General features: G+C 37.5%; 2 protein-coding genes across 2 annotated transcripts; both read left to right on the top strand.

Annotated features, from left to right (window-relative positions):
* Nucleotides 1–14687: 14687 nt before the first annotated feature.
* RHAG (Rh associated glycoprotein) lies at nt 14688–36884 on the top strand. The gene is made up of 10 exons (XM_025418996.3): nt 14688–16404; nt 25272–25455; nt 26074–26224; nt 28278–28425; nt 28530–28696; nt 30169–30306; nt 30856–30977; nt 34776–34849; nt 35184–35257; nt 35974–36884. Exons 1-10 carry the CDS (start codon nt 16248–16250, stop codon nt 36004–36006), a joined length of 1248 nt encoding a protein of 415 aa, XP_025274781.3. The 5' UTR covers nt 14688–16247; the 3' UTR covers nt 36007–36884.
* Nucleotides 36885–58735: 21851 nt separating this feature from the next.
* LOC112641713 (cytochrome P450 2K6-like) lies at nt 58736–69615 on the top strand. Its single transcript, XM_025418995.3, has 7 exons — nt 58736–59023; nt 60527–60687; nt 62240–62413; nt 63267–63408; nt 63782–63966; nt 65795–65936; nt 69220–69615. The coding sequence occupies exons 1-7, from the start codon at nt 58909–58911 to the stop codon at nt 69405–69407; spliced, it is 1107 nt and encodes a 368-aa protein (XP_025274780.3). The 5' UTR covers nt 58736–58908; the 3' UTR covers nt 69408–69615.
* Nucleotides 69616–72089: the final 2474 nt, after the last annotated feature.

Raw genomic sequence — 72089 nt, 5'->3', positions numbered from 1 at the left:
AGGGAAGCCTGGGGGGTCAGAGGTTGAGCATCATCTGCCTTTATCTCAGGGCGTGATCCCGCGATCCCGGAATGGAGCCTGCTTCTCCCTCTGCCTTTGTCTCTTCCTCTCTCTCTCTCTCTCTCTCTCTCTCTCTCTCTCTCTCTCTCTGTGTGTGTGTGTCTCGAATGAATGAATGAATGAATGAATGAATGAATAAATAAATAAATAAATAAAATCTTTTTTAAAAAATCAGAGATAATTGTAGATCTTCCTTGGTTGAGAAAAAATCAGTTCATGAATATCCATTTGCTTGTCGTAAGTCCCCCAAACGGACTTGTAAAATATTCACAAATAGTACATATAGGAATAGACTCTTCTTTTTATGCCAAATCTGTGTTCACTGTCTGATTTTTACCTGACTTACAAATTATTTAGGAACATTTCACTCTTCCACCTTATTCTTTTATTGTTTTCCCCAAATACTCGACTCTCCCTTTAATAAAAGCTACAAGCCAAGCAGAGATTTGCTCAAAATCCAAAAAAAAAAAAAAAAAAAAAAAAAAAAAAAACCCTTTCCATTAGGTTGATATTCCATTTGCCTACATAACAGTAGAGAACATGATATATATCTATTTTTCTGAGACAATGCCATCTAACTTTTTATTAATGATGATTCAGTTACATTGAAATGGGAGAGGTCTGTCATCAATGTATTAATGAACTGAAAACAATTTCTTTCTGTACTTCTCTTTCTAAATATTAAAGACTAACTTCATGTGTTTACGTATTTGTATAACAGGTGAATTTTGTTACAGGACTAGAAATTAGATAATGAGTCAAGGTACACTTTAAGGCACAGAATTGTTCCAAAGTTAGAAGTATGTTTGAGCTAGATAAGGTACATCAAGGTTTCAAATATTTTTACTTGACTTCAAGATAAGTGCTAAGGCCTTTTCTCTTTTCCACTAATGAGAAAAAAATCCTTTTTGCTACAATTTGCAAAGATTTTAACTACCTTTTATATCCCTTCTGATCTCTATAAATAATGCATATTAGTCAGGAAATTTGGAAAATGAAAAAATAAAAGAAACATATTTATTATTATACACAATTTTAGAGTGCCCCAAAACTCTCAAGGAGCAATAAACTTCCCAAAAGAAAATATGATCCTTATGGTGAAAAGTCAATAAAAGGAGCAATCTTTTGGATTAATTGAATGTACATGAGTCTCCTTTTTTATATTATATATTTGTAACATCCTCATTTCTTCCTGTTGCTTGCCTCTATCCAATGGCTCCCTCATAAGAAGTAGTCATCATAAGCCACAATATTCTTTAAAAACTATGTTTATCTTGGGGTGCCTGGGTGGCTCAGTCTGTTGGGTTTCTGACTCTTGCTTTTAACTCAGGCCATCATCTCATGGGTTGTGGAATCCAGTCCCACATCAGGATCTGTGCTCAGTGGGGTGTCTGCTTGAGGTTCTCTACCTCTGTCCCTCTCCCTGCTCATGTTCTCTCTCTTCTCTCTCTCTCTCTCAAATAAATAAATGTCTTAAAATTTATCATGTATATTCAGCATCAGGAAACATGTTGCTTAAAACATCTTTTATTAAACTGGCTAGCTCATGGGCAGAAGTATAGGGGCTGTAAATTAGAGGCTGGTCTCAGGATACCCTCAGTGCAGTGATTTTCTGTTGGTCAGTGTGTGGCATCATCTCCACAGCAGCAGCATTTACAGATTCACTGATGTGAAAAAGAATCAAAATACAGCAGAGCCAAGAATTAAGAAGTCATAGATAGTTAAGAATTCTAGTCCACAAAGTGTCCTAATAAATGGGTTAAGTAGTTCCTAGGCCAGGTGTTAAGTGAGCTAGTCTTTAAAGCTGGGAGCTGAAATAAATAAAATCATATAAGGACATTTAACTTGAGGCTTCCTTTTAGGAGATTTGAAGTTGGGTTTGAATTGGATCAGAGGGACAGAGTCTTAGGCTGATGGTATGGCATCAGGTAGAAGGCATTGTAAATAGACTGCCTTAAGCCAGAAGAATAATCCAAATGCCAGTTTGATAGGGAGTTCCTATAGAAATCCAAACATGAACAGAAATTGCCAAGTTATTATACCCAGGCAACATCTGCTTATATGATGTTTCCACATGCAAAATGGTTGAGAAAAAAAAATATATTGAATTCAAAAAACTTAGAAACTTTATACGTAGCCACTTAATTTCTTGGTTAGCTTAAAGTGACTTTTTCCCCCCTAGAAATGTGTGTGTTTATAGATTAACAATCTCATGATTCAGACTTGTAAAAATGCCCTAAAGCCACTGACAGATCCAAATACCCTTTGCAGCTTGGTCAGGTATATTATGTGAATGTTTAGTTCCTAGATATGTTCTTGAATTTATTAAGGAGGAGCAATATCACCTGCTCTAGCTTTACTGTCAATACATAAGAAGCCTTCAATAAATGTTTTGAGTGAACAGTGAAGAGAAGAGATGTGGAACCAAGAGGTTTCTTAGTTGCAAACTACAGAAACTAAATCTCTTTTAAGGAGAGAATGGGATTTGTTGGAAGAGTACTGAGTGGCTCACAGAACTAATGATGATTGGAGACTAAAGGTCAGAAAACAAGCCCCATCAAGGCCAGCTGTTTCACAGGCAGAGGACAGCACAGGAATATTCCAGTTATTCTAGTTAGAAAACAACCATTATTGTTGTTCACAAATTGCCTCTAGGATGTCAATTTCTGTGCATTTTGCATAACTGTCCCCAAATTATCTAGATTCCAGATATGAGGATCCAATTGATAAAGCTCTGGGTACAGGCTTAAACTGCCAAAGTAGGGTTGGGAGAGTTGGAAATATCCATTCCAACTTGAGTTTCCACAGTGGGAAGTCTTTATTTAAAAATTCCCTTGAGGGGATCCCTGGGTGGCTCAGCGGTTTAGAGCCTGCCTTTGGCCCAGGGTGCAATCCTGGAGTCCCAGGATCGAGTCCCACGTCAGGCTCCCGGCAAGGAGCCTGCTTCTCCCTCCTCCTGTGTCTCTGCCTCTCTCTCTCTCTATGTCTATCATAAATAAATAAATCTTAAAAAAAAAAATTCCCTTGAAATAGAGTTTTGGATGTGCATGACCAAAACTGACCATCAGAGCAAAAGTGACATTTATTGCGCCCACATTATGTCCCAGGTTTGTTTGTTTGTTTGTTTGTTTGTTTGTTTATAGAGAGCGTGGTGAAGGGAGGGGCAGAGGCAGAGGGAGAGAGAGAATCTTAAAATAGGCTCCATGCTCAGTGTAGAGCCCAATGCAGAATCTGTCTCACAACCCTGAAATCATGGCCTCAGTCAAAATCAAGTCTGGACACTTAACTGGCTGAGCCACCCAGGTGCCCCACACGCCTTGTTCTAAGTCTTTCATAAGCACTACTTTTAGAATCCTCACTATAACTTCATGACGACTCTGTGAAGTGATTATTATCCCCATTTTTCAGAGAACAAAACCAACCACAGAATTAGACTTACCCAAGTTTATATGCCAAGTAAACATTGCAGCTGGGATAAGAAGCCAGGCATGCAGGATTCAAAGTCTGAGGTACTAAGAACTGATATATATACTATGTGCTCCAAAATGCTTTCAAGCATCTCCTTCCCCAGCTGATTATAATGCTGAAGTTTCAATGTATAGTTTTATAGTTGTAATCTTCTAATAAGAATCTTTAGTGATCCTCTATTAAAATATCAAAACATATGGTTCATCGATATCATGAAATATTTTTTACCATCTTAAGAAATAAAGAGGAGAGGGATCCCTGGGTGGCGCAGCGGTTTGGCGCCTGCCTTTGGCCCAGGGCGCGATCCTGGAGACCCGGGATCGAATCCCACATCAGGCTCCCGGTGCATGGAGCCTGCTTCTCCCTCTGCCTATGTCTCTGCCTCTCAATCTCTCTCTCTCTCTCTCTGTGACTATCATAAATAAATAAAAAAATTTAAAAAAAAAAGAAATAAAGAGGAGAAAATAGTCAATGGTATTATAATACTGTTGTGTAGTGACAGACGGGAGCTACACTTAACATAACATACAGAGTTGTTGCATCACTATGTTACACACCTGAAACTAAGTACCATTGTGTGTCAACTATGCTTCAATTTAAAAAAAGTTAAATAGGGGTGCCTGGGTGGCTCAGCGGTTGCGTATCTCCCTTCAGCCCTGGGCATGATCCTAGAGTCCTGGATTGAGTCCCAAATCAGGCTCCCTGCAGGGAGGCTGCTTTTCCCTCTCACTTGTCTCTGCCTCTCTCTGTGTGTCTCCCATGAAAAAATAAAATCTTTAAAAATAATAATAATAAATTTAATTTAAAAAGCAAAGAGATAAAACATACTCCAGGACTTATGGTTACATTTTTAACAAAAGAGTATTATATTGTGATGTTGACATTTAAAAAATAAGATATATGTATATGAAAATCTATTTATATATAAATGTATAGAAGGAGACTAGAAAGATAAACACCAAAGTATTGCTATGGAAGTGGAAGTGAATGGGTAGATGTTCATTTTCACTTATATAGTTCCATGTGATATGAATTATTTTTAAAAGAACAAATTTGTTTATAGCTTTTATAATTTAAAAACTACAAATGAACATAAATATACATATATATATGCATATATACATATACAATTGTTTATACTTCTCTGAAGGGGAGCATTTTTTCTAGGATGTGAGTAATACCTGCAAGGGTAGGTAGAAGGGAACCAATATGGGTTAGCCGAAGAAAAGGAACAACAGTTTCAGAGTCAGACAGATTTGCACCTTAATTTGAGTCCTGGAATTTTCCAAATGATATGACTTTGGAAGTCTTTCAGTTTCTTGGTTTTCCTATTTGTACAATGATAAGAAGAAACAAACCTACCTTGCTGGACTGTTTCAAGGATTATATGTAGCATGTTTGGAGAGCCTGGCGGGTATCAGGTGCCAGTAGGTGTGAAAAAGGCCATCAAATGTTTGCTTTAATAAAGCCACATTAGTGCCTGAAGTTCAGCAAGCTGACGCACATTGATAAAATGTGGTGGGGAGAGAGACCAAGTTCTGGAAGGGAAAAAAAAACTAAAGACCTGTTTTATTTTCCAGGAAGACCTTTGGTTCCAACCTTATCTTTGAGAAACAGCTTGCTCAAGACCATGCCTGGTTTGAGTGACTTCCCTTTCATTTGAGCTGTACACTCCCTTGGGCCCAACGGCCAGCATGCTAACAAGGTGGGACCTCCTTGGAAACCAAATGCAAGTGTCTGTCCCCTGCCTTCCTCCTCTACCATCTCCTCCTTCTCTTTTGTTCCTTATTTTAATTTTGTACAGTGGGATAGCAGCTACTGCACTCATTTTATTCGTGAATTTAGGGAAGCATACTTGGGATATAAACCTTTCTTGGCAAGACTGCAGAGAGGAAATATTTTAAGCATTAAAACTCTTCTCTACCTTAACCGAGTAACCAAAGGTACCATCATCTGTAAAAAAACATATTGATATCATTTTAGCTCTGATATAATAGGAGGAGAAGGGCATTTCATCTCTGTAATATTTAACCCTACAATCCATAACTCCAGACTAATTGTGTACAAACATCAGACAAAGTCAGATTGAGATGCTTTCTACAAAATATCTGACCAGCACCTCTCAAAACCTTGATCAAGGTCATGCAAGACAAGGAGAGACTAAGAAACTGTTACAAAGTACAAGAGACCCAGAAGACTTGATAACTAAATGCAACACAGGTCCTGGATTGAACCCTGGAAAAGAAACAGGGCAGGATACTAATGTAAATGTATGGAGTTTATTTAATATGTGCTGGTGTTCATTCCTTGGTTTTGGTCTTTTGGTCATTGTACTATGTTTATGCTAGATATTAACATTACAAATAAATTTTATGAAAGATAATAAGGAATTCTGTTATCTTTGCAACTCTTGTAAACATAAAATAATTCAAAATAAAACACTTAAAAATCTTTTCTGATTCCTAGTGTTGATAGGATTTAACCATCTTGATGATTTTGTTATTTAAATAGTGTGTCTTCATTTTTACAATTTATTGTACTTTAATGCCAAAGCTTCAAATTTTTCCAAGGAAAAAAACCCTGCCTCATATATGTATCACTTTGATAGCTCTTTAATAGCCTGGATTTATCATCTTTTTATGATTTATAAAGTACCTTCATATATACTCTCTTGCCTGGTCTTTAAAAAACAACTGCTTTAGATGGACAGGAATCCTCACTGCCTCCCAAAGGATGAAAAAAAAAAAAAAGAAAGAAAGGATGACAGAAACAGTTTAAGAGATTCACTTTATGATATATGAGTTACTGACATAATCTTGTCAATAACCTGGGTCAGAGCAATTTAACAATATTTTTAAAATTACCTGATGAGCAAAGAATATGAATAGATGTTACTTGAGGTACAAATTACAAATGGTCAAAAAGGCACTTGTTCAACATCAGTCATCATCAGGGAAATGCAAATCAAAATCACAATGCATACCACTTTGCCCCACTAGAATGGCTAGATCAAAAAGTCAGGTAGCAGCAAGCATTGCTGAGGATGTGGAGAAATCAGAACACTCATACACTGCTGGTGGAAATATAAAGTGGTGCCATCATTTTGGAAAATGGTCTGGCAGTTCCTCAAACAATTAATCATGGAATTATCATACGACCTAGAAATTTCACCCCTCAATGTATGAAATGAAAACATGTCTAGCCCAAGCGGTCAAAACGATCCTTCATTCCCCCTGGGACAGGTGGAAGCAGGGAGGGTACAGGGAAGCAAGAACTCTCCTGCAGCTGAGCACCCCACAAGCTGTGCAGATCAATGCACCTGTACTTGCCCCCGGGAGCATCTAGGCCAGTGCAGAATGGGAGACAGTGGTTGGTTACTTGAAAGGAGCTTGGCTCCAGAGCTAGAAATCTGGCCACAGCCATTTTTGTTTTTCCTCTTTGTTTCACCTGTGCCTAGGAGAGGCGAGGCCTCTAGGGAGAAAAGGCCTCACAGGATAAACAGTTCATATTGAGCCCAGCACCTGGCGAGGAGTGGGGCATCTCCACCCAGGCACGGACACTTGAGAATCAGCACAGCAAGCCCCTCCCACAAAAGAACTGCTGGAAGAACAGGGGAAGAGCAAGTTTATTGACCAAGCAGCACTGAAAAGGCCATGCCTGAGGGAAAATAGTAAATAGAATTAAAGAGTCCTTTTTTTTTTCTTTTTTTTTTCTTTTTCCTTATGACTCATTTTTATATCAAACTAAAAATTTCTAATATTTTTTTCTTTTCCCACCTTAATTACAATATTTTACCAGCTCTTCATTTTTAAGCTTTTTTCCTTTTTAACTCTCATATCTCTACAATTACATGTCTTAGATACATTTTTCCCTTCTGGATTCCATTCAACGTATTCAATATAATTTTGGTAGATATACAAGATATGGGTATTTGTTTGTTTGTTTGTTTGTTTTTATTTTTTCTGCCTTGTTTTGTTTTACAATAGTGGAAGTTAGTACATTCAAAAACACAACCAACATACACCAGAACCAAATGGAATACTGTATTGGTTCCTTCTGTGAGATTATATCCTCTCTTCCTTTCCATTCTGCCCCCATCTTTTATCTTGTTTGTTTTTGTGGTCAATATTGGGGTTTTATATAAGGATTGTTGGTTTATATAAATTTGGGATTGAGCATCTTCTAACATACAGAACAAAATACACTCAGAACCAAGAGGATCACCCTCTAGGATTCCTCAGGTAGACTACATTCTCTCTCTACTACCACTTCCTCATCACCACCATCCCCCACTTTTTTCTCTTTTCTTTCATTTTTTTTTTCTTTTTCTTTTTGGTTTTTGGCTTTTTATTTTTACTACTTTGTTCTAAAATTTGTTTTTCACTCTAGTGGTCCTTTTGTCTTATTTTGTTCTGTTCTTTTTCTTTTGTTTTCTGGTCTCTGAACTCTTTGGAATCGTCCTTTTGTCTTATTTTGTTCTGTTCTTTTTCTTTTGTTTTCTGGTCTCTGAACTCTTTAGAATCATCTGAACTCTTTGGAATCACTCTGAACTCTTTGTCTTATTTTGTTCTGTTCTTTTTCTTTTGTTTTCTGGTCTCTGAACTCTTTGGAACTCTGAATTCCTTTGGAAAAGGAATACATCTAAGTGTATTTTACTTAGGTTGTGGTTGATATTTTTGACTCAGCCCACTCATACAGTAACTCTGCACTGGCCCAAATGACTAGAAGGAAAATTAACCACAAAAGAAAGAACCAGAAACCATACTCTCTGCCAGGGTTACAGAATTTGGATTTAAATACGATGTCAGAAATTCAATTCAGAAGTACAATTATAAAGCTACTGGAAACTCTGGGAAAAAAGCATAAAGGACTCTAGAGACTTAGTTACTGCAGAATTGAAATATAATCAGGCCAAAATCTAAAATAGATTACATGAGATGCAATCCAAATAGGATGTTCTCAATGCTAGGGTAAATGAGGTGGAAGAGAGAGTGACATAGAAGATAAGTTGATGGTAAGGAAGGAAGCTGAGGAAAAAAGAAAAAAAAAAGCCCATGATAGAAGGCTTAGGGAAATAAATGATAGCTTGAGAAGGAAGAATATATGTCTAATTGGGATTCCAGAAGAGGCTGAGAGAGGACCACAGAGTATATTTGAACAAATCATAGCTGAGAACTTCCCTAATCCGGGGAAGGAAACAGGCATTCACATCCAAGAGATAGAGAGGACCCCCCCCATATTAATAAAAACCATTCAACACCTCGACATTTAATAGTGAAACTTGCAAATTTCAAAGATAAAGAGAAAATTCTTAAAGCAGTTTGAGACAAGAGATCCTTAATTTATATGGGGAGATATATCAGATTAACAGCAGACCTCTCCACAAAGAACTGGCAGGCCAGAAACGGCTGGCAGGATATATTCAGGGTACTAAATGAGAAGAACATACAGCCAGGAATACTTTATGCAGCAAAGCTGTCAATCAGAATAGAAGGAAAGATAAAGATCTTCCAGAATAGGCAGAAACTGAAAGAATATGTGACTACCAAACTGGCTCAGCAAGAAATCTTAAGGGTGGGGGGACTATGTAAAAGAAAGAGGGAGCCCAAAGAAACAATCCACAAAAACAGGGACTGAATAGGTATTACAATGACACTAAATTCATATCTTTCAATAGTTGCTCTGAACATGAAAGGGCTAAATGACTCCATCAAAAGACGCAGGGTATTGGATTGGATAAAAAAAGCAAAACTCATCTATATTTTGTTTACAAGAGACTCATTTGATACCTAAGGACAAGTCCTGCCTGAAAATGAAAGGTGGGGAACCATTTACCATTCAAATGGTCCTCAAAAGAAAGCAAGGATATCAATCCTCATATCAGATAAGTTAAGGTTTATAGCCAATACTGTAGTACGAGATGAAGAGGGACACTATATTATATTCAAAGGATCTATCCAACAAGAGGACCTAACAATCATGAATATTTATTCCCCTAAGGTGGGAGCTGTCAAGTATATCAATAAATTAATAACCAAAGTAAAGACATACTTAGATAATAATATACTAATAGTAGGAGACTTAAACATGGCACTTTCTGCAAATGACAGATTTTCTAAGCACAACATCACCAAAGAAACAAGGGCCTTAATTGATACACTGGACCAAATAGATTTCAGAGATATATACAGAACTTTCCATCTGAACTCAACTGAATACACGTTCTTCTCAAGTGCACATGGAACTTTCTCCAGAATAGACTGCATATTGGGTCACAAGTCAGGTCTCAACAGATATCAAAAGATTGGGATTGTCCCCTGCATATTTTCAGACCACAACGCTTTGAAACTAAAACTCAATCACAAGAAGAAATTTGAAAGAAACTCAAACACATGGAGGTTAAAGAGCATCTTGCTAAAAGATGAATGGGTCAACCAGGAAATTAGAGAAGAATTAAAAAGATTCATGGAAACTAATGAAAATGAAGATACAATGGTTCAAAATCTTTGGTATACAGCAAAAGCAGTCCTAAGAGGGAAATACATGGCAATAAAAGCATCCCTAAATTTTTGGAAAAACTCAAATACACAAGCTAACCTTGCACCTAAAGGAATTGGAGAAAGAACAGAGAGTAAAGCCTACAAAAGGAGAGTAAAGCCTACAAAAGGAGAAGACAACAGATATTAAAGATTTGAGCAGAACTCAAAGAAATAGAGACCAGAAGAACTGTAGAACACATCAACAAAACTAGGAGTTGGTTCTTTGAAAGAATTAATAAGTTAGATAAACCATTAGCCAGTCTTATTTTTAAAAAAGAGAGAGAAAAGACTCAAATTAATGAAATCATGAATGAAAGAAGAGAGATCACAACCAATATCAAGGAAATAGGAACGATTTTAAAAACGTATTATGAGCAACTATACAGCAATAAATTAGGCAATCTAGAAGAAATGGATGCATTTCTGGAAAATCACATTACCAAAACTGGGACAGGAAGAAATAGAAAACCTGAACAGGCCAATAACTAGGGAGGAAATTGAAGCAGTCATCAAAAACCTCCCAAGACACAAAAGGGCCAGATGGCTTTCCAGGGGAATTCTATCAAACATTTAAAGAAAATAATACCTATTCGACTAAAGGTGTTTCGAAGAATGGAAAGAGAGGAAATACTTCCAAACTCATTTTAAGAGGCCAGCATTACTTTGATCCCAAAACCAGACAAAGACCTCACCAAAAAAGAGAATTATAGACCAATATCCCTGATGAACATAGATGCAAAAATTTTCAACAAGATACTAGCCAATAGGATCCAACAGTACATTAAGAGAATTATTCACCATGACAAAGTGGGTTTTATCCCTGGAATGCAAGGGTGGTTCAACACTCATCAAACAATCAATGTGATAGATCACATCAATAAGAGAAAAATGAAGAACAATATGATCCTCTCAGTAGATGCAGAGAAAGCATTTGACAAAATACAGCATCCATTCCTGATCAAAACTCTTCAAAGTGTAGGGATAGAGGGAACATTGCTCATATATTAAAACCCACTTATTGGGCAGCCCCGGGGAGCTCAGCGGTTTAGCGCCGCCTTCCGCCCAGGGTGTGATCCTGGAGACCCGGGATGGAGTCCCACGTCGGGCTCCCTGAATGGAGCCTGCTTCTCCCTCTGCCTGTGTCTCTGCCTCTGTGTGAGTGTGTGTCTCTCATGAATAAATAAATAAAACCTTTATTTTTAAAAAGCCACTTATTGAAACCCCATAGCGAATATCATTCTCAATGAGGAAAAACGGAGAGCCTTTCTTCTAAGATCAGGAACACGACACGGATGTCCACTCTCACCACTGCTATTCAACATACTATTAGAAGTCCTAGCCTCAGCAATCAGACAACAAAAAGAAATAAAAGGCATTCAAACTGCAAAGAAGTCAAACTCTCCCTCTTCGTAGATGACATGATACGGTACATAGAAAACCCAAAAGACTCCACCCCACGATTGCTAGAACTCATACAGCAATTCCGCAGTGTGGCAGGATACAAAATCAATGCCCAGAAATCAGTGACATTCTTATACACTAACAATGAAACTGAAGAATGAGAAATTAAGGAATCAATCCCATTTACAATTGCACCCAAAAGCATAAGATTCTTAGGAATAAACCTAACCAAAGAGGTAAGGATCTATACCCTAAAAACTACAGAACCCTTCTGAAAGAAATTGAGGAAGACACAAAGAGATGGAAAAATATTCCATGCTCATGGATTGAAAGAATGAATATTGTGAAAATGTCTATGCTACCCAGGGAAATTTACACATTCAATGCAATCCCTATCAAAATACGAATTTTCTTCACAGAGTTGGAATAGATAATCAAAAGATTTGGATGGAATCAGAAAAGACTCTGAATAGCCAGAGGAATGTTGAAAAAGAAAACCAGAGCCAGGGGCATCACAATGTCGGATTTCAAGTTGCACTACAAAGCTGTGATCAACAAGACAGTATAGTACTGGCACAAAAACAGACACATAGATCAATGGAACAGAATAGAGAACCCAGAAGTGGACCCTCAACTTTATGGTCAACTAATATTCGACAAAGCAGGAAAGACTATCCACTGGAAAAAGGACAGTCTCTTCAATAAATGTTGCTGGGATAATTGGACAGCCACATGCAGAAGAATGAACCTGGACCATTCTCTTACATCAGACACAAAGAATAACTCAAAATGGATGAAAGATCTAAATGTGAGACAAGAATCCATCAAAATCCTAGAAGAGAACACAGGCAACACCCTTTTTGTACTTGACCACAGCAACTTCTTGCAAGATACATCTATGTAGGCAAGGGAAACAGAAGCAAAAATGAATTATTGGGACTTAATCAGGATAAAAAGCTTTTGCACAGCAAAAGAAACAGTCAACAAAACTAAAAGACAACCTACAGAATGGGAAAAGATATTTGCAAATGACACCTCAAATAAGGCACTAGTATCCAAGATCTATAAAGAGCTTATCAAACTCAACACCGAAGAAACGAAAAATCCAATCATGAAATGGGTAGGAGACATGAACAGAAATTTCACCAAAGAAAACATACACATGGGCAACAAGCACATGAGAAAATGCTCTACACCACCTGCTATCAAAGAAATACAAATCAAAACCACAGGAGATACCACCTCACACCAGTGAAAATGGTGAAAATTAACAAGACAGGAAACAACAAATGTTGGAGAGGATGTGGAGAAGGGGGGAACCCTCTTGCACTGTTGGTAGGAATGCAAACTGGTACAGCCACTCTGGAAAACAGTGTGGAAGTTCCTCAAGAAGTTAAAAATAGAGCTACCCTACCACCCAGAATTTGCACTACTGGGTATTTATCCCAAAGATACTGATGTAGTGAAATGCCAGGACAACTGCACCCCAATGTTCACAGCAGCATATCCACAATAGCCAAACTGTGGAACGAGCCATGATATACTTTGACAGATGAATGGATAAAGAAGCTGTGGTCTATGTATACAATGGAATATTACTCAGCCTTCAGAAAGGACGAATACCCACCATTTGCTTTGACGTGGATGGAACTGAGGGGTATTATGCTGAGTGAAATAACTCAGTCAGAGGACAACCATCATATGGTTTCACTCATACATGGAATATAAGAAATAGTTAAAGGGATTATAAGGGAAAGTAGGGGAAGAGAGTGGGAAAAATTAGAGATGGAAACAAACCATGAGAGACTCTTAACTCTGGGATACAAAGGGTTGCAGAAGGGGAGGTGGGCAGGAGGTTGGAGTGACTGGGTGACAGACACTGAGGAGGGCACTTGATAGGATGAGCACTGGGTGTATACTATATGTTGGCAAACTGAAGTTAAATAAAAACAAATAAATAAAAAAGAAAACAGGGCAGCCCGGGTGGCTCAGCAGTTTAGCGCCGCCTTCAGTCCAGGGCCTGATCCTGGAGACCCAGAATGGAGTCCCACATCAAGCTCCCTGCATAGAGCCTGCTTCTCCCTCTGCCTGTGTCTCTGCCTCTCTCTCTCTCTCTCTCTCTCTCTCTCTGTGTCTCTCATGAATAAATAAATAAAATCTTTTAAAAAAAATGAAAAAGAAAACATGTCTACACCAAAAATTGTACGTGACTATTCAAAGCATCATTATTCATAATAGACAAAAGTTAGAAACAAAATATCTGTCAATGGACAAACAGATAAACAAAAAATGGTATGGCCATACAGTAGAATATTAATTGTTCATAGGAAGGAATGAAATACTGAAATATACTATAGCATGAATGAACCTTTAAAAAAAGTGCTAAGTAGAAGAAGCCAGTCACAAAAGACTTCATGTTGTATGATTCCACTCATGTGAAAGCCCAGCATAGGGAAATAAATAAAGGTAAGAAGAAGATTAGTGGTTGCTTGGGGCTGGAAAGGGAGCATGGGGATAAGGGAGTGATTGTTAATGGATTCAGGATTGTCCTCAGGGAGCAACAAGACAGTGAGGGAAATAGCCATTTTTTTTAAAGATTTTTTAATTTATTTATTCATGAGAGACACAGAGAGAGAGAGGCAGAGACACAGGCAGAAGGAGAAGCAGGCCTCCTGCAGGGAGCCGGATGGAGGACTCCATCCCAGGACCCCGGGATCAGGACCTGAGCCAAAGGCAGATGCTCAACTACGGAGCCACCCTGGTACCCCAAAGTAGCCATTTTTAAATGCCATAAAAATAATAAACACCACAGAAACAGTACACACAATCCACTGTAAGAAGTGCTATGAAAGAGAAGATCACAATTCAGTGAGAGATATTTTCAAGAACCTGGGTTCAAATGGGAAGTCAGTGAAGGCTTTGCTAAGGAAGACACTTTTTATCTAAGAACTGAAGGCTGATGTGTGTAGGGTATGGGGTATGGGGTGGGGGTGGGGAGGGAGAATGTGTGAAAAGGGTGTTCCATTTAGAACAGTTTGAGTGAAGAGCTATAAGAAAAAAATAACTATTTTCCCGGATTGTACATGATTCAGCTTATTTCAATGCCAAGGTTCGGAAGGCAAGCAGCAGATCTGAGCCCCTCAATGGTCAATATGCCAACATACTATATTTTATCATTTTTAAAGAGCTTAAAGCTACATTGATATATGATATTGTTTAGATCTTCTTGCAATATATACTTTGTTGCTTGTTTTTTACAGTCTGGTATAAAGTTTATCAACATTAACACTTGGCATTTATGATTTGCTGGAATTCTCAAGAACAATCTTTGGGCTACTACAACACCAGAAATCAAAGTGTGGAATGGACACATGTATTCCCCTAGCTAAGCATATGAACCCACTCCTGCTGTACCATTCTGTAAGGAACAATGGAAATAGCCATTTCCAAAATCTTTGAATTGTAGATTCAGAAAATGTCAAAGGTCACTTAGTCCTAATATGTTCTGTGGTGGACAAATACAGCAGAAAGAGGAAAGCAAAACAGAACAAAACAAACTTGCTGTTTTCTTTCATAAACATTTGTTGTGATATAGAATATGGCCCAGCAGTCATATGTACTTATATTCTGAATAAAACCTTTTGAAAATGAGTCTTACTAAAATAATTTTATTTAATTGCTAGCTATATGTTCTCAAAGCTCTTTATTCTGCTATGAGAATAATTACAGGATGGAAGCAAGAGCTGTCATGGTAGTTTTTAATTGTTTGGCATCTTATTTACAGGTGACTATTTGTTAGGAGTGTGGATTAACTATGTCCCTGTTTACATGCACTCTCTTCTATTTTACCATTAAAATATATATCTCAACGTATTTGTACACTCATATACTTATATTTGTGTAAAGCAGAGTATGAATTCAAGAAAAACATTATCCTAAGTAAGCAAAACCACTTCTTATAGTGCTGTATTTTCCTCATTGCCCATTGCCTAATATTCAACATCTAGTATCTTTAATTTTGAATACAAGGCATTTTACAATCCAGCCCAGCTACCATTACAGCTTTATCTCCAGACATTTTCTTCTTCCTTCCCCATCTGTGCTATATTCTAGCTTTGCATAACTAATTGCTATTCCTCAAATATGCTGTGTTCTTCTAAGCCTGATGCTAGTCCCACAGTCTTACTAATAAAGCCTATCTATTTTTTAATGTCTCCATCAATATTGTTTCATGTGCTAGTGTTCTTAGCCTGAGACAAAATAAATTGCTGACTTATATATGTTCTCTAATACTTTTATAACCACTATTATATTACCAATTTGCTTTTATACAATCATTTATGTTTGTTTCTTTCTTCCTAGCTAGATTCTTAACTTCCTTAAGGAAATTAATAGATTCATTCTATATTTTATTTAGTTTCAAGTCTCCCGTAGAGCCTAGCTCAGTGCCTGCCATACAGTAAGCACTCAAGAAGTGTCTGTTGACCTATGTTAAATAAGATTCTAGACACTTTCGTGCAATAGATCATTTCTGTAGCCTGGCTTCTTCAAATCTACATTGTATATTCTTCAAACTAGCTGTTAGAATGATTCGACTATAGAACATAACTCTCCCCAAGAGGTGGGGTGTTTCATCAATTTTACCCATTTTTTTCTTGCAATGTCATTGGAGTGAGTTGAACATGCAACCCAATTCCACACACAGAGCAGTCCCCCTGTTCTTATCAACCTTCCACAGCCTGTGAAGCCCTCAGTGTGCCTCTGTACTTTGCCACAAACATGAGGTTCATATTCCCTACCATAGCTGTTTTGCTGGAGGCTTCCATGATTGTTTTATTTGGATTCTTTGTCAAGTATGAAACAGAGCAGAATGCTATCCAGCAGCCCAACAGCACCAACTCAACAAAAGTGGACAGATCTCTTGAGTTATATCCTCGTGAGTAAGCCATCTACTTCTTATTATACATTTTGGGTTTTTCAGAATGTGAAACCATTTGGGGGACGGAGACTATGAAATCTTTGAATTCTGTAACCATCTGAGCTCCACACTGGAGGAGCACCTTATAGAATTTGAGATACTTATGAGTGCTAAGGGTATTATATGTTTATGCTGAGGTATCTGGTCTATGACATCCGGTCTCTGTAGTTAATGTGTTTGGATAGAATCTATGTCTATTAAAATATCAGCATAAGAAGCCAAAAATTAAAACAATTGATTAATCTTTTGCATTGCCTACCTCTGCTAAATGATTTAATTAATTTTCCCTTAAATTGACTCCTCTTTCTGCAAAGTAAAAAAATATCACCTCTCAAACAACAACAATAACAAAGAATCAAAGGTAACTTTCAAAGAAAGAGTAGAAACAAAGTGAAATATTGAGAAGGGAGCCTGGACTTCATGTGGGGGCCCTAAGACATAAGAAGTGATATTAAGGATGATATTGGAAGTAAATGAATGTACTCTGCATTTTATAGCATTTGAAAAAGAACGCAATTTGTTCCTCTGCAATGGAAGAAAAGTGTGAGCACCTAAAGCAGATTCCTTCCCCGGGAATGGTTAACTGAAGAAAAGAAAGGATTTAGTTTTGAGTTTGACAAGGAAGGCAACGAAATAGTTAATAAAACAATAATAATTACCATTAACTGAGTATCTATTTGGAGCCAGGCATATTCATTACATCATTAACACCAGGGCGGGAGGTGATAATATATCCTTAGTATATAGATTTTTTTTTAAATAAGGCACACATGATTTTATTATTAATTAACTTACTAAATATTAACTTTACTAAATCGTTTAAAATAGTAGTAATGTTTATTACAGTTCTATGGTGTATGTCTAAGCTTTTAAAAAAACATATGACATTTGTTCTCTCATTCCTACATTTTTTGATGGGGTTATATAATGGGGAATATTTTCATGCAGATGATCTGACCCTGGGATCCCTGGGTGCCGCAGCGGTTTGGCGCCTGCTTTTGGCCCAGGGCGCGATCCTGGAGTCCCGGGATCGAATCCCACGTCGGGCTCCCGGTGCTTGGAGCCTGCTTCTCCCTCTGCCTGTGTCTCTGCCTCTCTCTCTCTCTCTCTCTGTGTGACTATCATAAATAAATAGAAATTAAAAAAAAAAAAAAGATGATCTGACCCTGGAGCTTTCAAATGACTCAGCCATATTATCCCTGGCTCAAACATCTTGTAGAATAGCCCAGAAGCTACAGGATTATGATTATACAAATATATTTTCCTACATTTTCTACATTTTTCCCTACATTTCAAATTGACTTACACAAAACTTATGTGACAGCTTAAACCGTTAGAAAAGATTACTAAATATTCTCTTATTAAGAAGAAATGTTCGGGGCAGCTGGGATGGCTCAGCGGTTTAGCACCTGCCTTCAGCCCAGGGCGTGATCCTGGAGTCCCAGGATTGATTCCCGCATCAGGCTCCCTGCATGGAGCCTGCTTCTCCCTCTGCCTGTGTCTCTGCCTCTCTCTCTGTGTCTTTCATGAATAAATAAATAAAATCTTAAAAAAAAAAAGAAGAAGAAATGTTCACGTCAAACACTTGGGGGTGCCTGTCTAGCACCATGTGTTGAACCAAGAGCAGGATTCAAGTTAGTACAGGGAGGGCTCTGCTCCTGCTTAAGAAGCTCATGGTGTGTTACAACAGTTCTCAACTGCAGTGTGCTAAAAATTATGAGTTTTCCACAAATAAGCAAGGCAGAGTATTAATTTATATTTCAAATAAAACCAGTGAGATATAGGTTTATTCATCCCTCTTGCTTGCTTCTGCTATGCTTTTCTGAATAGCAGAGTAATGTATGCTGTCACATGGACCATCCCAGGGCACAACCTTCGAAGTATGTGACACATTGGAACATCATATTTCATGTCATGAATGACTCCTTAGATAGTCATTTTTTAAAAGATTTTATTCATTTTATTCATGAGAGATACAGAGAGAGAGAGAGAGAGAGAGGCAGAGGGAGAAGCATGCAAGGAGCCCGATGTGGGACTCGATCCTGGGTCTCCAGGATTGCGCCCTGGGCCAAAGGCAGGTGCCAAACCACTGAGCTACCCAGGGATCCCCCATAGATAGTCATTTGAGAAATAAGCTACACCCTGTGGAGTTTTGGCCCTCATGGTACCTAGCCAAGTATCAGTCACCCTGCTGAGAAAAATAGTTTGACGAGGAGTGAAGCATGACTGTGACACTTGGCCAATTCTTGTTAACTTGTAGACAGAGTAGAAAAAAAGAGAGTTTAGAGAGAAGGCCCTTTGTTGAGGCCTGTCAACATCTTATTAGATATTCTACAGACACACATCTTTAATAGCTATGGGATATGAAAGCCACATCCATGATGTTGTTATACTCTATTACATGCAAATCCATGGGTCTTGCACTTTGAGTAGTTTTTACCTATGTGTGATCTTGTTATACAATGCATTGGTCATTTGAAAAATATTGATTGAAAGTTATTCATAATATAATAATCAAACATATAATATTCCAAACGTTGACATAATATTCATAATATAATAATTAAAAAGGATACTTCTTAATACCACCAATAACTTCAGGAAGCCCTTGAGAAGTATCAGGAAGCTAATAAGCTCATAGGGACAGACACAAGCTTTCTAAAATTATAATTTTTTTAAGTCAAATGCTATTACTGGCAACAAATACTGTCAATTCTTTTCCTTGAAATGACAGCCTCACTTCATTCATTTCTCAGACTGTGTCAATACCTGTCTGAAAAACTATAGCTTATGTCAGTCTTTATTTTAAATAAAAATAGAGTTCAATGAAAAAAACTACTCATTCAGCTGGTACTCAAACAATAACAAACGTGCTTTGTTTCTGAGATGCACATCATGTGTTAGCAATGCTTTATGTATAAATGCATTTCCACAGACTAATTCAAACAGAATATTAAAAGGACATGTATAGTATAAGAAAGTCAGTAGTTAAATTAATAATTTTTCCTACTTCATCAAAGAATTCTTAATTAAAGCCTGCTTTTTTCCCCCCTTCAAGTGAGTGGTCATTAAGAATACCACATAAGAGAGGTGTCTGGGTGGCTCAGTCAGTTAAGAATACCACATAAGAACCTCTTAACTCTAGGAAACAAACTAAGGGTTGCTGGAGGGAAGGGGTAAGGGAATGGAGTAACTGAAGGATAGGCAGTAAGGAGGGCACATGATGGAAGGAGCACTGGGTGTTCCATGCAACTGATGAATCACTAAACTCTACCCTGAAACTAATAATACACTATATGTTAATTAAATTGAATTTTAATAAAAAATAAAAAGAATACCACAACCATCAGCGCAGTTTGGTGCTACTGCTTTCATCCTACTAAAGTGCCCATAGTTTTTCACACCTTTGTTTCCTCATCTCTGGAAATACCAACACAGCAAAAAAAAAAAAAAAAAAAAAAGCAAGTAAACACCATAGAATTATCATGAAAATAGTTTTCACCTCTCAGACTCCTTGAAAGTGTCTCCAATCAACTTTGGGACCACTGAAGATGGAGGTAAACTGGCAAAGGTTGTACATGGCCCTTAGACGTTATGTTATGAATTTCAATACCAGCAATGGATTAAGTACAATGATCTATTTTTAAAGAGCTACATTTAAGAATGTGTTTCTATATTTATTCAGATGTTGTTCAGCTCATTTATTACCCAAAGATTTAGCAGATCTAGAAACAAGTTACAGGCAAAGAGTAACTAATTTGTGTAGTGTAAATGAATCCTAGGGAATTGTTTGCTGTTATTCTAAATGTTACCTGGAATTGTTTCTATTCCTAAAATAACATACTGTCTGTAGTTTATAACCTAACAAGAAGATATCAGCCTCCAGTAGAACACTGCATGTTGCCTTTGACTGAATAGTTTTTGTGTACTGGAAAGGACTAGAAGCAACGGGCACAAATAGAACCCAAATCCTAGTTTCTGAATACCATTCCCCACTCACAGGCTCATTGGAGAAATTGTTGGTTCCAGGTCAGGGTAAAGAAAGCACTAGGTAAGCCAAGGGTGTAAAGACTAATGGGAATATGCTGAAAGAACACAGCATGATCCTGATTGAAGCAGCACCAACTAGACAAATTGGGGATAAATGGAGAGTTAAAAATAATAATGACATGCTAATAGTAATTCATGGAAAGAAAGATAAAGGATTCAAGGATGCCTGGGTGGCTCAGTGGTTGAGTTTCTACCTTCGGCTCAGGTCATGATCCCAGGATCTGGGAACAAGTCCTGCATTGAGCTCTCCATAGACAGCCTGCTTCTCCCTCTGCCTGTGTCTCTACTTCTCTCTGTGTATCTCTCATGAATAAATAAATAAAATCTCAAAAAAAAGAAAGATAAAGGATTCAGTGAAACCATAGAAATATTCCCCAAAGAGGGGTCCCAAAAGGAGAGAGAAAAAGCTCTTCCTTTTAGAAGAATGCCAACTAATTAACATAAAAGAAATAATATATACAGAAAACTATAATTTTGAACTTAAAAATGTAATAACTGATTCCAGCAAGGTTCTTTAATGAAAGCAAAAACCATTAGGTAAAGTTACTAGAGAACACATTTCTGAAAGAATTGCCCCAACAAACTGCTTATAGTTTATCAGGCAAAAGTTACATTTATGGTGAAGAGACTTAACAGAACAGTCTCAACCACATGATCAAATTTATCATCACCAATAATAGGAAAAACAAATTACATGCCACCTCGTGAGGTGAAGTGGGAAATGCATAGCACCACCCATATAATATTCTTCCCAGAATATTCAGTCTCATTCTAACCATGGTGAAACAGTCAAACAAATCCAAATTGTGGGACATTTCGCATTAAGGACAAAACCGTGTGGGAGAACCCATCTAAATAAAAGACACATGGCAAACAAAAAAATATATGAAAGTTGAATGGATAATGGGTTGAAAATCCTAAAAAAAAGAATAATTTGTGAACAGTTGGAAAAATTTCAACATAGATTCTATATTATATAATATTATTGTATCAATGTCATATTTCTTGGATGTGATGATGATGTTATGATTATTTAGGAGAATATCTTTTTCATTAGGAAACTCACGCTAAAGTGGTTGGGAGCAAAATGTCATCCTACTTCCAAATGGTTTAGAAGAGTATATATAGGGATCCCTGGGTGGCGCAGCGGTTTGGCACCTGCCTTTGGCCCAGGGCGCGATCCTGGAGACCCGGGATCGAATCCCACATTGGGCTCCCAGTGCATGGAGCCTGCTTCTCCCTCTGCCTGTATCTCTGCCTCTCTCTCTCTCTGTGACTGTCATAAATAAATAAAAATTAAAAAAAAGAAGAGTATGTACATATACATCTGGAGAGAGAGAGTAAATATGGAAAATATCAACAATTGACAAATCTGGTGAATAGTACATATATTCATTGTACTATTTTTCTAAATATTTGAAATATGTGAAATTAAAATATTTGGGAGGTGGGAGAGGAAAGATACCACCCTAAGAATACTTTTCTCTCATAAGAGTTCAGAATATAATCCCAAATTATTCAAAGGACTAGAACTCTCTAAGAGCAAAAAGCTATGTGCTTGGCAAACACCTTGCCAGCCTTTAACCATTAAAAAGCAAAGCAACAACAACCAAAAAAAAAAAAAAAAAAAAAAAAAACAGGCAGGTGGCTGGCAACCCATTCTATGTAATAAAGTCCCGGCCATCTGCCCACAGCAAAAAATAATAAATAAAAAATAAATAAAAAGCAAAACGAAAGAAGAAAGCCAACCAATTTCTAATTGACCAGCTGAACAATTTTCATGACTTGAAATTTTCATCACCAGAAAAACAATTTTTCTAAATAAAAGACTGATAGTCCCAGTTCGATGAATTCCCAGTGGCCCTCACCAGTGATCCATTTATTTATGCATAACTGAGGCATCTCCTGAAAAGCTACAGATGCCAGACTTTCTGATGGAGCCTATGAGCGACAAGCCACCTCTCGTTCTCACCTTTACGCTTGGATTCACTTTCTCCTGGAAGGGTGCCTTACTGGCAGTGCTCACTCCATAGGCTATTTGAATAAATGACAAGCATTTAGACAAGCAAGCACACAGAGTAACAAAACAGACAAGCACATAAACAAGTGAAATAAAGTAAGAGGGATATGCACAATGTTACAACTGTGACCCGTAACAGTGTGCAGAAATTCTGGTTCTTGAAGGGGGTAAAGAAGTTTGCCAGGGAAAGACCCTTTGGGTTCGGGATGGAGAGGTAGCTGGCATTACAGGAGAGAGAGGGAAAGGACGGGTGGGTCTGTTTCATTCTTTTGATGGTAGTAGTGATGGAAAGTGAGTTGGAGCCATCAGTTGCATCTTAAACATGTTGAGTTACCACGCCTTACAAGATACCCTACCGCAAGATAAAGGTGGAAGTAAAACAGAACAAAAATACCAGCTATTGTCACATTTGCTCTGGAGGCTAAAATCACACTCTATTGAAAATATCTGATATAGACAAATCTTGGCAATTCTTGAAACCTTTTAGAAGACTTCACAAAAGTTCAATCCTCTTCCCTTCACACCATAAAACTAAACTCACGATCCTCTGTCTAGTTCCCACCCACAAATTCTTAGAGCAGGATAAAAGGCAATACAGAATCCTAATTGTTTATAGATCTTTCTTATCCACACTTTTTATACAAAATCATTATGATTCACAACTTTGTAGTCACCTTAGAGACTTAAATGGTAGATGAGGTTCTTAAGCCCCCTTGTGGCGAAAAGCAGTAACAATCTGAGGAGGAGAAAACCATCAGCACACAGATAATATGTATGGTACTTATATTTCAAAAAACAAACAGGTTCACGTTAATTGACAGTTGCCAATCAACAGGTCACATAGAATCCCAATCCTGAAGTTCCCTGAATAGATATGAGATGGGGGTGGCCCCCCAGAATGCTGGCATTAAGTGAGATTGTTGGCCAGTCCGCATTATCTAACTGGAAGAAAGAAAGCACAGCATTCTCCTCTCTGAGACTTTCCTCAAAGTTGCTGAGAAGGGACAATTTTTAGAAATATACTATTCCTTTTTTTGTCCTCCTCATACTGCTCCAATGAACAATAACATGACCAAAAACATCATTGTATGGATAGAGTCAGAAGAGTAAATGACCCTAGTATGTGCCTGAATCACAGTAGGCTGTTCTCATTCCCTTTATTCTTATATTTGCTGCCTTCATCCACAAGTTAGATTGGCTTCTAGACCACCGAGGGATCCTACTGACTCAATCTATGAAACTAAGCATATCTGTCTGTCTTGTTATTCTTCGTAGAGTAATACCTTAGGATAAATCCCCATGCCCCCCAAGAAGCCCTTCATATGCCTTCAAAGAGCTTTTGAAATGCTGGGTGCCTTTGGAAAGTCAACATCTTCATCCACTTCTGAGTGGGATCACTGTCACAGATTATTTCATTAAATTTAATTTGCAAAGTTTAAAATTAATGTGGTATGCAAGTTGTGTCAGGGAGAGAAGGTCAAGAAAGTTCCGCAGAGAGGAATGTAGCCCATAGAGAAGGTGCTACAGGTTGGGCTCCCTGGGAATCAGACTTTAAGATAGACATTAGCCTGAAAGGAGTTTTAGTAGAGAGTTCCTTAAGGATCAACACCTGTAGTGGGAAGTTTTGCAGGGAGAGACCCCACAGGGTATCCTGAGACTGGAATTATTTAGCTGCAGGTGGTCCTCCCCTGAGGCCAGGGGATGCTCCTGTGAATCAGTCATTGGGTACAGGCTGACCCAGAAAAGGTAAGAGCATTTCCCTGAAAGAACTGAGAGCTCAGGGTTATCATCTAGCAGCACTCCCTACAGCCAGGGGAATGGAAAGAATAAGTTCTTAATTTCTAAAAGGGGTTTCTGGAGAGTGTATCACAGCATCTCCTACAGTAGAGAGAGCTAAGTGGCATAATCTCCCAACCTCGAACACACTGTCTCTTGAGCCCGAGGTAGAACAGAGATAAAAAGAACCAAGAGATTACTATTACTATTACCTGTATTACTATTACATGTCTTTGAGCGCCTGGGAGGCCAACATTCTGTCTTGGTTATATTTACAGCCATCCCTACCATGCTCAATGCATGGAGGAATTGGTGTCAAGCCTGGATTCAAATCTTAACCCCACCTTTAGAAATCAGTTGGATTCTATTTCTCTGAGTTTCCTCTGAGATTTTTGAGGCATGTCCTCCCTCATGATTATTTCCACTTAAACCCCTGGCCACAGTGGTTCATAGTAATTTGACATTAAATATTTTCTTTTTCCTCTCTGGTTTTATATTTATGCCCAATTCTATTTCAGTTTGCTTTGTGTATCTATTAGGTTGAACCACAAAAAGTTGCCAATAACTGACCCATTTTTATGATAATTTCCATGTAAAAATTATAAATGCTAATATAGTGTGGCAAATGCTAAAGTTGAAGTAATGTGCAGAATGATGTGTGAAAGACAAAGGAAATGTTAATTTTCCCTGGGAGAACTGGGAAAGTCTGCAAGAGCGGATGATGTTTGCACTGTGCTTTGCAATGTCTTCCACAGGTAGAAAATAATGGAAAACTCTTAGGGTATTCTAAGAAAAGGGTCAAATACTGAATAATTTGCCCAAAGTCTCATGGCTGGTAGGCAGCTGGCTGCCCAGTTAATGCTCTCCCTTTGCAGTGTTTTATATAAAAGATGTGACATTTAAAAATGGGATATACTATGATGCAATACTTGCTTAGTTCTCCCCCAACATAGAATTTTTTTCCTCTTTTTTTTTTCAGTATTCCAAGATGTGCATGTAATGATATTTGTCGGATTTGGCTTCCTCATGACCTTCCTGAAAAAATATGGCTTCAGTAGTGTGGGCATCAATCTACTTATTGCTGCTTTGGGACTCCAATGGGGAACTTTTGTTCAGGGGATGGTGCACCGCCACGGACAGACAATTTACATTGGAATCAAAAAGTGAGCATCCCTTATTTTCAACCACTGTGTCTTCAGAGCAGTTATTTCTCTGCTTGGTGTCTTGTCAGTCAGCCTCCGAACTGGAGGCACACTGTCTCCCTTAGACCACAGAAGATTGTTGGGATCTCAGGATGTGCATCAACACCTTGCTCTACTGAGCTAGGTCATACATCCATGTCTGTATCTCTCTGGTTTGACTCTAAGGACACAAAAAAATCCCCTTTCATAAAAAAGATTATTCCTTCCATCTCAGCTACAGGGAACAAAAATCCTCCATTAGCTATTTTTCTACATGTCTATATTTACATATTGAAATGTAAACACTGCAGAAAATAATCCATTTATCAGACTGACAAAAATAAAGAAAAACCTAAATGAGATCAAGAACAGGTTGATCAAAAAAGGAAATGTTGGAGCAGCTAGAGCTTATGGCAGATGGACAAGAGGTAGGGTAAAGAAGTGAGAATGTGTGAAAGGGTACATGGGGTGAACACCTGATGGGGAGCTGTGGGGAGGGGACCTTGCACGCTGGATAAAGTGATGCTGTAATTCATCCCAGCTCACAGTTTTATGTTGGGTGTGCATTATTCTTTTATGTATTCTTTCTTTTTTCCTCAGCATGATAAATGCAGACTTCAGTACAGCCACAGTCCTGATTTCTTTTGGAGCTGTCCTGGGAAAAATAAGTCCAACCCAAATGCTGATCATGACAATAATAGAAATCACGGTCTTTGCTGGCAATGAATATGTGGTTGGTGAGATATTTCAGGTAAAGATTAGAGGATTTTTACTTACTAGCTTTGGACATCAGTTCTGGTTATACCTAAAGGATGCCCACTCTACATAGGGACAAACATTGATGAGCATAATAGCATAGCAAGTGTAATTACACTCATCACTTATTTGAGTGTCTTTGGTAAACCAGGAGTCTTATCAACATTGCCTCATTTCATTGTCACTGCCACACTACAACCTGGATATTATGTTGTTACTGTTATACAAATTACAACTAATGATCACAGATGCTGAATGACTGGTCCAAATCTGGATTCAAGCCTAGATTTTTCTAACTCCATAACTCATTTTATTACATTATATTTCCTATTAATGATCAATTCCTATTATATTTCAACTACTACATGACTAGCCTTTACTTTTTTTAAAAAAAAATATTTTATTTGAGAGAAAGAGAGACTAAGAACATGATAGAAACAGAAGGCAAGCATGGGGTGGAGGGCAGGGAAGGGAAGGGCAGGGGGAGTGAGAGAAGCAGGTGCCCCACTGAGCAGGTAGCCAAGGGACTCCATCCATCCCAGGACCCCAGGATCATGACCTGAGCCAAAGGCGGACTCTTAGCCAACTGAATCACCTACGCGCCCCTGACTAGCCCTTTCTAAGGCTTTTGTTAAAGTCTAGATCAAATTTTTTCCCTAAGGATAATCGATAGAATATTTCCAAACATACCCCAGTATTTTGCTCATTTCTATTGAACATTTAATGTCACAGCAAATTCTTCTTAAGTTTTTATTTAAATTCCAGTTAGTTAGCATACAGTGTAATATTAGTTTCAGGAGAGCAATACAGTGTTCAACACTTCCATACAACACCTGGTATTCATCACAGCAAGTGCACTCCTTAATCCCCATCACCTATTTCTCCCATCCCCTATTTCTCCCATCCCCTCGCCCACCTCTACTCTCAACATAAAATGTTTTCGAAAATTTTCTAGGTATCATGTGATGGTGATTTTGACTGACAAAATAGCTAATGTCCCTGTATCTATAGAATTTACAGTCCAGTGAGAGAGATAGACATCGAATAGGGAATCATATATCACCCACCCACCAGAGCCACCTGCATGTACATGCACATACAAATATTATTATAAATTGCAATACCTGCTATGAAAAATAAGTAGAGGGGACTATGGGAGAGCGTAACTGGAAGACCTAATTTAGATTGTGGAATCAAGGAAGGCCTCTCTGAGGAAGTGACAGTTTAGCTGGATCTGAATGGTACAAAAGAATGTATCAAGTATGAAAATCCTAAGTAAATTAATAAGTTTGTATCATTTTCCTACCTTAATAAGTACAGTAGGAACGATGCCTCAGATTTGGTACTCCTACCTTTTCCTCTAGTGGCAGACAAATGTAGAAAACTGGATCAAATTCATAGTGTCCTAAGGAGGGACCTAAATATATTGCTTCAAATGAATCTTGGACCTCGGCTGGTTTTCACATCATCACATAACACAATGAAAAAAATAAAATATAGGAAAGACTGGGGCTTTTGAAAGCTTCAAGTCTTTGAATTGCAATTAAGTGAGTTTTAACTGTAATGTCAAATGAATGCAAAAAGCATCTTCCTTTTGAAACAAGCACAGTACATAATATTTCAGTAAGAATTTCCCTAACCTGGAAAAGTAACTTATAATGAATGGAAGGTCACGAATACCTAGCACTTTACAAACATGGCCCCACTAAGTCTCCTCACAACTATATTAGCTGGGTAATATTTCCCACTTTACAGAAACAGACATCCAGAGAAGTATAGTAATTTACCTAAAGTCACATTGCAAGGAAGTACCTGATAGAGCATTGGAAGTCAGTTCTGCATGTCTCCAAAGTCTGTATGTTTTTTAATTTCACTATCCTGTTTTATTCTTTCTGGCACATCCTTCCTTTCTTTTTAATTTTATTAGAAGTGAAACTGAGTCTCACTATGGAGCAATCATTTAACCAATGAAGCAGTCCTTTCATTGACTTTTGCTCCGTAGTGGGACTAAGTTTCACCTCTAATACCATGAATGCTTTGCCCCTCAGGCCTCTGACATTGGAGCATCAATGACCATCCATGCTTTTGGGGCCTACTTTGGCTTGGCAGTAGCAGGTGTCCTGTACCGGACAGGCTTGAGAAAGGGTCATGAGAAGGAAGAGTCTGAGTACCACTCAGATTTGTTTGCAATGATCGGTGAGTAGAGATGAACTTGCCTGATTCAGTACCTAAGGCAAACTGCCTCTGCTGGACTGTCTTCCACATCCAGAACTAATTTCCTTTTCTGTGTTTTACTGCAGGGACTCTTTTCTTATGGATGTTTTGGCCCAGCTTTAATTCAGCCATCGCTGAAACTGCCGAGGAACAGTACCTGGCCATCATAAATACATACCTCTCTCTTGTTGCCTGCGTGCTCACAGCCTATGCAATGTCCAGTCTTGTTGGGCACAGAGGCAAGCTCGATATGGTAAGTACATATTAACCACCATGGAAGCTTCGCTAAGTGACACTGGTGGTTGCTCAGATGAGTGGGTCATTTCTGCACCACTGCTGAGCTGCCACAACAAATCACAACACCGCAAACCTTTCAGAATATTTTGAAAATTATGTTCATTTGTTTCTTCATCAAATTTGTATTGTGGCAAATCAAAAAGTGTCCCAAGGAATTTACAGTCTATTAAGGGATATAGTCATGCAAAAATCAAAGATTTGAGCCCTATTTCTTTAATGATAGAGCTGACTGTCTCCAAGGTATTAGAAAATCCTCCTTAGAAACAAAACTTGCCAAGTGTAGAGAAAGAGAATGGGGGGAAGGTGCACGTTAATTCTGTTTTCCTGACTGCAAATATTCCTCTCAAAGAAATGACAACTAAAAGCAACATGAGATCCTGAATAGGACCTTGGAAAAGAAAAAGGGCATTACTGGGAATGCTGGTAAAAGTCAAATAAGACTTTTACTAGAATTCATTCTATCAGTGCTAATTTCCTGGTTCTTTGATTGCATAAGATGTTAACATTGGGAAAAACTGGGTCAGGGATATATGGAAACTCTGCAGGATTTTTACAACTATTACATGTCTAAAGTTATTTCAAACACATTTTTTAAAATCCTCCCCAAGTTGGTCTTTTGAGTTTCTTGCCTATGAAGCAGAGAAATGTCAGTGAAGGAATAATCCACACATCAGCTGCTCTTCTTTTCCAGCCCGAGGGAGGAAAAGGATATTGTAATTTCTTCAAGCATAGCTAAGGACATGGATTTCAATGTACAAATTGCTTAATGAAAGAAAATTGGAAACACAAAAAGAAAAAAATTGTACATGTACAACTCGGTCCTAATTAAAAGTAGGGATGAACTTTCCCCCTCAGGCAGAACAGCCAAAACATGATTCCTATGAGGAATTCTGGTAAATGGAAATTGGTTACTCTTTCCACCATCTTCAAATGTTCCCAATAATGAAACTTGGGAAAGCTGTTGTCTCTCATGGATAATGTGCACATTTTGGTGTCTCTACATTCCATCTTTAAATATTGGGATATCATGGACTCCACAAAGCACACAGTAGCCACAGACCTCTTTTGGTTCATGAATACCACAAATGCATTCTCCAACTGAAAAAAATAGACATACCACAGTTAGGATAACTACACTGTACATACTCCGGTCTTCCACTACCACTTCTTTGGTTTTCCTCACATCCCTCCCCAAACTGGTCTCACTAACCCAATCACTTAGTCATTACCAAGAACTCCAGCAAGGAAGATATCAAATGTCACCTGCTTGGAAGAAAGGCCTTCTGTCATCTTTTTAAAAAATAATCTATAGCTCTTTGAACTGAAGAATGTGCCATGGGGTCCATGGAACCCTATGTAGATTGCTTCACTGCTTCCGAAGGCTGCCTCATTCAGCTCACTTCATTCGTGTTTCTGTGCTCCACACAGGTTCACATTCAAAATGCAACCTTGGCTGGAGGAGTGGCTGTGGGCACTTGTGCAGACATGAAGATTCACCCCTATGGTTCTTTGATCATTGGGAGCATTGCGGGAATGGTCTCCGTGTTGGGGTTCCGGTTCCTGACCGTAAGTATGACAAGTGCCCTCAAACTTTGAATCTGTACCATCATCTTCAGGCATGCCACCAACAGAGAAAAGCCATGAAAATTCCTTTTATCATCACCCCTCCTTGTTTGAGGATCATTTCCCTTCCTGTCAGAAATACCACTCACATTTCATTGTGCAGTGGTTTCCACTCTTCCTTGACTTCTTTTGTGTAACGGGAAAGAATCTGATAAATTCTTAAATAATTAGTGTGAATTAAATGCTAAGTACTGGTTACTTCCTTAGGACAGTTCCACTAAAGGTGATGTTTATTTGTATAATTGAGGATTTTGTGCCCTTTTAACCCCTTAAACTCCTTATCATCAGTAGGTAAGAAGGAGGATAATTTGAAATCACTTAAACTTCAAAACCATCTACTAAAAACTAACAAGAGTAGTTTTGTACTAACATATTCAGATTCTCTGACTTAAGGGGTTTTAGATCTGGATGGTAAAAGGGGCATAGTCATTGACTTCAGTTACAGAACTCTATATGTCAAAATAATAAACCTTCTTCTTTTTACAATTTTAGCCATGTCTTACTGCTAAACTGAGGATCCATGATACATGTGGTGTTCATAACCTGCATGGCTTACCTGGTGTGGTAGGAGGCCTCTCAAGCATTGTGGCGATACTCTTGGGAGTATCTACAGCGTGAGTTAAAGAATGGGTTTTCCTGCACCCTGAGGTTTGATGATGTTTTATCTCATTCCTGAGGAACCTGGGGATGAGAGAGCCTTTTCTTTAGCAATCCAGGCCACAGTTCATAAGTATTGTCCTTACTGGAGCCAAAGAGACACAACTGAGATAATAGAACTGTATAGGAAGATGTGTCAGAACTAATGTTATTAATGGTGATTGGTTTTCATTTGTTTTAATTAACAGTGTTAATTTAAATTTTAAATTTTTCTACCATAGGCAAGTGTCTCCTTGCAGATAGGACAACTTGATAATCACAACCAAATTATAGTAGGCTTACTCTTTTAGTTGGTCTCACCAAAATGGAGGATGGGGCATCCGTGATGAGCTGAGTGGTCATTTCCTATAATCAACACATAGAATAATGAGTTAGCATAATGTGAAAAGCAGCTGGATCTAGAGAATCAGGAAGACTGGCATATGCTCCAGCTTTGCTAATGGTTAATAATGAGGCCTTTGAAAATTCACTTAGCTTCTGTGGTTCTCAGTTCCTCTTCTATAAAATGAGAGAATTATATTATTTATTCTCTAAAATCCCTTCAAGCTCTAATAGACCTAGATTCTTCCCAAAGGGGGCATAACTGTTTAAATGGCCAGAGGAAAAAAAAAACAGTTATCAGTCAAATCCAGTGACAACAAAAGTAATGTCAAAGGCCATCTGTTGTCATTTTTAGGTAACAAGATTAGAACAATTTGATATAAATGTCATCCATGCAAAACAGCTAGGAAGATCACTCAGTCCAGTCCAGATCACTCAGACATTAAGTAAAGAGGAACCAAAACACTCAATTTTTAAAGCCAATTGAAAGCATGAAGTAAAGATGAATATGTTTGAAAATGTCTCAAAGCAACTACTGGCTGGAGTTGAATAATCTGAAGAGAAAAATCTCTTTAGTTCTAATAGATTAAAATTCAATTCTGTTGAGACCAGTAATGATAAATATTTGAAAAATTTGTTTAGTTTAAACATTTTCTACTGAATAGCTAGCTTGCTTCCACTTTCATCTGGAAAGACCACTCATATCTTCTGTTTGTATTCTTTTTTTGCCTCCTTCACAAAATTGGAGAACAACCCCAGAAATACCCACATTTTCTGGTAATTCTCTCCAGGACCTAACATGCTGTTGAGACCGAACACTAGCATATTTGAATGCAAATCAAGCATGATAAATGCAGGAGTCCATGAGCTCCTAAGTGCTATAGTGTATAAACACTCTGCAAAAACACTTTTAAGATGTGCCTCATGATTAGAAATAAAGGAATTCTTGAGCATCATGCCTGCACAGTTCCATGGATGTATGTAATAAAACAAGATTATCAGGCTCTCATAGGCTGAGTCTGGGTCTCATTGGGTGGCCAGATTTTGGGTAGGTTCTGTGGTTGAGAGTCTAGTCCTTGGGTATTCAGGCTAAGCAGCCACTCCTCAACACGCTCAGGGGGACTTGGAGGTGGGGGTGGATGATGAGCTTTGGAAGACCTATTCACATGGATGAAATTCACATATGTTTCACACACCAGACAAAATATTTTGGCCAACAGCCAAGACTATTTACCCAGGTGTTTCTATTCAGAATATTAAAATGCAAATCAGGCTTCTTGGTAAGCATAGAACAGGAAAAGTAAATATTCTTAAAGGACATCTGGGCACATTATGGCAGCGTAATTTTAATAAGGCTGTTAATTTTGTTAAACCTCATATTTTCCAAGCCTGTTTTATCATGGAACTCTTTTTATCAAAATATCTTTTAATACTGTGGAAAAGATTTTGGCAAATTCTGATAAAATTAACAGGCAGTTTTAAAAAGAAAAATATCAAATGAATAAATATATTTTAAGTAGTTGACCTCACTGGTAATCAAAGAAGTGCAAATTAACACAAGTTACCAATTTTTCGGTTATCAAGTTAGTAAAAATTAAGTGAATAGTACTACTGAATGGTAGCTAAAATAGAGAAATGGGAATATGAATATATATTTTTCTATTTCAAAAAGCCCTTTAAAAAGTGTGTGAACTCTTATTAATAATTTCAATTCCAAATCGGTTTTATTTTAGGGAAATTATTGGGCAAATTCATAAGCATGCTCATAAGAGGATGTGTTCTCAGCATTTTTTTAAAAAATATGAAACATTGGAAACAACTAAGAATCCAACCTGTAGAACTATAATTACAGTACCTTTTTACAGTGTAGTACTTGGTAGTGATACGGGACAGCTTGGTTCTTGTCTCACAGAATCGAAGAATGAACCTAGCAAAGGAGAACAAGTAAAGCAATAGAAGTTTGCAAAGATACAGAGAAAGCTCTCAGAAGTGAGAGGGGTCCCTACAGGGTTGCCACTGAGGGCTTATAGTGGCAATTTTTTATTAAGAACTGACTAGGAAACTTGTGACCTTGCAATTCTTGTGCTGTCTTGGTTTGAGTTAGGGCTGGTGATAACATCTTTAATGGCTTACTTCTTTGGAGTCTATTCTTGACTATTCTTTGTTGGTCACAGATGATTGTCATAAAAAAGACATCCTCCCACCCATACACCTAGGGCAGGGTGGTCTGGCTGGCTCTCTTATCTCTGGTTTCCTTACACCTCAGCATTTTGGGGATTTCTGTGAGCCTGATTCTGTGACCCCCAACCTAGCCCTGCCTAGCCCTATTTGTCCCTAACTCAGTAGTAATTAAAATTATGATCCAGATCTACATTTACTGACATCAAATGACACTTTGATTAAAAGGATTAATGGGAAAATCAGTATTATAACGTGATTGCCTTTTTATAAAAATATATGTCTCTCTTTTACATTCTTGTGCTGAGTAGGATTTGAGGGAAATTAAACTTTTTCCCTTAATTTTCTGGATTAATTGTTTCTCATATTTTTACAATGATCATGTATTATCAGTACAATTTTTTTCACATAGTAGAAAAAAAACCTTCAAATAAAAAGAAAAAACAGAAATCTGAGTTAAATACATACTCTCTCTTGGATGATGAAGATGAAACACCAAAAAACTCTCATTTTCCAGTTGTTTGCTTTCTCATAATCACTCATTCAGTCCATCAACTACTATTTATGAATTGCCTGCTAAGAGTTGCCATGCTACAGAAGTATTCACATTCCTAGTCCTTTTGTGACTCATATAACAACCTGATGCATTTCATTAGCTTTTAATGATTCTTCCATTCCCCAAAATTATGAGGCACTTTTTTCACTAATTTTATTTTAAGGTAACTATGTCTAAGATGACTTACAGAGATTTTAATGAGTTGTCTTTACAATATATGCTAAAATTAGCTTTTCTGATCTTGCTGATTTTTTAAATTAAAGTGCAATTGTTCCTTTTGGTATGGGGTGTGGAAAGATGGCCACTAGTGTTTATTTTGTACATTACTCCATCTGTAATGCTTAAAAGGGAAAGTGGCACAGAGTGAGTCCTGAATAAATATTTGTTGAATGGATCAGGGATCAGAATCTGGTACCATATTTTTAGAAAATACTAAACTCTTTCTAAGGAAGACCTTTTCTTCATTTCTGAAGAAAAAGACAATTTTGCTTGAGTGCTTATAAGAACCTTTAAATATTGCTCAAGAATTTCAAAGAAAATAAAAATACAAAATAAAAGAAAAATCATAACAAATGTTTGTTTGCTGATGTAATGCTGCTCTCTGGCCTGAAGATGGCAAGCATCCACTCCCCCAGGACATGAGATTTGTCTGCTGGTAATCCTGGAAAACCAACACTGGTCTTTTCTTTTGGCTTCTTAGGTCTAGCATGACAATGCAGGCAGCTGCCCTAGGTTCTTCCATTGGATCAGCAATTGCTGGAGGGCTGATCACAGGTAGGATGATAAGTAAACAGTTCCATGCATGCTATCAGCATAATAGATGATAAACATATCGCCTGGTGAATTTGAAAATATTATAAACTTCTGATAGTAGTTATCATGTAAGCTCAAGGGGATGATTTTATAGCAATATATACTTTTAAAATATTTTATTTTTAATTAATCTCCACCCAATGTGGAATTTGAACTCAAAACCCCAAGATCAGGAGTTGCCTACTTTCTGACTGAAGCCAGCCAGGTGCACCTTATAGCAGTATTTTTACTACTATGCAAGTAAGTTTTCCTCTTCAGCATCATAACATGACTTATTTTCTCCCTACTCTCACAGGTTTAATTCTCAGGTTCATTGTCCGTGGACAGCCATCTAAGGACAACTTCTTTGATGATTCTGTTTATTGGGAGGTACTGTATGTACAGTTTTCTAAGGATGTAAATGATGACTAAACCAGGGAAAGTTTTACTCACCGAAGCCCAATTGTCTGTTCAGCATCCTTGTGACAAACTTGGATAATCTGCATATTTATAGAGAGAAATTGAGACAATGTGTCCAGACAAATAAAATCAAAAGCTACTGTCTTTTCCAAAGCAGAAAGGACATGAAGAAAAGACAGAATTTAGTAGGCAAATGTCCTTTGCTCCTCTGAGAACAATAAAAAGCTACTCATAAAAATAATAGGAATCCCAGGCAGTGGCATGAGGTTTTATACCATATACCTGAGTAGTCAAAAACAGTAGAATATGGAAAGCTTAAGAACTTAGTGAAGAATCTCACAAAAGGTTTTATGAATAACATCATCTTCTTTCTAACCTCCAGTGTGTACCTCTTTACTCCCTTGCCATTTTCCCCAGATTATTTCTTACAGAGCTTAAGAGTGATAGATATTTTGATGTGTTCAATGGGATTTTCAGAGAGAACAACTTAGGAAAGAGAAGGTAGTCAGGGTGAGTGGGGTAAATGTTTTTGTTCTTTCATTCTTCCCCAACACAAACAATTTTTATTTTTAGTTTTTTTCTGAACATGGATAATAATTATAGAAAATATCTTTGCTTCTATCCTAACCTCTGACGTGGCCAAGCGAAAGAAACTACAAAGTGCCCTAAATTTGTTTTCTTTAAAGGTCCCAAAGGAGAAAGAACTGGACAATGTATGAATGTGATGGCTACAACCAGCCAGAACCTGAAGACTGAATATCATTCCTGTGCCTCGGCTTCCTTTCCCATTATCTAGAATCATGTTTAAAATTTTTAAAAAGCATCATCCAACTTAGAACATGGAACAGAACGGATGGGTCCTGAGCCTCAAATGTCCAATGTGAAAAATCTTACCACAATATGGTGCTATTTCTTTACACTCAATGATTGTTTAGTTGTAGGAATATGGCTTATAAAAGTCAAATGGATTCTTTTTAGGACTCCCAGACTACTTTCTCCAGTGGGTAGGTCCAGGGTGAATATTCCATATATATTCGTTTTTTTTTCCCCCATAGAGGTAAATTTACAAAGAAATCAACACATCTGATTATCTCAGTTTCTTAATATACATACTATATCTTCAATCCCAAAGATTATAAAACTAAAACCAATAAAACAATACCTAAGAAATCAATATAAGAAATATGAAAGAAGGGCAGCCCCGGGGGCCCAGCGGTTTGGCGCCACCTTCTGCCCAGGGCAGGATCCTGAAGACCCGGGATAGAGTCCCAAGTCGGGCTCCCTGCAAGGAGCCTGCTTCTCCCTCTGCCTGTGTCTCTGCCTCCCTCTCTCTGTGTCTCTCATGAATAAATAAATAAAATCTTAAAAAAAAAAAGAAATATGAAAGAAATATATTGTGTAGAGCAAGAATATAATTCTTTTTGGTGGCGCTTTATTGATTTAAAAAGTCGGTAGTAATATGTCTTTGCTTGAATATTCTTATGCTTAATTCTTTTTGCATGTTTAATATTTCCAACAAGAGCTCAAGTGCTATCTGACCAAAGTCTATTTTGTATAAAATTCCAATAAATTAAATGTTATTTTATTATAAATTAAAGCATTTGTCTTTGGCTCTTCTTTCTTTGGTGGTTGGAATTCATTTTATTAACAAGCACACGCACGCTCACACACACACACTCCTCATATTTAGTCCATATTCAATTCCAATAAATTGTTACTATGTATTAACTACAAAATAATCAGGTTAATGTCTCCTATTATGGGGTAAGTTTTAAGAAACTAAGTTTTAGAAAAGGTAACTGACATAATCATATAAAACCATTTCTAAAGAAATATGATTTTTTTTCTCTCTCTCTAGAACCTTTTAACATTTTCCTTCTATTTCTGGAGTCCTGGGATCTTGTCAGGATATATCTTTGTATCTGTGAGGAAATAAGCCCTGGTAAAATTAACAGAGCCTTTAACCACTAGATGCTAGATATTAAAAATTACAACAGTAAATTATTTAATATTTTATTCCTCTGGAGAAAAAGTATAATCTATTTATAGATCTTAAGTATTTCACTAGACAATTAGGTATTTTCTTTCTAATGTACATCAGAGTCTCTTTCACATGGATTTTGCAGTGCACTTATTTTATTAAATCCACTATACCCAGTCTTGCTTATCACCATAATCATCTTCACTACCCAGATGTCCAGAGACCCCCTTATTCCCTGCATATCATAAGGCAAAACTTAGAGGATCTTGAGTATACACAGGTATTTTTTTTAAGTCTATGATTGTGACGTGCTTAGGAACACAGCTGTGATGGCCATTAGCCTTTGGCTTATGAACATTCTCTCCTGCCTTGCTACAATGCTGTTCTTTTTAGGGGTACTCTTATTTTAAAATTCTGAATTAATGGTCTTTTTTTCATAATAGAATATGCTATTTTTATCTATCTTGTCTAGAATTTGGTGAAGCATCCTAATTTGATGATTTGAGTCTTCAGCTCAGATAAACTTCCTTCTACTACTTAATGGCTTCTTCTCCATCTCTTAACTTTTCTTTGTCTAGTACTCCTGTTATTCACATGGAAAGTTGACTGGAACTGTTATCCAAATCTATTGTATTGCCCATCTTTATTTCATTGGTTTTAACAGAGATTCTGTGCTCCTTCTGTCCATCTATTGATTTGTTTGCAAATCATTGTCCATCTTTATAGGTGCAGCTATATCTTGTGTGTGTGTGCATGTGTGTGCATGTGTTATGCTTGAATCTCCTTAATTGTTCTTACAACTTTGTTTATTGAGGAATGTGGTGCATTTTGTTCAAGTTTCAAAGTCTAACCTGGCTCTGTTAATAGTTAAATAACGTTTTTTCTATTCTTTATCTGTTCCAAAAAAAGCATTTCAGATATCAAATAATACTATTTATATTAATTGGCTGATTTTTCAGCTCTACTTGGATGATCAGTTTCAGGAAGTTTTTGCTATTCTTTGTTCCTATCTAAATCTAAAAGACTGGCCTATAATTTTTAACTGCAATTTCAGACAGTTTGTTGAAAGCTGAGATATTTTCAGGCTTCCCACCCCTTACTTCTACAGTCTTTACTGCCTATCATATAAGAGAGCTCTGTTGATCTGTTGAGCTATTGCTTTACTGCAATAGCTTTTTTGTTGTTGTTGTTAGAAGTCACTTATTTTGTGTATCTCTTAAATCTCTTCATTTTGGAGTCTGGCGCCCCTTCGATTGGTTGTTGATTTAGCTTGTTCTCTGGGAAATTAAATTCCAGTTGCTAAGGCACCATGGGTGGCAGCAATCTTGATAATGAAGGGAGGCACAGCAATCGGGCAAAATATGTCAGAGATTTGCCAGATTGTGAAATTATAATTTCTCTAATTAAGGCTTGAACAAAGTCTTTTTGTTCTTCAGTCTTTTCGTCATGCAATGCTTGGTGTTCTTCTAGAACCAGGGCCAGAAAGGACTCATTGCATCTGGTAAGCATTCCTGCAGCTCACGGAGGACAAAGGAGTCCCACTGTCATCCCAGGAATGCTCAGTTGAGAAGATGAATTACCATTTCCTGGGAATTCACAAACTTCTGCAAACCAATAGTTCTCAAATCTTTACCCCTTGGGTCTCTGCCACCTGCCTCCAAATTCTTATCCAAAACAAAAGAGGGATGTTCTCTATCAACTTCTTTTCCCCTCTTGGAATCCAAGGTCTTACATCCTCCAATTAAATAGTAGGCCTGGTTACTGCTCAACTCAGGACAGGTCCTGTAGTTTGATTAGAGATGTAGGATGAAGAGGGACTGTCTGGCTCAGTTAGGATAGCACATGACTCTTGGTCTCAGGATCATGAGTTCAAGCTCCACATTAGATGTGGAGCTTACTTAAAAAATTTTCTTTTTTAAAAAAAAAGCTAGAACAGGAATCCCTGGGTGGCTCAGCGGTTTAGCACTTGCCTTCTGCCCAGGGCAGGATCCTGGAGTCCCGGGATCGAGTCCCACATCGGGCTCCCCGCATGGAGCCTGCTTCTCCCTCTGCCTGTGTCTCTGCTTCTCTCTCTCTTTCTGTGTCTCTCATGAATAAATAAATAAATAAATACTCTTTTAAATAAATAAATAAAAAATTTAAAAAGCTAGAATGGTAGCATACACAGAATGTCATAGATAAGAGGAGAGGGGAATCTAAATAAAATTCAAGGAAAACTTGCCAGAAAAAAAAAAAAAAGCATACAATTAGGCAAAGAGTAATTTTAAAAATCTATGGGTGCCTGGGTGGCTCAGTCAGGCAAGCCTCTAACTCTTGGTTTCAGCTCAGGTCATGATCTCAGAGTGGAGGGAAAAGGCCCTGAGTTGAGCTCCATACTCAGCATGAAATCTGCTTGAGTTTCTCTCCCTCTAATCCTCCCCCAAGTAAATAAATAAATCTTAAAATAAAAACATATTTTAAAATCTCAAAAAAAAAGAAACAAAAACAAAACTCAACTCTATCGAAAATAAAGTCAACACTCTTTCCCCTGGAGACCACTTGCTCATGAAATGAAAGATTAGATGTCTCCTCAATCCATTCTTCCTTCTTCTTTTTTTTTTTTTTAAGATTTTGTTTATTTATTCATGAGAGACACAGAGAGAGATAGAGAGGCAGAGACACAGGCAGAGGGAGAAGCTGGCTCATACAGGGAGCCCGATGCAGGACTCGACCCGGGACTCCAGAATCATACCCTGGGCCGAAGGCAGGTGCTAAACCACTGAACCACCCAGAGAACCACTCCTTCTTTTTGAAGATAGAATCTGTTGGTGTGTGTGTAATTATGTGGATGTGGTTTGGTGGGATAGGTCAGTTGGGGAGAATAGCAAGTAAGATGAATTAACAAATTCATGAACTGTCAGATCTCTCTAACCTGTACTTTATTTCCTAAATCACAAACTTCTATCCTATCTATCCCTAGAGCTATGTTTTGTCCACTTGGGGGGCAGAAAATCCAGTCTTTTCTAAGTAATGATCTTAGCTTTTCTCTTGGCCTTATTTCACTGGGTATTCATCAAAAATCTCTTAGAAAAATATCTACCCCAATTTTAGCCAACCTAAATGAGAACAGCTCCAATAAGCATATCTCGTCCTTGTAAACCAGACAAAGAAACTTCCTAGACCTCTTCTGACAATAAGTATAGATCTGCCAGGTCCACTTTTAGACAAATTCCTTCTTTTTTGGGGGGGGAAGGAAGGGAGTTGCCCATTAGTATGCCAGGTCTTGAATTTAACTCCTGCTTAGTCTTTTACTATTTATGTGTTTTTAGAAAAAGTATTTTATCTCTCTGAGTCTCTTTATTCACCTATAAAAAGAGATAATATCTACTTTGTTGAGTTATTTTGAGGACAAAAGGTAACATTTTGACACTTAGGAGCACTTAAGAAAAATTAGAAGAAATTTAAATCATCTTAATATTGTTTAAATTTTTTAAAGTATTTATACTAACTAGGTGCTTTTCCATAAACTGTCCAAATTTACTCTTGCAATAGCCCTCTGATTCAGATATTATCATCAAAGAAGCTGAGATTCTGGCTAAAGGAGGTTCAAACTTATATCTTGTAACTTCAAATACCGATTTTTTTACAACCAACTTCAAATGCTTCTTCTAGAGATTAACTTATAAAAGGACAGAGAAATGAATGTCTCTTGGTGAAATTTCAAGTATTAGTGCAAAGATTGAGATTTCGGCGCCACATAACCAGCAGTTTACCTCAGCCCTGATTGCATCAGGCCTAGGGAAGAGGATCTTAGATGTGAGCATTCTGCTACTTCTGCTTGAATCATGATTACTGTGGGGATATTTTAACCCCCACCATTTAAAATTGGTATATATTTCTCCTAAGAACTCATTTCTATCAGGAGTGCCTGGGTGGCTCAGTCAGTTAAGTGTCTGACTCTTGATCTCAGCTCAGTTCTTAACCTCAGGGCTGTGAGTGCAAGCCCTACATGGGGCTGCACGCTGAGCATGGAGCCTAATTAAAAACAAAACAACAATAACAAAAAAGAAAACATTTCCATCAATAAAAAAAACACCAGAATTTATAGTCCCTCAAATTTTATCCATTTCTTGATTTCCATATATGAATTAGATGAAATGATGAATGAAGTACAAGTAACTTTTCCGGTCACAAGGAATATCAGTACTTACCTTGAAAAAAAATCCGTTCTTGCAAAGTTCCTTTTTCTACACAGGGTGTAGTTTCCATGAACAGAACAATATCGCTCTGTAAAAACAAATAAAACCCAAACAAATGCCTGATCTGTTTCCGTGGTCACATTTTCACATCCCTACTCCAAAGCAATGAACTAGGCAGAAAGTTGCATCTTGCTTAATATATGGGAGTGCCTGGCACAAAATCCAGCACTCATGTAGTTAGTTCTGGAGGGAAGTCTCAAGTACCATCTTATTTCTGCCTTTCAGTAATTAAAGCTCCAATATAGCCTAGAGTTTGTTGGATATGCAGGTTCAATATGTTTATTAAAAAAATGTATTCTAAGAAGGCTGGCTGATTTTTTGGTCAATTTTTTCATCAACATAAATCTAAATGTTACCTTTCTATATACTTTAGTCTATTATCCTATTAAAGTAAGGCCAAAACTCCTCAGAAAATACTGGGATATTTTGCTCAATATCTCTTTGAAATAATGAGATTTTCTGTAAGTCTTTGAAATAATTTTATTTTGAAACAATCTCAAGCTTTCAGAAAAAGCTGAACTATGTAAGTTTCTGGCTTCATTATCCCTGAATACTTTAGTATATAGTTCCTATAAACAAATATTCTGTCAGCCAAAACACAACCATCAAAATCATGAAAATAGCATTATTATTTTCAAGCTGATAGTGGTTAGCTTGAGTTGCTATACCAAAATACACTAGGCAGCTTAAACAGCAGAAGCTTAGGGATGCCTGGGTGGCTTAATGGTTGAGTGTCTGCCTTCGGCCCAAGGCAAAATCCTGGAGTTCCAGGATCAAGTCCCAGATCCAGCTCCCTGCAAGGAGTCTGCTTCTCCCTCTGCCTGTGTCTCTGCCCCCCCCCCCCTCTCTCTCTCGAATAAATAAATAAATAATCTTTAAAAACAAACAAACAAACAAACAAACAAACAAAACAGCAGAAGTTTATATTCTGACAGTTCCAGAGGCAGGAAAGTCCAAGACCAAAATGTCAGCATATTGGTTCCTGGTGAGCACTCTCTTCCTGGCTTGTAGATAGCTGCCTTCTCTCTGTGTCCTCATATGGCCCTTTCTAGGTGTGAGTTGGGATGGTGGGGAAGGGCTTGAGGAGATGAAAGGTACAAGTAGAGGGAGAGGAAGATCTCTTTCTCTTCTTATAGGACCACCAATCTTATCAGATTAGGTCCTGCTCTTATGACCTCTAGAAGCTCTATCTCCAAATAGACTCACATTGGGGGCTAGGGCTTCAACATGTAAATCTGGTGTGTGTGGGGAGGGTGCACAATGCAGTCCAAAGCAACTGTCAAATCCTGAGCTTCACCAAATGTCTTAATGATGTCGTTTGTAGCAAAAGATCCAGTTCAATATCACATTTTGCATTTACTGTTGTAAATTTCTCTCTAGTCCTTCATCTTTAATGGTTCCTCAGTCTGTCTTTGACTTTCATGACCTTGACCCTTTTGAAAATGATAGGCCAGTTTTTTTGTAGAATGTCCCCCATTTGGGTTTGCCTGATGTTTCCTAATGGTTAGACTCAAGTTATAAAATGTACAGCAATATCGCAAAAGTGAAACTACATGCTTCTCGTTGTAGCCTACCAGGTAGAATTTGTTTTTGTTTTTTTGTTTTGTTTTGTTTTTAAAGATTTTATTTATTTATTCATGAGAGACACACAGAGAAGAGAGAGGCAGAGACGCAGGCAGCAGGAGAAGCAGGCTCCATGCAGGGAGCCCGAAGCCAGACTCCATCGCGGGTCTCCAGGATCAGGCCCTGGGCTGAAGGCAGCGCTAAACCGCTGAGCCACCCAGGCTGCCCCTAGAACTTGTTTTTGAACTTGCTCCATTACTAAGATCATTGTGATTATTGATGAAGATGGTGCCTATTTCTCCACTTTAAAGTTTCTTGTTTTTACTTTTGTAATTAATCTTGTTTTGTTGGAAAGCAATGGGAAACGTCCCATGTCCCAATGTAAATGTTTCATTCTTCCTCAATCTTCTAATTTTTTATTTACTGATTTATATCAAAAGAGACTAATGAATTCTTATTTTATTCAAGTCTTTACAGTATGGTCATTATTTATTATAATAATAAAATTGTCCCAGATTTGGCCAGTGGGAAACTCTTGAGGCTGGTTTCCTATGTCTTTCTGACACATGCTTATCTTATACTTTCCTTCTTCCAGCTCTGGAATCTGTCTTTTTTCCAGGTCCTGGTTTCTTCTAGTGGTACAGACAGTCCTCGACTTACGATCTTATGATAGTTTGACTTACAACTTTTCAATCTTACAATGGTGCAAAAGTAATATACATTCATAAGAAACCATACTTTGAATTTGGAACTAAGATCTTTCTGGAGCTAATGATATCTAGTGTGATCACCTCTCCTGATGCTGGGTTGTGGCAGTGCAGCTCCCAATCAGACATGCGACTCTAAGGGTGAACCACCAGTGCACTTACAATCACTATGTCCCCATACAATCATTCTGTTTTCCACTTTTGATACAGTATTCAATAAATTACATGAGATGGTCTACACTTTACTATAAATAGGCTGTGTGTTAGATGATTGTGCCCAACTATAGGCTACTATGCTTCGAGCACATGTAAGGTAGACTAGGCTAAGCTGTGATGTTCAGTACATTAGGTGTATTATGTTCATTTTTTTACTTATAACATTTTCAATTTGCAATGGGTTTATTGGGATGTGATCCCAGTGTAAGTTGAGGAAAACTTGTATTTAGATTCTGAGATCTAGGTGTGCTCATTGCTATTGCGATGTTGCCTCTCCATGGTTCTCTGAGTGGTTGGAGATAGAGAATATCTAGATAAGTTATGTGTGTGTATTTGCATCTATAAATATTTCAATATATATACAATGAGTTCTGCTTTAACATTTGCTTCATAATGTGATTTTGTTCCAATACAACTGAAATATTAAGGAACACTTTGAACATAGTGCAACTTTCATGTTTACTTAGGCATGATTTCCTCTGCAAGAAACACAAGATGAACACAGAAAACTACACCCAGTTGAACCAAGCTTTCCTTGCCTTATGTAAAACATGTGCATGCACACACTCACACATACACACCCAACATCTACCATCTACTCCAACTCACTTTATGTGCTACATGCCATCTGTCTGATTTCAAATAATTCTCTTTTCCATCACTTCACAATGACTCCAAAGCTGCAATCCTTCTGATACTTACTTCCACAAGCAAATTTCTGGTCCTTCTAAACGTAAAATGCTATATTTAGTATATAGTATTTATGTATTTCTTACTCATTTAACATGTTAACTGTGCGATCATTTTTACTATGTTCCAAACTTTTTTTTAAATGTGTCACTGATGAAGTGTTTGCTCCAACCTTATTTCTTTCATCAGCCCTGTTTTTTTTATTGTCTGATTTTGTATGACATGATAGTTTTTAGGAATATGTATGTCACCTTACAGCAGAACTGACTCTATTCAAAACTGTAAATCCACACAAACATCTCTAATTCCAACCCAACAGTCCAAGATTCATTATAATTTTCTTGTCTTCTATTTTGGGAGGCCCAGTGATATACCTAACTCTTTTTATCCTTAATTTGAGCGCTTAATTTATCAAGCCCCAGTATGTAACACATGTCTCATCACTACCACTACCTCATCCTCCATGCAGATGGTCTCCTCACCACCCACACTTCATCATCAGGGTTCTTCCTGTGTAGACATCAGCTTATTATCCTCTGTTAGGTTATGACAGCCCACTGAACCACTTTTCCATGTGGTCACTCTCTTCACTCTTCTTGACTCTTATTCTCTGCCATGAGCAGTTTCTTACATGGACACCATTCTTACATTGTTCAGGCTCCAACAACGTGTACCTGTCTGAGCCACTGAGTCACCCTTATCACAAGGTTGAACAACTGCCTTGTTCAGTCCCACCTATACCTGTAGAACTGAATTGTTCGTTAAAAGAAGAAATAGAAAGGGATAGAGGAAGAAAAAGAGTTGGAATTTTTGTCAGATGAATAAAAAATAGTGACACATCACCTTGCAATAACTGTCTTTTGGGCTTGTATTATGGGATTGGCTCTATTTCATTTTATTTATTTATTTGTTTGTTTGTTTGTTTATTGATTGTAAGGTTTTATTTATTTGAGAGAGAGAGAGCACGAGCATCAGGAAGGGGTAGAGGGAGAAAGAGAAGCATCCTCTCCACTGAGTAGAGAGCCCTACGTGGGACGATCCCAGGAACCTGAGATCATGACCTAAGCCAAAGGCAGACACTTAACTGACTGAGCCATCCAAGCACCCCAACTCTATTCCATTTTAAAAAAGTATAGAAGGAGCCAGGGATTACATCTACGTTGAGTGAGGTTAAATTATCATTCTTCTTCCAAATTTCTAAAATGAAGCAAAATGGAGCATGAAGTGATTGAAAAATATCACTTTATAAGCTGCTGCTTCAATATGTGATGGATGTTTAGTTTGCTATGCATTAAAGACATTTTATTTTATCCTTGATTTCAAACATAAAGTGACTTTTTAGTCCAACATGAGTTTTACAAGCCTTCGATGATGACATGGAACACACTTCTCTTACAGAGAAAACGCTGTTGGGAAGGGAATGTAAGGGAACAGAGTCCAGATCACACAAGCAGTGAGCTGCACTATGATGCTATCACTTCCAATCTTCACCAACAGAACAAGTAGCCAGCACTCAGTTAATAACATAGGAAGCCAAAATATATATAAACCAATTGATGAAAACCTCTCCATTTATTCTTTGAATAAATTCATGGGGGGAAATTAAAAATCTAAGGCAAAGTACCTTAAAGAAAAATATGAATATGGAAAAAAAAAATATGAATATGGGTAAGATCAAACAATTAGGAGCCACAGAAGTATCTCTAGGATCTGATCTAAGAAGAATCTACTTCAGTTCAAAACTATTCTCTTAGAGGCACTTTCTAATAATTATCACCAATTCTTTATTGAGCTAGAAATGAGAATTTATATCAGATTCCACAATATCCTCTTTTGAGTTTATTGGCCATAAGTATGTCAGGCAAATTGTAAATATTTCAATCATCCTCAGCAAGCCCTTTTGATACCTTCAAAATTTCCTCAGTACAAAATCCCTTTTAGATATTATCATAGTACATATAATGATTGGCTTAAAATTCATGTCTCTAAAGGGAGTGGAGGGATCCCTGGGTGGCACAGTGGTTTGGCGCCTGCCTTTGGCCCAGGGCATGATCCTGGAGACCCAGGATCGAATCCCACGTCAGGCTCCCGGTGCATGGAGCCTGCTTCTCCATCTGCCTGTGTCTCTGCCTCTCTCTCTGTCTCTCTCTCTGTGTGACTATCATAAATAAATTTTAAAAAAATAAAAATAAAATAAAAAAAATAAAGGGAGTGGACTCAGGTACAATGGCCTTCTCTTCAGTTTCTTAATCAATATACAATAGAAGTTCTCTTTTACTGGTATCTGTTACTCAACTCATGGAATTAAACAAGCTGTCTAGTCTGTTACTATAACCATATTTCTCAAACGATTATATGTTACCAACCTACTTTATAATTGTTTGATCCAGTTTTAGCAACTTGCCAATATAAAGCCTTTCTAAAACAACTAATTCAATATTCACTCATGTTTGAGTGTACTTAATGTGAGTGGTAATTTCTACATTGAATTTACTAAAAAGTACAAAGTTTGGGAGTCCTCAAGAATACCCTCAGGTTCAATAATTTGTTAAAAAGAGTCAGAATTAAAAAAAAAAAAAAAAAGTCAGAATTCCAGAAAAAGCATTTATGCTCACAGTTGCTGGTTTTTTTTTTTTTAAGATTTTATTTATTTATTCATGATAGACACAGAGAGAGAGAGAGGCAGAGACACAGGCAGAGGGAGAAGCAGGCTCCATGCACCAGGAGCCTGACGTGGGATTCGATCCTGGGTCTCCAGGATCGTGCCCTGGGCCAAAGGCAGGTGCCAAACCGCTGCGCCACCCAGGGATCCCTACAGTTGCTGTTTACTATAACATAGGGCTAGAAAAGAATCACACAGGGCAAGTCCAGGAAAGTTCCAGACATAAGGTTCCAGTTGTCCTCTCTCAGTGGAGTTAAGTGAACATTCCTGGTACTGCCAAGCAGGAAGATCACCAAACCTTGATTTCTAGAGTTTTTGTTTGTGCTTGGTCACACAGACATGACTGACCACCACATGGCTTATCTTAGTCTCTACCCTTCCAGAGATTGAGCTGTTACCATATGGCCCAAGACCACACTGTAAATCATAGTTAGCAGAGACTGTTTGGGTGGCCCAAGGTCCCCAGGTAAATGAATACACTCCTATCAGGAAGGACATTCCAAGGGCTTAGAGATTACCTCCCAGAAGCTTACAGCAAAGATCTCAAACAATTGTATGTTATCAGTTTACTTAATACTTCTTTGAATGATGCAATTTTAGTAACTTGTCTATATGGAACCTTTCCCAAATTCAATGCTCATTTATGTTTTATAAGCACAATTAGTCAAAATGTTAACTTCTATCTTGGATATATTAGAAAGACTATAAAGACAAGTTACTAAAACAATGACAGCAAAAACAGATTTTGTATTAGGTATAAATAAGACAATACAGACTGGAAAATAAACAACACAAAAATCTAGAAAGACTCAATTATTTAGATTGCTTGTCAAGCATCTTTATGTTATTTAAAGAACCTGAAGCTGAATATCCTAGACAACTAAGTTTTGTGTAGTTTATGCCAGAAAATAGATTAGAAATTTCAATCTGCAGACTGCCCCGCCCGCCCCCAAAAAAGGTCTTGGCCTTACAACAGAAGTTTGGTAAATAAGTGCATACATGTGGATCTTTATTGACTAATTCCTTTTTCTGGTTTTAAAGTTTTTCAATAACATGTCAAACATTAGATAACAGGGAATTGATAATGTGGAATTTTATCTGAGCTCTATGCTCTAGGAATAGTGAATGTTAAAGGGTCCTTACCCTTTATGCTCCAGAAAATGAAAGAGCTTACTGGAAAAAAAACCACCCTTCCCCATAAGACTCGATAAGACTTACAAAATCTCCTTGTTTACCTATGACAAAGCCAAATACAGACCCTCCAAAATCCCATATTTGCCTCATTAAATTATAACCTCAACTATTTATCCCACTGATCAATCAGAACAAAATGCTTGTTAGTCAAACTTGGTTAAGCTTCTCTCTTAGCTCCAGCTGGAGCCAGCATACAACCCCTCCTGAGAATAGGCTGGCCTCAGGTAGAAGAATATTCTCTGAGCTACTATGCCATCATGCCCTGCTCTCATCCCCCTTCAATTTTTTTCTTTCTTTTGTTTCTTTCCTCATTTTTTACCTTATTTTTCTTCCTTTTTTCTCTTTTACTGCATTAGGAGGCAATTCTTTTTGAGTCACTATGCAGTCGTTAGCAAAATGGTACCCCTGCCTGACTCCATCTCACCCTTTCACAACCTGGAAGTCTCAGGGAAACTCTCTTCCTGAGGAAAAGCCCCGTCAGCCTAGCCCAACTCTGAGGCACTGAAAACAATGTTTTGGGTATGTTTATACCTTATTCATTCCAAAATCACTTAAAGTGGTAAATAATGCTATTTAGATTGATTTGATTAAAAACCTTAAGTTTTACTGAGATGGCCTATTTCTGGAAGTTTTTGTATTTTTGGTTCACATTTTAAATGGAGAGATTAGGAGCAAATGGGTGGCTCAGTGGTTGAGTATCTGCCTTTGGCTCAGGTCACGATCCCGAGGTCCAGGGATCTGGTCCCACACCAGGTTCACTGCAGGGAGCCTGCTTCTCCCTCTGCCTATGTCTCTGCCTCTCTCTCTGTGTTTCTCATGAATAAATAAATAATATTTAAAAATTAAATAAATAAAATAAATAAATAAATAAAATAAACTGAGACATTAGTTTATAATTATTGACTGTAATTATAGACAGTTGGTGAAAATTTATCTGTTTTCAGGCTTTACCAGCATTTGTTTCCACCAATAATCTTTAAGCTATTTGTTGTAAATCTTGAGATGCCTCCCATGAGGCAGGGGAGGATATGAAACTATACTTTATTCATCTAGGGATTTTGTCAAAACTAATCAAATATATTCAAGGGTCCTAATTCATTGAGCAGGTGGCCACCCTCATGAATAAACTGTTATATTTTCGCCAAATTTACAGATTACCAGATAGCCTAAATTCTAATTTTGTTTGATTCCCAAGAAACAATCCTGCAGATGTTTGATATTTTGGTGTCCTATAGGAGGGTCCACAGAAGTGACTTCCTAAATGAAATATTAAGGTGATCATGCTTATCATCTTGGATATAGTGAGAGAGGCAAGTGTGCAGATTAATAATAATGTACATTTTATAAAGAATCAACTATTTACAGTATAATTTTCATTTACAACTCACTAGAATGAAACAAATTTTGGGTGTGAAATGGCCCTCATCTTTTAATTAGGAATTTTGGTAATCCAGTGCCCTATATAAATGTAGAAAACATGCCCAATCATGTTTGGTAGATAACTGGCCAATAAATCAGATTGTTTTCATACATTTATTTTATTTATTTATTTTCATCTATTTATTTTAATTTTGATAAATCCTTTATATTAACAATACTTCATATTGAATCATAGAGTGTAAGTAGCTTGGCACAAGCAACAGAATAAAAAGCAGAATCTGAATCCAAATTTATATATGCTGGTGTTGAAGGTCACACTTTTTTTTTTCATTATGCCATGCATTATGCATCAAGAGCTGTATAATGTGCTTCAGACCCTCCTTAGACCCAGAAATTAAATTCCATAATATAATATTGGGGTACATGTAAACTCTTAGTAATAACAATAATAGGAATAATAATAAACACTTATATTGCATGTTATCAAAATTATCTTCCTTAAGGAATGACCCTCAGTTCCACATCATTATAAAAGCATGGTAATAACCTATACACTCTTTCTCCTGAAATAAGAGCTTTGGAATCAGCAAAACGAATTCTCTTACTTATTAACTATGGGACCTCAGGCAGATCACTTAACTTTTTGTTTGTTTTTTAAGATTTATGTATTTATCTGAGAGAGAGAGCACAATTAGAAAAAGTGGCAGAGGGAGAGGGAGAGAGAGAATCTCGGGCATATTCCCCACTGAGTGTGGAGCCTGATGCAGGGCTGGATCTCATGACCTCAAGATCACGACCTGAGCCAAAACCAAGAGTTGGACGCTCAACAAACTGAGCCACCCGGGCACCCCAGATCACTTCTTAAAGCTTCAATTTCCTAATTTGAAATACTGGAATAATAATAACAACACTGGGATCTATTATTATATACTGTATTGCCTATTATTGTATAGCAACTTAAAACAATCCACTACGTTTTAATTATTGACACACCCTGTTTGGTCTGATTGGACTTTTTGTCTCTCCCTTTACTCTTTGTTTTAGAAAAAGACCCTATTTGACAGTAACACTGTTAAGCATGGATGCCATTGAACAGGTGGCTTTGATACTAACAGTTACTTTCCATGCAAAGTAATACTGCCCTTCATTTTGTGTCTATAATTGCCCCTTTTAGATTATACACAAGTTCAAGACATAGTTGAAGAAGGTTTTCATTACTGCCTGCCAGACAGGGCTAATTGGTATTGTGTTCCAGCAACCCATAGCCATGCCAAGCAGAGAAGTCACGTCGTTGTATACAGAACATTTAGTATCATGGGATTAAGCCATGTGGTATAAAGAGCATTGCAAAGAAGCAGATTTAAGTCCTACTTGTGGCTCTGTTGGGAAGAAGCTTCATGACCCCTGCTGAATCTGAACTCTCTTGGTTTGTTTACGTATCTACAAAATCACAGGATTTGGTACATATAGTCACTCTGTTCCCCAAATTCCAAGTTACTAGGAATGACTCTCCAGAAATAAAATATTTGGAGGACTTCAATCACTTATTTGCACCCTGATTTATTCACTAATTTAAACTTGTTAAGTGCCAGGCACTGTTCTAAACATTGGAGATCCCACAATGGGGGGAAATAGAGTCCTTGATTTCAAGAAATTTATATTCCTTGAGTACAACAAATGATAAACTAAAAAAGTAAATATGAAACATGATGGCAACTTGTAGGAAACTTGAGGAAATACTGTTATCAAGAAGGCAATATATTTAAAAACTGTTCAATTTAATCTATTAAACTAGTTCCTTATTCACAGTCATTCTAGCACAAAAAAGGAAAGATACGTATTTCTTTCTTGAGCAAATTGACTAGAATGGGCTATATATCAGATGCAAAAGTCAGTAGCACAGAAAGATGGAAAATTTGATGACAGCAATATAAAAAAAATACAGAAAAGAATATAGACATAAACAAATGAGAAAACTTTTCAGGAGTGAAAGAGGGAAAAAATGAAGAATTTTAAGTCTTTGTTAAGAGCTGTATATGTATCCATTTTTAACTCATTGTAACAAATGAATAATTTATGTATTTCTCTCAATTTAAAATGCAACTAAGGCTCAAAGAGGATCAGTAACTTGCTAGGATATGCACACAGACCTCAAGTTAAAAACCAATGCTCTTTCCATTGGCATTGGGACTCCTATGAAACTCTTTTAAGAACTTACCATTGTATAGGAATCTTGAAATTCTTGGTGTGACACTGTCATTTGAGCAGCCACACACAGATCATGGGGTATCTTAGCAAACAATACAACTTTTTTTACTGTGAAAGTGTAGATTTCACATCAAGGATTAAACATACTGTGTTTCTCTGAAATTTCAAAGACAAATTCTTGTTTTACATGAAGAGGAAATCCTTTGCCCAGGTTTTATTGGATAAAACAGATTGAACTGAGAAGTGAAAAGAGAGAAGGGAGGAGGAGCTGAGATAAGGCAAGCATATCATGTAGGGCTGAACTCACTTTAATTATAAAATAGATGGTTGACTATAAGATAGGGCAAATATTATGAGCAATGCCTCCATGTTTTTGATTTGCTTTGGAAGTTGCTGATTCTGCTTGGTTGCAATTGCAGAGATTTCTATTACCTTAATAATTACGTCTACGTAGAGATAATGAGTGGGTTTGACTCTTCTATCATACTTCCAATTCTGAGCCTGCTTCTTATTTTTCTTTTAAATATAAAAATCTTCATGACTAAGGCTTCCAAGCAACATTTTCCTCCAGGACCCAGACCTTTGCCAATTATTGGAAATCTGCATATTCTCAATCTGAAGAGGCCATATCAAACTATGCTGGAGGTAAAAAATAAATAAATGTTCATTTCATATTTATAATTTTCACATTATTCTTACCCTTTATAGGTGTGTTAGCATGCACATATTTACAACTGGGTCATAGATGTGCAATGAAGTAACTAGCTAGAATTCAAAGTTAACTGAGCTGTTGTAAATTTAATTTTTTGTATCTTTTCAAATTGGATATATAAAAATATTAGTAAATATATTTCTATTTATTATTAAGTGATATTTTATCCAGAAATATTTATGATTTATATCCTTTATTTCAACCACTTCGGTCTACATATTCCATACTCTGTATCTGTATTCCATATCTTACATATTTCACTATGAAGGAACTGAATTATGATTATAGTCTTACTCTAGAAAATGTTTATTTTTATTCAAAACAATGTGTACAAAAGGCACAATCAAGAGTATGGCCCTAGCAAATTGAGACCTAGAACTACCTGTTATTAATTGGCTATGGGATTTGTATAAGAATTTAGTTTTGTTGTTTTTTTTTTTTTTTTTGCCCCTTTCCTCATTTGTTTTGTTTTTTAAATTTCACATACAAGTGAAATCATAAGGTTTTGTCTTTCTCAGTCTAATTTTTTTCACCTAACATAATACCCTCTAGGTCCAGCCATGTCATTGCAAATGGCAAGAATTCATTCTTGTGTGTGTGTGTGTGTGTGTGTGTGTGTGTGTGTGTGTGTGTAATATCTTCCTTATCCATTTGTCTGTTGGTGGACACTTGGGTTGCTTCTATATTTTGGTTATTGTATAATGCTGCAATAAACATAGGGGTGCATATACCTTCAAAGTAGTGTTTTATTCCTTTGGGTAAATACCAGGTAATGGAATTACTGGATCATATGGTATTTCTAATTTTAATTTTTTGAGGAACCACTGGTTTCTTTTTTTTTTTTTTTTTAAGATTTTATTTATTTATTCATGAAAGACAGAGAGAGAGAGAGAGGCAGAGACACAGGCAGAGGGAGAAGCAGGCTCCATGCAGGGAGCCTGACGTGGGACTCGATCCCAGGGCTCCAAGATCACACCCTGGGCCGAAGGTGGTGCTAAACCGCTGAGCCACCCAGGGATTCCCGAACCACTGGTTTCTATAGTGACTGCACCAATTTACATTCCTACCAACAGTTCATGAGGGTTGCAATCCTAATGTTATTTTCCAAAGTTCAGTTTCCTAAAGAAAGAAATATTAAAAGTTTCTTTCTCATTCTTTACCTAAACCTTAGTTGGATAAAGACCACAAGCTATGCAGCCAACGAGTCTACATGTATATTCTTTTTTGAGTATTGCTATTTATTCTGTGACTTCTTGAAGCCACAGTGTCTTGCCTATATGATGGAAATGATGATAATATCTACTTTTCTGGCTTGTAATGTACATTAAAAAGATATACTGGCAACATATTTAGGAGGCAATAAATGATCATCTTGTTTATTTTTAATTATCAGAGAAAATTGAATGTTATTTTGTAGTAAGAAGTGTCACACAGTAGTGGGGAACTAACTTGGACCTACTATGGTCATAGTATCCCACAAAGGATAGAGCATGAATATGATGGTTAGGTACTCAGGGTGGTAGTCAAGAAGTGTTTTTGTCTTCTTAGAGTCCTACATGGGCATTTTCTGAGACCAAACAAAGATATAAGAGAGAGATACTATGAATCAATTCCATGATGTCAGAGCACTGCAACTTTTAAATCAAAATGGAGCATGAGGACAATCAGTAGATGATCATAATAATTATGGCTTAAACAAATGTAGCAACCAAGGAGCATCCTTAGTCCAGTATTGTCATTTCACAAGAATACAAAACTGACTTGTTTGTCAGAATTAAATTATCTAAGATCAAGATCTAGTTCGTTTTTTATTACACTACCATGTTTTAATCGCTTCTCTTTTTATTACACACCCAAGCTCTCCCAGAAATATGGCTCCATTTACAGCATCCAAATGGGTCCAAAGAAGGTGGTGGTACTCTCTGGATATGAGACAGTAAAAGATGCCCTTGTCAATTATGGCGATCAATTTGGGGAACGATCTCAAGTGCCCATATTTGAAAGACTTTTTGAAGGAAAAGGTAATAAATTCTAAGCTTAAAATGTATCCTTATGGTCAAAATTGCTAAATCAATTGCACTGTATTATCTTTAATAATTCCTTTCATGATTTAATTTTTCCTTCATCAATATACATTACACAAATAGTAGTTACTTAGGAGAAAATTTATGATTTATGATTTTATTCTCATTGTATATGTTAATTCTGTTAAACAAATTATTATTAGCCAGCAACTGTGTGAAAAGTACAGTGCTAGGAGAATATAAAGAGAACAGAGGTCATCGGCTTAAGAGGTCACAGTCTAATGATTGACTTTGATCCATCAAACAATACAGTAACAATAGCGTTATAAATAATACTGAACCATATTTTCATCAGATAAAATTGTTGCATTTTGCTTATGTGTGTCTTGGATAAATGCCCTGAGGAAATCCAAATGCTATACTTTTATGTCATTCTACTAATATAATAACTCTTTAAGTTATTACATCAACCCTTTAACGTTAATTACTCTAAAAATGGGAATAGTTTCATCTTAATATTAATTATTTTTAGTCAACTAGTAGTATTTACTAGACTACTAGTTTAGTACCAGTCTAATAAATACTACTAAGCCATTTTAATTCTTTAACAACTTTTTGAAAAAAGCATTTCTCACACTATCCTTCTCAAAAGCATTATTCTCTGAGATATTAGTAAATGTTCTATCCAAAAAAAAAAGCAGTGTCAGTAAAGTGAATTTGAGAAATACTACATATTACAGGCCTCTCTTGGACTCAGGGAATACCTATTAGGATATTAAAACCTCTGAGAAAACATCAAAGTCTGTTTAATTTTATTTAATTCAGTTTTCACACTTATTAGTGCTTAGAAGATTTTTTACATGAAATTTATTAGTTAACATATAGTGCAATATTGGTTTCAGGAGTAGAATTTAGTGACTCATCACTTACCTACAACACCCTGTGCTCATCATAACAAATGTCCTCCTTAATTCCCATCAGTCATTTAACCCATCCCCCACCCACCTCCCTCCATCAACCCTCAGTTTGTTTTCTACTATTAGGAGCCTCTAGTGGTTTGTTTCCCCTCTCTCTCTCTCTTTTTTTTTTTTTTTCTTTTTCCTCCCTTTCCATATGTTCATCTGTTTTGGTTCTTAAATTCCACATATGAATGAAGTCATATGGCAGTCGTCTTTCCTTGACTGACTTATTTCACTTAGCAAAATATCCTCTAGCTCCATCGATGTTGTTGCAAATGGCAAGATTTCATTCTTTTTGATAGCTGAGTAATATTCCATTATGTGTGATTTTGTGTGTGTTGGAATATTTTTTCTTAGAATTCCGACTAACATCTCACAAAATTAGCATTGAGGAGTAACAGTTCATTCAGTCCCTTATCTTTAGCTCCTGGGAGAAATTTGGGACACTTTTATTCTTTCTAGAAATTTGGGACACTTTTTGTCTATTGCCTCTGGCATCTCTGTTCTTTTTCACAATACTTCATATATTACTCACTGATTTTATGATTATACACAAAATTGTTTTAATTTGTATCAATGTTAAATCTAACAATTTTTTTTCCTTAGCAAACAATTCATTTTAGGAATCAAGTAGTCTTTTTTCTTAAGTGTCTTAACTGCTCAGAGGAAAACTACTCTTTGTTCAAAGAGAAAATGATTACTTCTCTGCTCCACACCCTGTCTAGTAATCCACCCAAATTGGTACAGGCATTCTTTAAACCAATTTTGTATAAACAGAAAAACAATTTAATATTTTTGTTACCATTAAACCATTTTGGAGTATAATTTCACCTTAATAAGTTATTTTGCCATGTAACCTAAGTATATTTCAAACTTCAGTCCCAGCATTTAAAAGAAGTTCCATTCCTTATAATGCTAAATTAATGTTCTCCACAATTACATGGCTGAGCTATTGCTATTCCCTGAAAGATACAATGATTTCTGTGGGCCCTTCATATTCTACTACTGTGTTCTCAAATATAAATTTTTAAATATAAAAATGAGATAGTTCAAAGAGTCACATATTTGTTGTAAAAGAGTTTTATGCACACAGGATCCATAGACAAATAATATTATATTAATATAAGAACTGAATGTGGGCAGAATCTAAACCTTCCTTTGAAAGAAAGGCTTAACCTCACACAAAGTGGCCACAACCATGCAGGAGACATCTATCTTGTTCTGGATTTCATGTTGACACTAACAAGGATGGCGCTGCCCCGTTTCCAACACCTTGGTTGCCTTATTTATTCTAGTTTCCTATTTCCGGTTATCAGTCAAACTCAGAAAGTCCTCCCCTGTCTCTTGTACCTCAAATGCAAATGGAGGAAGGGCGGGGACTAGGGACTGAAACACAAGAAGAATGCCACTACTACCACAAATCCCACCATGGAAAGAGGTGGGCCACTTTGGCAACCTTCTCTCTCCTTATTTTTCTGTAAGTTAGTATATGTCCCAACTCTTCTTTTTTTTTTTTTTTTAATTTATGATAGTCACAGAGAGAGAGAGAGAGAGAGGCAGAGACACAGGCAGAGGGAGAAGCAGGCTCCATGCACTGGGAGCCTGATGTGGGATTCGATCCCGGGTCTCCAGGATCGCGCCCTGGGCCAAAGGCAGGCGCCAAACCGCTGCGCCACCCAGTGATCCCTGTCCCAACTCTTCTAAACCTTGTTTGATTATTATTATTTCCTGTAGCCACACACAAATTCATCTAGCTGCTTTATTCAATAAATATTTATGGAGCACCTACTATATGCTACAACAATATGTGTGCCTAGAAATTAGTACATATAGCACTAATGTGGAAGCTTGGTTACACCTCTTGGTAGTTATTTACTGTAACTTTTTTCTTGGGTACTCTTGTGTCTATAGTCTACATTCTTCCCTAGCAAAAAGAGACTTTGTTTTTATCGTTCATCTATCCATTAACCACACCTACATGATGTAAGCATATAGTAGAAACTCAAGAATTGCTTAATAAATTTGTCAGAGATATAGAACTAAAACCAAAATCTTCTCCCAGCCCAGAAATCCTCCTCTCCACAAAGGTAATAGAAAAGAAGATAATTTTGTTATTGAATAAGCATCAAACCAAAATGTGATATCTATCACAATCTACTAAGAAATTGCAAAAACATAAAGAAATGCCACTCTTTTATATAACCAAGCAGATACAACCCATTACAAAAATGTCCTTAAGAGAAACAATAACTAGTCCTCAATAACCAAGAGAGCTTGGCAGCACCATTTGTCATACATAGTGCATCCTTGATTCACCCGGTAATTGGAGTGACCATCTGTGTTAATTGGATAAAAAAGAATAATAGAATTCCTATATCTTTATGATAAGAGGTAGTTTTGAACTTGGGGCAAGGTACTCACCAAAGTAAGGCTCGGCCCTCCCACAGAATCTGGGAGAAATGGGCACTTTCTTTTTTTCTTTTTTCTTTTTAAAATTATCTTTTTTTTTTTAATTTTATTTATTTGTTCATGAGATACACAGAGAGAGAGAGGCAGAGACACAGGCAGAGGGAGAAGCAGGCTCCCTGCAGGGAGCCCCATGAGGGACTCGATCTGGGGTCTCCAGGATCATGCCCTGGGCCAAAGGCAGGCGCTAAACCGCTGCCCCCCACCCCCCCGGGCTGCCCTGAAAGGGGCACTTTCTTCCTTGATGTCTGTATTCTGAAAAACAGGTGGCCCCAAAGTCCCTGAGAAAGACATTGCTAGGTCATAAAGCTGACCAAAGACCTATTCTAATTTTCAGAAGGACTGAAATGAGTCCTGAAATAAGTCTGACCTATCTGAAATAAGTCAGAATGACTTATGTATAAGTCATACATACATATGATATGATTATATATTACTTACAAGTCTTTTAAAGTAAATGCTTTGAGAGGGGAGTCTCTTATTTTCAACAGGAAGGATAAAGCTTCTTTTAATTTTTATTTGTCCTCGCAAATTAAATGATAAAAGCTTTGAGGAAATAATTGTAAAACACTCTCCTCATTATAAGGAATTGTTTTCTCTCATGGTGAAACCTGGAAAACTATGAGAAGATTCAGTTTGGCCACCTTACGGAACTTTGGAATGGGCAAGCGGATCATAGAAGATACCATTATAGAGGAATGCCAACATCTCATATGGAGCTTTGAGTCTCACAGAGGTGCGTAGAATGAATTAAACCATGTCTTATTTTTCATGAGAAAGAACCCAAAAGCTATATTTTATTATTTACACATAATTTCAGTCTCACAGGAAAATTCCAAGAATTTACAAATAATTCCCCAAATCATACTCTTCTGTAACATACCCCAAATGTCAACATTTTACATTTGCCATCTCTCTTTCTCTCTTTTTCTAACCTGTTTGAAAGTACTTTGGAGACATGCTCTCCCTTTATTCCTAAACACCTTAATGTATTTCTTAAAAATAAACAAAAACATTCTCTCCCATCCCCAAAGTACATTTTTCAAAACTCAGGAAATTAGTATTGACTCAGTAATCCACAGAACTTAGTTTGCCAGATTTTGCTGTTGTGCCATTAATGTCTTAAATAGCAGGAGAAAATCTTGGCGCTTGCATTACATTCAGTTGTCACATCTCTTTTGCCTCCTTTAATTTGGAACAGTTCTTCCATAATAGATATGGTATCTGATCTCTTTAAATGATAGAGAGTTAATTCCATGTTATTTTAATATTTAATTATCTTCATGTTAAAAGTTTTCTCAAAAAAAAATAAAAAAAATAAAAGTTTTCTCATTTCTTTAATAAACTGAGTTCATTCCTTACTAAAAATATGCTCCTTTGAATATTATCTTCACTGATGCAGGTAGTAATATGAAGAAAAATGGTCAAAGGTAGACAAGCCTGAGATGAATACAGAAAAGAGACAAGGGTCAGGGCTCCACGTGCTAAATTAGCAGTCCCTGTATACATAGAGAGCCTGTCAGCACTTTGGAGAGAGTATCTATAGGAAAACATCTATTCCTTCTCCATGGTTAAGCTTCTAACAATTTCTCAGGACTTTGTGAACATAGCATCTCACATACCCTCACATGTATATATTAAGAAGTAAATATATTCTCTATAGAAATTACCCTAGGTCTTCAGCCTCCACATTTAAGATAGGTGCTGATGTTAAGAGTAAGTCTTAGCATTCCAGTGACCAAAAATAAGTGTACTTCCACTGATACATATTTAATAATCTAAATAGTTTTCAATGATGCTGAGGAAAACAGGTCCCAGTAACAGAAGAGGCTAAAAATAAGAGGCTCTGGATGAAGTTCTTTCAAGTAAAATCATCTTAATCATATAAATATCCTATTTTAAATTTTTGAATTTGATTGAAGCCTTCTAGGTTGATATTTTCTCAGATGTTATGCATTAACATTTGCTACACACACACGGAAATGTCCCTCACCTGGACATTTTAATTCCTCTAAATGAGACACATGTAGATTTTTGCTAACATATACTTTCAGTATTTTAATCAAATTCTGGATATTTTTCAAGGCCCATCTACTCTCACCTCTTCTTAAAAGGCATGGTCACCGATAATCCATTCCTCCATGAAGTCTTTTCTTGACAGTCTGTCCCAATCATTCCAGGACTGGTTTAATACTGTTTATGTGAGCATTCCTAATCTGATTAATGAATTCTCTTGTAGGAAAACCCTTTGAGGTCAAAACAGTAATGAATGCTTCTGTTGCTAATGTCATCGTGTCAGTGTTGCTCGGAAAACGGTTTGATTACCAAGACACCCAATTCCTGAGACTCTTAACCTTGATTGGTGAAAATGTGAAGCTCATTGGAGGTCCTAGGATTGCGGTAACTGTATCTTCCCTATTCAATTTTACTTCCTCTAGGGTATTATTCAAGAGACCATGAAAAAGTATTTGCCATTTCAAAGATGTACGCTTTCTGGAATATTCTGAATACAGAAATGTTACAAGCCTGGTTGGTTAACACATCTGATAATTCTTCCATCACAAATTACTGCATCAAATACCTTATGATGCATGGATTGTGAATCATATCAATAAATAGTGCAATATATGAGTTCAGTAAATTTTACAATCTTGGCCATTCATTTTTTACCTATACCACTAGTTATGAATCGACTATCGGGTAAACCATGAATGAATAAGAAATACTCAGTAGAATTCACTTAGAAGAGTGAATTTAAAGAACTATCAAGTACTAGAAAAAGTATTAAATAAAACTAACATTTATTCTGATTCATGGAAGTTCAAAATAGTGCTACAATCCAGTTTTTGTATATTCATGAGCAAGAAAGTTGCTATCTTCTAGAATGTTGGGACTAAGAGCCTTGTCAAATAGTTCCCATTTTCAATAGCACAACTGACAACTAACAATGTTATTGGTAGTTATTGTTAATTTGGGTTCTCTCTTTTTTTTTTAAGATTTTATTTATTTACTCATGAGAAACAGAGAGACAGAGAGGTAGAGACACAGGCAGAGGGAGGAGCAGGCTCCATGCAGGGAGCCCGATGTGGGGACTCGACCCCGGGTCCCTAGGATCACGCCCTGAGCCAAAGGCGGCGCTAAACCCCTGAGCCACCCGGGCTGCCCGAATTTGGGTTCTCTTATGATAATAAGTACAGATTTACTCTAAATACAGGTATGAGAGAAGACTGGAACAGGTGACTATGTCTAATTTTATTTTTAACTCAATCAGAGAATGACAATTATCATATGATTTCACTCATGTGGAATTTAAGAAACAAAACAGAGGAGCATAGGGGAAGGGAGGGAAAACTAAAGACAAAACCAGAGAAGGAGACAAACCATAAGAGACTCTTAATAACAGGAAACAAACTGAAGGTGGCTGGAGGGGAAGTGGGTGGAAGGATGGATTAACTGTGTGATGGTCATTAAGGAGGGCAGATGATGTAATGAGCACTAGGTATTATATAAGACCAATGAATTGCTGAACTCTACCTCTGAAACTAATAATGCACACTATGTTAATTATTTGAACTTAAATAAATTAAAAATAAGTAAATAAATAGTTCAATCTTTAACTAAATGTTTTTTTTTTTTTTTAAGATTTTAGTTAGGGATGCTTGGGTGGCTCAGTGGTTGAGTGTCTGCCTTCTGCTCAGGGAGTGGTTCCGGTAACCGATTGAGTCCCACATCGGGCTCCCTGCAGGGAGCCTGCTTCTCCTTCTGCCTTTGTCTCTGTCTCTCTCTCTTTCTCTCTCTGTGTCTTTCATGAATAGATAAATAAAATCTTTAAAAATAATGGAAGTCTAAATGAGATATTATTTCTATAATGCTTCTAGAAATAATGGTATCATTCCCAGGATTGCAGGCATTACATATATACATTTAACTATGTTGTTTTCTATTCTTTCAGCTTTTCAATATGTTTCCAGTTTTGGGATTCCTCCTAAAAAGTCATAAGACAGTACTCAGGAATAGAGATGAATTATTTGCTTTTATAAGGATGACTTTCCTAGATCATCAGCATAAATTTGACAAAAATGATCCAAGAAGTTTCATTGATGCCTTTTTGGTCAGACAGCAGGAGGTAATAGTGTTTTGCTCAGGGGTTACCTTAGCCTATTGTTTATTATTTTGCTTAAGTAATAGCATCTTGAGGAAATATATTTCTTTCAAAGCAGAAAGATCACTGGATTCAATTAAGTTAATAATGGCAGATATGTACTCTACAAAGAATGGTATTTACTACGTTTTCCATTCTTGAGTATTTTCTACTGCTTTTCACATCACTCTCTTTAAAAAAAAAAAAAAAAAAAACAGACATATAGATGATCTCCAATGTTAGCTTTTAGAATTAGTACAGTATTCCTTTTATTGCATTGGAAATGTGTTTCATTAACTAACACAAAGATTTAATGCAATTTTTTTTTTTTTTTTTTTTTAAGTTTTTTTTTTTTTTTTTTTTTTTTTTTTTTTTTTTTTTTTTTTTTTTATGATAGTCACAGAGAGAGAGAGAGAGAGAGAGGCAGAGACATAGGCAGAGGGAGAAGCAGGCTCCATGCACCGGGAGCCCGACGTGGGATTCGATCCCGGGTCTCCAGGATCGCGCCCTGGGCCAAAGGCAGGCGCCAAACCGCTGCGCCACCCAGGGATCCCTAATGCAATTTTTAAAAAAGAAACAATGTTGGGCATATTCTAATCACTCAGTTAACAACTAATTTCCAAATGTCAAAGAGCCTTTCCCATTGTTAGAATTATTTATCATGATTAGCACTTGGAATGTACTTTACCCGAAAATTCTGCACATCTTCATAACAAAAAAAAAATCCACTCTGTTGAAAGAATGCCAGGCTTAGTTTTTTAAATTCATGTTGGGTTATTTGCCATGACTGACCAGTATAAAAATATTTCATCACTAATGATTCCTTTTTCCTTTTCAGGAGAAAGATACATCTACAACCTATTTCAGTGATGAAAATCTGGTGGCACTTGTTAGTAACCTCTTTGCGGCTGGTACAGAGACCACAGCCACCACGCTGTGCTGGGCACTTCTGCTCATGATGCGATATCCTGAGGTCCAGAGTAGGTCTCCTAAGATTCAGAGCATTGCCTGAAGGAAGGACTCAGAAATCTCTTGGGTGGAAAAAGCAGAATTCTATGGCCACACTGGATACCTTTAATTTATACCCTCAAGGACAGTGTGCATCTTTAGTTTCCTTTTGACATAAGAAAGGAGATTTTGCTCTTCAAGCTTCTGGAGATGGTCTGCAGGTGTCACCCCATGTAGGTCCCCAGAGGAGCCTCAGGAATAGAGGTCTAAGAGTGGAAGCAGATCAGAGAAAAGATGAGTCAGAACTCAGCGCTTAGGTTCATTTTCACATGGAAGGAAAATTGAGAAGACTGTTCCAATATCCCCCACCCTACCCCCACTCTAATCATTCTGTATTTTATCCAGAAAAGGTATGTGATGAGATCACCAAAGTTGTGGGGTCAGCTCAGCCTCGGATTACACATCGAACTCAAATGCCATACACAGATGCTGTCATTCACGAAGTACAGAGATTTGCTAATATCCTGCCCACGGGCTTACCTCATGCAACAACCACAAACGTTATGTTTAAAAATTACTATATCCCCAAGGTAAGGGTTTAAGAAGGGGAAGTGAGGGAAGAGGGAAAAAAATGTCAGCTGCTCAAAAATCACAGAAGCACTGCAATAAACTGCCAAAGGTGATCTCAGCCTCCTGCTCCCTTCCTACCAGGCAATAAAGGTGAACTGAGTGTGTCAGTTTGTGTGTAGACAGAATAGGTGCTAATTACTCTGCGCAACCTTAAAAGGTATTATTATTTTTTACGTGGTAGTTGAGGAAATTGGGGTTCACAGAGCAAGATGGGTAGGTAGGGGGGCCAGATCACCGCCAGATCCCCGGAAAGGGGTGCCACCATTTAGAAAGCGGTTCACTCCACGCAGGGCCCCTGACAGCAGCACCTCCAGCCCCACTTCCCTCCTCACACAGAAACATGCTCAGGCCCTCTGCTTCTCAACCTTACAGCATCTAGATGCATTCTTTGCTTTGCCAGTGGAAAGAATAGATCTTTGCTAAAAGTATACTGAAGGCGGGAATTGGCAGAGGACCAGCGTCTGCCTACAGCACTAATTCTTTTCCTTAAAGTCTAGTCTGGTCACTGCTTCTGAGCCATCTCTACATGAATGCACAGGGGCCACTGGTTATGTGGACCCCCTGCCCACACTATCACTTGCTACCCCCTGTGCGTACCCTGCAAACAAGGAGGCAACATTCATGTTTGGAGTTTCTCTTCTCAGCATGCATGAAACACACTGTTGGACTGAATTTATCAGATTAGTAGCTCATGAAAACAAATATAACCAAAGAAAGAAGAAAAAGAAACCACCAAGGAAGCTGTAATAATGGCAGGATTTTAGTTCTAGTTATCTATCTGGCTACAAGCTACGTAGAGCACTGTATCAGAGCTTCACAGGTACAAGGGGTCTAACACGCCTACCATGCTACTGGCTGCTAGGTCCCATGGTTTCACTGAGCTCCAATGGAAATATCTAGCACAGTTCTTAGGAGGAGGAAAAATCCACAATGTCCGGGTACATATACTTACAAATAAAAAAGAAAGCAACAAAGGTAATTTTAAAATAAAACACTTTAAAGCAGTTGTTTGCTTTTCATGATTCAAAAACTATACCGATTCACGTGCTAAGCCAGCTAACCACAATGATAGTATTCCAAAGATTTCTTGGACAGGAAGCTATGATTAACTATGGTGAAGTAGTAAACACTGTCCTTAACTGAGAGGCAGTCTTTTCTTTCTACTCTTATTTTATTTTTAGTCTTCAGAATACTCTTTCCTGTATCACAGTTAGAGGTCCTTTCCTTGATGTCCTCAGTTGTCTCAGAGCATGTAGCAAGCTGTGGAAGGGGGGTAACTGACTTTTGAGGATTTGATGGGCTTGTGAGATCTAGCTTGTCCACTCTTACAGTCCCTGGAGGCAAAGGAGCAAAACTTCCCTGAGCCTCAGACCTGCCAGGAACCGCACCAGGTTCTGTCCTGCATATCACTGCCTCTGAGGCTAAGTCACCACATAAGAATTATTTAACTCCTTTCATATAAGTTTAGAAACTGGGATATAGCAAAAGCTAAAAACATGCCATTATCACATAGCAAACACATGACTAAGTAAGAAACAATTTCCAGTCCTGAGTCCAAGGCTTGTGTTTTTTTAGTTTAGGTACTGAACAAAAATGTGGTTGAGTAAGTGCATGTTCCACATTCAATCTCAAGTCCTGCCTGCTGCCCCTCTACTTCCTCTCCTTCCATATTCTTCAAGAACATACTGTTTCTGGAAAATGAGCAACCCAGACCTTCACACATTTTTAAAGATCCACTTTTTTCAGAAGGAATGTAATGTCTGTCATTAATAGCGCTTCTATTTCTAGGGCACTGAGGTCATCACTTTGCTGACCTCTGTACTTCGGGACCAAACACAGTGGGAAAAGCCAGACACATTTAATCCCAACCATTTCCTCAGTTCTACTGGAAAGTTTATCAAGAAAGAAGCGTTCATGCCCTTTTCACTGGGTAAGATATCCTATTTTGAGAAAGGTGCTTTGAAAAATCTAGAGAGATTGGGCCTTGTCTGAGGACTGTGCTTCGGTTTTGTAATTGTTTCCATGTGTCACTAAATGTCAGAAAGATGTGAGAGTGGAAGGGGCCTTTCCTCCCAGGCTGTAAATTGACTGTAAGACATTAGGCACTGCAATGGCATTTTCTTAGGGAAACCTTGAAGATTCCTTACAGCTGAGGCTATGGAATTTGCGGAGAAAGTTAAACAGGTGACAATGAGCAGCCACCTTCACCGTAACCAGAAAAGCTTTGCCTTATTTATTTTTTTAAGTAGGCTCCACTCTCAGCGTGAAGCCCAACTCGAGGCTTTAACTCAGGACCCTGAGGACCAAGAGTTGGTGCCCTAACCAACTAAGTGACCCAGGCACCTCTAAAAAGCTTTGCTTTAATATATACAAATGCCAGTGTTTTTCTTAGGATTTCTTGGGTAGGGTAGGGAGGGAGGGGGCTTAGAGATAGGGAAGAGAGAAGAGCTTTCCACCAGAGTACATTTTGGAATCCAGGGAACTAAATGGATTTACTCTATAATTGTATGGATTCCTGAGAACCTAAAGTGAATTCTCCATTCCTAGGAAAGCATCTTAGCAAAACTGTACCATAAGCAGTCTGTTATGTTGTGCCTTTCTACTTACACAAACGGTAGGTTAGCATTCACTCCAGGTACCCATTCAGTGATAGGTAAACAGCAGTCACCCAAAGGATAGACTTTCCTTACCTACCGCTAACTAAGGGATAGAGAGAGACACAAAGTACAATGCATTCTCCTAATTTTTACACACAAACACACACATAGGTTGATATACAAGAAAACAGTACATGTATTAATGACTCCTACTTGAAATAAAAATGTAGTATCGCACCTGGAACCAGAGTTAAAGGAAATGAGACAAGCAGCAAACAGTCCAGATTTTTTGTACGGTGGCCCATCTTCGAACAATTTTACCAAAGCTTACCTCGGGAATTCTAAAAATCTCCAGCTATACTGTGTGTGTGTGTGTTTCCTGCTGTAGGAAATCTAGAAGCAGTGATACTCTTTTTTATCATAAACAAATGGAAATATTCTTAAAATATAACCACCACAAAACTATCACAAGAAAAAAAATATCATAAAACCAGTGTTGAGTGTGAAGTCTTCATTCCTTTAGTTGTGTTGAAGTCATTCTTCCCCAGTTCTTCTCACTTCTTACTTGCTGCATTAAGAAAGAGATTTTGCTCTCTGGAGAGCTTATTTGATCTTTGATCATGATCACTCCTAATTCTGCATAGAGCATTTTTTTAAAAGATAAGATAATTTGCTATGTTTTCATCAAGGTACCCATAAAAGTAAACTAAACTGATTCGTGCTTTCTCTTGCTAGGCAGCTAGACTCTTACCTTAAACCAAATAAACCTAAATATAGGTTAGATAATTCTCACCCTAAATTGCATTATTTATCGTTCATTTAGATGACACTACCAGCATACATTTCATTCTGGGCAGGTGGGAAGGTCTAATCCCCAAAACTAGATTAGGGTTCCTTCCATGGTCTCCCATAACACCCTATTGAAGCTTGTGAATCTGTATAATATTTACCTCTTTCCTTGTCGGGCTCACCTACTGGGCAGTAAGCCCTTTGGGAGCAGTAGTCTCAAAGACAAGCTAAATTAAACATTGAATTGTTAGCTTTTATTTAATAAATATTTTCAGACAGAGAGAGGTAGTAGACATTGCCTTTCACTCCTAAAAATCCTGCCTTGCTACTAGGCATAGTGAAAAACTGTCCCCCACCACCCCATTTGTGGAGTTAATCTGTTTCCCTGATGTCCTACATAAACCAAAGTGCTACTTTCCATGAGTTGAAAAATAACCACATTTAAATACTTTTCTGAACTTTGAAGTCTTTTGTGACTCAGTATACTTGAGAGTTATCTTCCAAATTAAATAAACAAACAACAACAAAAGAAATCTAACTGGACTGTCTACAACATTTCATTGGCAGGAAAGCAACGCAGCAGGCTTAGGATTTACAGACCCTGGAAAGAGGAATGAAAAGATCTGGCTGGGTCTTCTACAGGACTGGAAGCAGAAACTTTTCATAATGCCATATCTCAATCAAATATATTATCTTTGTTCTACAGTGTAACCACAAAACTCATTAAATTTGAGCCAGAGGGGCCCCTGGGTAGCTCAGTGGTTGAGAATCTGCCTTTAGCTCAGGTCCTGGGATCAGGTTCCTCATCGGGCTCCCTGCATGGAACCTGATTCTCCCTCTGCCTATGTCTCTGCCTCTCTCTTTGGTCTCTCACGAATAAACAAATAAAATCTTAAAAAAAAAAAACTTTAAAAAAATTTGAGCCAGAAAAAAATGCACCATTCTCAATTCAGTGTATCTTAAGAAATACATATAACCATTAAGTCCCCGCTTATGTCAATAAAAACTTACCTAGAAGACTTCCTCAATTTTCTTTAAGATCTTAGAGAGAGGCAGAGACATAGGGAGAGGGAGGAGCAGGCTCCTCACAGAGAGTCTGATGTGGGACTAGATCCTGGGAACCCAGGATCACACCCTGAGCCAAAGGCAGATGCTCAACCACTGAGCCACCCAGGCGTCCTGAAGATTTCCTCAATTTTAACTGACTCCATTTTTCAAAATCTTGACATTTTCCCAAATAAGTCATGTTCTAAAAGTAATACTAACCAAATCTCTGTTCTTAAAATACTTCAGCATAACCTAGTGTCTACTTATCCTCTGGCCTCAGGTCTTGGACTCCCTAACTCATGATCCATGTTCTGGTCAGAATCAAGTTTTTTTAGCCCCAAAATACATCATGACCCCTTCTACATCTCGCCACAATTTTGCCTGGCTGACTTCTCACCGTTTACACAGGAGCTGAGATAGAAAGCTCTCATACAAAGGAAGAGGTCTCCCTGACCCTTCAAATCACATTGGGCACCTTTACTATCTGTTCTCATGACACACTTGGTTTAACCTGTCCTAACATTTTTCAGGTTAAAATGCTAATGTTTGTTGCTTGTTTCCCTTGTGGGAGCTCACAGGGATAGTTAGCATATGTACTTAATTTTTGCATTTCTAGGGCTTCTGCAGAGCCCACAGAACTCAGAAGAGGTTAAAGTGACCAATTCACACATTCTAAAATAGGAGAAATCCCATGTGGACAGCTTTCGTCTTTGTCCAGGTTGCGTTTTAGATTTTTCTGTTCACACATCTTATAACCGTCCATCATATCCATCACTCCAGGTCGCCGGATGTGTGCTGGTGAGTCACTGGCCAAGATGGAGCTTTTCTTGTTCTTCACCAGCCTTATGCAGAAGTTCACCTTCCAGCCACCCCCTGGGGTCTCCCATCTGGACCTGGACCTAACTCCCGACATTGGCTTCACCACTCGACCAATGCCTCACAAGATATGTGCCCTGCTCCGGGCCTAGGCTCTGCACTGCAAGCTCAGCCCCAGCTCCTGATTTGGTCCTTAGCACCAGCTCCCCTTTTCTGCATTTTGCCAGCTCAAGCACTTCAGCCGCATCATTGCAGAGAGTTCTCAAGTCAGGTCAGACTGAGTTCCTTGGCTAATCAGTGTAGTGGAAGCCTCTCTACTGTCATTTTCTAAGACAGAACATGTGACAACTAGAACTTTCACTCCTGCTCTAAGGTCTTTCTTTCAAATCCAAACTATCCTTTTCCTCCAAAGCATCTGAGTATCACCAATCAGTAGTTTTAATTGGTTTGGGCAGGATGACTATTTAATGGTTTGTTCTAACACACCCGTGAACATCTTCAAAACTGCAATGAAAAAAAATTCAACTTTTCTTTTTTTTGAAAATTCAACTTTTAAGTGAGGATCACACTATATAGAAGACATGTAAGACATGAGTTTCATTTTGTGAATAATCAAAAAAGGGTGGTTAACAACGAATCATTGCATGTAAGTATTGCCAGTTTGCTGAGGTCAGAGAGTGAAAGCTCCTGCTCCTCAAATAACTGGAACTTGTGGACCTCACAACTACAACCGTGTGCCCGGTGCTCTGAAGCCCCAGGGAAGGCATAGGCAAGACACACAAGCTGTAGAATAACAAAATCACGGTCAGTTCCCCTGAGATGCAAAGCATCTTCAGCCTTTATGAAGTCAAATGTATCTTCCCATCATAAACATAAATTTCCTCTCCTGATCTTATCTCATCCCTGTCATAGCAAAACTGGCACTGGATAAAGTGAATCTATCAAAGCAAGACTTTAAGGCTCTTGTAATAGAGGAAAGATGCCAGAACTTAATCTGAACTCACCTCTGCTGAAACACAGGGGGAAGGGTTTTGAATGTTGAGTTCATAGAAAAGCACTAGCGATGTTAATAGGGAGGCTGATCAATGGCATATAACCTCTACACTGAATTAGACCTCAATTTGCACATTTTTTCCTTAAGGATTAGACCATTTGTGTTTGCTAATTAGCATCCATTAAACTTAGGCTCCTACCCTTCCACAGAGACAAGTAGATAAGGGTGCTGTCTTCCTTGATGACTGCTTTTCAAAGGGATGGGTCACATGTCCTTGAGAAAGACATTCTTGGGTTGTAAAACTGGCAAGAGATGTATTTTTTTAAAGATTTACAAGTCAGAGGGGGAGAGAAAGAATGTATAAGTGAAAGCTTTCTCAAGTAAATGCCCTAAAAAAATGGAAGTCAGGGCTTAGAGGCAGAAAGCAGCCTGTCTAAAGTGTAGTCAAACTGAAAGGAATGTTAAGTCCTTCCTGGTCATCCCCAATGCAACATTTTTCACCGAGCCTTTTTAGAATAAGTCAGGTGGGGGATACTGAGGTTCCCTGACTTTGTTGAACTAAACAAAACCATCAAAGATAAAGAAACAGGACCTGCTAATTTTAATTTATTGTTGAACACATTCAAATGCAGGTAGCTGCACTTTCTGAGCTGCACTTAGAACCTAATTGGTATTCCATCATATATCAATTAATTGTCAGTCCAAAGTCAAAATGAATTTGTGGGCTGCTTTTTCTCATTAGGGGAACAGAAACAGTTTTCATTAGAGAGCAGGAAATCTCTAGTTTTATTTTTTATTTATTTATTTATTTTTTTATTTTTTTAAATCTCTAGTTTTAATTCCAACACTCTTCACCCCCCATGTTTGAGACTTCATGACTACATGCTTGCAGTGGCATACTTGGTGAACCTGGTACCAAAAAGATGATTTTTAAAAACAGTACGAGAAAAGAATATTCAGTAATAATCATAAAGTAAAACAACTAACTTTAATTCTTTGGTTCATCTGATATAATAATAATTTTGGTAAATAATTGTCCAGTAACTAGTAAGCAAATTTTAATAAAATTGAAGTGTCTGCAACAGAAAGAGAACTACTAAATTATACTACTCATGTAATGTTTTATTTTCTTGATTCACTCTTGATGATGAATAAAAAATAAATTTAATGTTAAATATACTATCCGAATCCAGTAAAACAGTTAATGTGTGAACTAAATTTGACTTATCAAACAAAAAATATTATATTTTGCTGTTTCCTAATTTTAAATTTTACACAATGTCAGAATTAAAGGAACTCAAGTTCTTTTCTTAATCACTATAATACCTGTATTAATGCTTATATTGATTCCTGAAATGCAGGAATAGAGGTTGGAGACACAACATATCTTCTGAGTGAGTTCAAATGATACTAAACTCTTAGTCATCTATTCTCAAAATGAACACATGTAGTTGATTGTGCATGTGTGTGAGAGAGATATTAGGGAGACAACACTGAAGTGATCGTTAAATGATCTTCCCCATAGGGGCACCTGGGTGGCTCAGTCTGGTTTACTGTCCACTCTTGAGCTCAGGTTATGATCTCACGGGAGTGAGCTTGAGCCTCCCATTGGGCTCCGCAATGAGTGTGGAGCCTGCCTGGGATTCTCTCTCTCTTTCTCCCTCTGCCCCTACCCCATCCCCTTCTCTAAAATTAAATAATAATAATAATAATAATAATAATAATAATAAAAATCTTCCCTATAAAAAAATAGAAAAGAAAAAATTTAACCTGTTTATTTCAAGCTTACATCTGTATTCTTAAAATTCAAACAGTAACAGGACGTTTTTAGAACTTAGAT

The sequence above is a fragment of the Canis lupus genome, chromosome 12 (genome assembly GCF_003254725.2).
Source record: "Canis lupus dingo isolate Sandy chromosome 12, ASM325472v2, whole genome shotgun sequence".
NCBI classification, from domain to species: Eukaryota; Metazoa; Chordata; class Mammalia; order Carnivora; family Canidae; genus Canis; species Canis lupus.
This window is presented reverse-complemented; position numbering and strand designations above follow the sequence as displayed.

Excerpts from the sequence above, each read along its gene's own strand:
- RHAG (XM_025418996.3), top strand. The coding sequence starts at position 16,248 with ATGAGGTTCATATTCCCTACCATAGCTGTTTTGCTGGAGGCTTCCATG. Across the intron at positions 16,405-25,271 it reads ATCTCTTGAGTTATATCCTC|TATTCCAAGATGTGCATGTA; the intron begins GTGAGTAAGCCA and ends TTTTTTTTTCAG. Across the intron at positions 28,426-28,529 it reads AGATTTGTTTGCAATGATCG|GGACTCTTTTCTTATGGATG; the intron begins GTGAGTAGAGAT and ends GTTTTACTGCAG.
- LOC112641713 (XM_025418995.3), top strand. The coding sequence starts at position 58,909 with ATGAGAAGATTCAGTTTGGCCACCTTACGGAACTTTGGAATGGGCAAG. Across the intron at positions 59,024-60,526 it reads GAGCTTTGAGTCTCACAGAG|GAAAACCCTTTGAGGTCAAA; the intron begins GTGCGTAGAATG and ends ATTCTCTTGTAG. Across the intron at positions 63,409-63,781 it reads GCGATATCCTGAGGTCCAGA|AAAAGGTATGTGATGAGATC; the intron begins GTAGGTCTCCTA and ends TATTTTATCCAG.